Below are 72,089 nucleotides of genomic sequence, written 5' to 3' on the forward strand. Positions count from 1 at the left end.
CTGTCTTCATGGCTGTGACAGGTGGAAGGTATGGAGTAATTTTAAAGACAGGAATCAGGGGCTGTGTCATGAAGTCTCCTTCCTTCTCTTGCAGTGAATGTTGTAAGTGGGCATGAGGTTTATTCGTTGGTGTACTATAACCAGCCAGAGCAGGAATCAGCAGCAGGTGAGAAACGGGGGAGTAAATTTGTCTCTGACTTTTGTCTTTCCTAGAACCAAGAGAACAATCAGTGGCTATGCATGGCAGACAACAGCATTCTTCAGAGCAGAAGGCTATGAGCATCACTGTGTATACTTAATGGCTGTCCCTGGGTCTGGAGCTACCTTGAGTAGAGCCCAGAGCTAATGCTAAGGTTCTTTCTTTCCTCTGGGGCTGGGCTCTCAAACTTCTTAAATTACAGTCACTTAGAAAGAGCAAAAATCCCATTATAGCCTACCTCTTTCCAACCTCCCAACACAATGGAGGTAAAAACATGTAGTTAACAATAAGGTGTCATTGTAAGGCCTACATTTTATGCCTCACTCCCCAGTCATGTGGCAGCATCAGAGGTGATGGCTTCTGCCTGCCCTCTTTGAGTAGCCTGACACACTCCTCATAACCTCAGCACAGCTGCCTAGCTGGTGCTCTTGTCCCATTCTACACATGGTTGGCCCAGAATAGCTGAGACGTATAAAGGCCATTCCTGGCATAGGGGCTCTACTTACCTTCCCACCCCCAGGGTGCCAATTTTCCTCTGGCTACTAAGGGAATCATACTTGTGATAAACAGGAAAGCAAGACAGAAAATATTAATGGAAATCAATTAATGGGAAATAGATGGGAGAGGAAGAAGCTTTTCTTAACACAAGTTTAATGAAGGACTTTAAATATACGTGGAATGTCATAGCACTTGCCTTTTCTCCGCAGCAGAAACCCTGCGGACACATATGGAGGACCAGGTAAGAGTCTCTATTGTTCTCTTCTCCATGTTCTTTCTTTCTTCTGGGGACTGCTTCTCAAACTTCTTAAATTATAGCTACTTAGAGCAAAAATCCCATGGTCTACCTCTTCTCTATCTCCCAGCGAAATTGAGGTAAAAACATGTAGTTACAACAATAAGGGGTCATTGTACAAGGAAATTTTGGAGGCTTACAAATTCACTTACTTTAGCAATGCACACATGAATGACTTTTAGTTAAACTAGGGTGCATACCTAGTCTCAAAATTCTATTTATTGGAAAATCTTTATCCTAAAATATTATTGAGCCATACATCCATCGCTTTGTATTATAAGGTTAACCAAACAATCTACAGCAACTAAATTAATATTGAACAAACCTAAGTTAATAGTAATTTGTGTCACTAAAAATTAGCATTTGGTAAACTTTGAATAATTCAAGATATCGCTGATACAAAAATACTTTCTTAAAACTGCAGAAATTCCAACTCTGTGCATGTGTGCACAAACAGTAGGTGCTTTGCAGTTTTGTCTAGTGTAGTATGGCAGCCAAATATCTCAGGACAAAATTCAGATCCTTGGTAAACTCCAGTGACATGCTAAATTTAATTTATGAACATAAAATTCTGACAACCTTGTAAAAGATGACAGCCCATGGGGCTGCCTAACAGTGGCCCATAAGAATGAGGAAAGGCATTGTGTGTTTGCATCAGTTTGCAGCTTATCAGGATCATCTCTGTAGTCCACCAGTGGGATACAGGCACTCTAAAAATGCTGGCCTTGGACCACAGTTTTTCAAGAGGCCCTGATTTTTGCATTATGTGATGAGCCATGATAAGATGCATCCAAGCTGACTAGGGAAGAGGACCAGTGGAGGCATATTCTGCTTGTCTTCCCTGTTCTAGTCCTAACCTTTGCTTCCAGGTTTCCTTAGACATCTATTCCAGGCTGAGGAAAGCAAACATTACAGATGTGGACTATGAAGATGCTATGTAAGGTTATGGAGGATTCTGCCCTTTGAAAACCATCCGTGACCCCAGGCCTCAGACCTGATATGTTCTTCAGAGATCCTGGGGCATTAGCTTTCCAGTATACTTCTTCTGGATGCTATTCTCCATGGCACTATTCCTTCATCTACTGATCTACTGTGAAGTGAAGTTGGCGCAGCCCTGAGGAAACTACCTAGGAGAACCAATAGACACAGGAGTGACAGGAACTTTGTTATCAGAACCAGATTCCTGCTGGCTCCTTTGAGAAAGGTCAACTTGTGCTCTTCTATTTACAAGAGAAAACAGGATGGAATAAAATAAATTAGGATCTTGGGATGGAGGGACAGTGAAGCTTAGAGCACATGAACTCAAGGTTAGTGATTCTGCAGGACTTCACAGAGAAAACTGTGACCATCATCATTCAGTCCAAGTGCTTTCTCTGCCCAGACAGCACAGAACTCCAGCCCTGCCACTTACATGGGTCATCGAGTTTCCACCTAAAATATGATTCTATTTATTTTGAGTCACTGTTACCAAATTAGAATTAAAACAAATTTACATAAAAAGTTATTGTGATTACACTTAATTTTAGTCACATATTCTGTATATATAGGCCAACCTATACCACATCCAAAATTATGTATCTACTACAGCCCCTAGAAGCTTTATGAATACAGTGTGTCTTCTTTTATTCACAAAATTTTTGAAATCGTGGTAATATGGTTTGAAGTCTGTATCTTATTTTTTCTTTTTTAAATTTGAGACAGGATCTCACTCTGTCACCCAGTTTGGAATGCAGTGGCACAATCTCGCCTCACTGCAACCTCTGCCTCTCAGGCTCAAGCAAACCTCACACCTCAGCCTCCTAAGTGGCTGGGACTACAGGCACATGCCACCAAACCTGACTGATTTTCGTCTTATGTACAGACCAGATTTCACCATTTTGCCCAGACTGGTCTCAAACTCCTGGGCTCAAGCAATGTATCTTAATTTTAAAACAACCAGACACTCATTCTTATGAATGAATAAACATTTGGAGGTATATAAAGTAAAAAGTTAAAGTTTTTCCTGTAAGTTAACACAAATGTTTACTATTGCTAAAAACTTTACAGGTAGCTCTCTAGATAGTTTTCTATTTTTGTGTACATACTTATACATGCATGTAAGTATATAAACATTTAGAAGTATACCTATCTAACAAACCATCATGAAATATTTTCAAATAGATCTATTATACTATTTTAAAAGTCTCTATAGTAGTGTGTTATATAGAAAAATCATAACTTTTTTCTTTTTTTATTGTAGTAAAGATACATAACATAAAATTGATCATTTTAACCATGTTTAGGTGTACAGTTCAGTGGCATTAAGTACTATCATAATATATTTTAATCCTTCTCACCACTGGTGGACATTAAGGAGGTTCCAAAAAAATTCATATTATAAAAACAAAGTTCAAACAAATGTCTTTGTACAAGCATATTATGCACTCCTGGTAGACTATCTGAAGGATAAATTTGTAAATCTAGTATTGCTAGATTATGCATATTAAATATTCTTGTTAAATAATCTTCAATGTCTCTAAGGTAAGGCTGTATCAATTTATATCTCCACCCATAACATCTGGGAAATCAGTTTGTGGGGTGTGTTCGTTAGTTCTCACATTGCTAACAAAGACATACCCAAGACTGGGCAATTTATAAAGGAAAGAGGTTTAATTGACACACAGTTCCAAATGGCTAGAGAGGCTTCTGGACACTTACAATCACGGCAGAAGAGGAAGCAAACATGTCCTTCTTCACATGGCAGCAGGAGAGAGAAAGAGTCCTGTGTTCAGCCTTTGCCCATTTTCTATGTCATTTGTGTTTTTCTTACAGTTTTTATAGGAACTATTTATTAAGGTATAATTTATGACAGTGAAATACACAGATTTTATGTGCATAGTTCCATCAATTTGACAAATGCATGCATTCAAGTAATCCAAACCCTTATCATGATTTAAAGTATTTTCATCACTCTAGAAAGTTCCCTCATACTCATGTCCAGTCTATTTATGCCACTCTGAAAACAACTACTGAACATTTTGCTTTTGACCATTTCTCCATTGTATGTGATGCCAATGTTTTTGTGCAATCTTTCACTTCACTTTTTGTTTACAGTGAATTTTAAAATATGGAAGGTTAGTTTTTGCACAGCTAAACTCAATTTTTTAAAATCTTGGCTTCTAAGTTTCCTATATTTCTGTCATCTTCTATCAGACCATGTTGCCATGTTATAAAACATTCTAATATTTTCTTATAATGCCTCCATAGTTTTATTATATATTCACTCAATACATTATGTGTATATGTGGTATGAGGTAAGAATCTAACTTTTACTGTTTTTATCTTTATGTATTTTTTTAATTTAAAATGAGGGGTAGGGATTTAACTTTTTTTCAAACACATAAATTGTTCACTACTGTTTATTTAAATAGTCTGTTCTTTTCCCTTTTATTATTATTCTATCTTATCTCACTTAAATTCAACCTAAGCCTGTTTTGGACTCCAACTAATACTACAGATCTTCCTACCACTCTTCCCCTTGCATAATTCACTTCAAGCACATTAGCCTCAGGTTTCCTCAAGCACATCAAATTCAGTCCCAGCTCAGAACTCTGTACTTTCTATTTCCGTGCTTTCATGTTCTTTCTCTTGATATCCTTGCTTTCTTATTTTCTTCATTTACATTTTCTGTTTTGATTTTCTGTTTCTGGTCCATGGACATTTTTATTTTCTTTTTATAAAACTAACACAGCTTTTTTACATTTTATATTTTGCCTGCCAGTGCCATGTGCCTGGAGCTCATGGAGGGCCTCAAAGGATGAAATTGGAGTATCATGTGATCAGGAGTTTGAACTTGTTTGTATTGTATGATCATCCCTTCTTTACCTTAATACTCACATTAAACATTATCTATGGCTTCTTACATTCCACTTCTTCTTAATCAATTTCTTTCTTTAAGAACTTAAACTTTCCCATCATTTCTGATAGGGTCTGTGAGTTTGTCCAAAAAGTCCAAAAGCAGAATTTAAGGTTAATAGCATAGCTTTGTGCACAACAGTTGTAATATTTTATTCTATGGTCTTCTAGCTTCTACTGCTTTCTTTGAGAAATCTATTTAATAGTTGTTTCTTTATAATTAATCTATCTTTTCTCTCCAGTTGCCTTTAAAACTTTTATATTTGATATTATGCAATTCCACTATGATTTATCTAAATGTGGATTTATTTTGCTAGAGATTAATAACTCAAGTTGAAGGTATCATGCCTTTTTTCAAGTTTAGAAAATATTTGGTTATTATCTCTTTATTATTATGCTGCTGCTGCATTGTTTGAATTCTCAGAAATTTATGTTAGAAGTTTCCTAGACTTCATTCTGTTCTCATGACTCTTAATTAGTCTTGCCAAATTTTCATTTCATTATGACTCATTGCATTTTAGGTAATTTCTTAATCTCTATCTTCCAGTTTGCTAGTTCTTTCTTCAACTGTTTGTCTATTTTATTGTTTAACCTATTTATTTTCTATTTCAATGATTACATTTTTTGAGATTTTATTAGCAAAATGGTTAAAAGCATGGTTTCAGAAGATTGTCTGGATTTACATTTTGCCTCCATTATTTACTAGCTCTCCAGTTTTGGTTAAATTAATTAACCTTTTGTGCTTCTTGATGTGCAAAATTGAAATAACAATTGTATATAAATAAATACAGTGTTGTTTTGGTAATTCAGTAAAATTATTTGTGTAAAATGCTTAAGACAGTGCCTGAAATGACATTGAGTCCTCAAAAAATAAATTATTATCATTATTATTCCTTCACAGAGTTTTTTTGTTATTTGTTGTGTTTTACTATTATTGGCTTAACACTTGATTTTATGATTTTTAACAAGCTTCAAGTTTAAATACACTGTAATTCTCAGATAAATCTACTACTTGAAGTTTTAGACCTTTAATCCTGAGTTTATCACATATTTTGTTTAATTCATATTTATTTATTTAATATATTTATATTTATTATAATATTTTTAGAGACAGAATCTCACTCTATCACCCAGGCTGTAGCACAGTGGCGTGATCATAGTTTGCTGCAACCTCAAACTCCTGGACTCAAGCAATCCTCCCACCTCAACCCCCCAAGTAACTGGAACTAGTGGTGCACCGCCATGCCCAGCTAAGTTTTAATTTTCTTTTTCTAGACATGGGGTCTCACTATGTTGCCCAGACTGGTCTTGAACTCTAGCCTCTACTAATCTTTCTTCCTCTCACATATTTTAAACCTTGTTTATGGTGGTTGGATAGATTTTGTGATTTTACATTGAGAAGTGTCCTGTACAATGTGGGGATTCCATGTGGCCTGGGTTCTTTTTTTTTTTTTTTTTTTTTTGCATGTGTGTGAAGGCTGTTATGGTATTATTGGCAAATAAACATTGTATATATTTATGGTACACAATGTGATGTTTTGATGTATGTATACATTGTGAAATGATTAGATTTGGCTAATTAATATATACATCACCTTGCATACTTACCATTTTTTATAGTGAGAACATTTACAAGGCAATCTTTTAGCAGTCTTCAAATATAGAATACATTACTATTAACTATAACACCATGCTGTATAATAGATCTCCAAAACTTTCTAACTGAAATGTTACATCCTTTGTCCAATAACTCCCTATTGCCCCTCAATCCCTGGCAACCACCATTATACTCTTTGCTTCTATGAATTGGCTATTGTGGTCCTTCCAATCTCTTTTTGTTCCACTGGGGAAGTCATGGCTAAGAGGCTCTCTTTTTTGCCAGGTTCATCTTGAGGGCATGCTTGCAATGGTAGTGGCACCACTGTCTGATGTATAGTGTCCATGGAAAAAAGGCACAGATTTGGGATCTGAAGCATGGTCACATGTGGAGGAACCATGGCGTGAGTCTGGCGTAGTGGCTTAGGGCACAGGCATCCTCATTGCTGCACTGATAATGGTGTGCAAGGTAGCATGCAGCAGCATCTTCTCCTTGGGAGTCTGCAGCAGGGATGGCTGTTGGTTGCCTTAGTGGTGAAAGATGCCCATGTTTTCTGCAGAGCCGGCCACCTACTGCCTGGCTGATCTGAATAGCTCCCACCCGTCTTTGTTTCTAGCCATCTCCAGATGTCTCAGGTACACCATTCTCCCCAGAAATTATTTCTGTGTAATCATTCTTCTTTTTTTCTTTTTAAATCTAATGTGTTGCTGTAAATTCTTAAATGGACCCTAGAGCCCTCTTAAGGCTATTATCTTTCATAGATAACTATCTTTTTTTGTGTGAGAGGGAGGATGAAGCCTAATATCTTCTAGTTTGCCATCTTGCTGGTATCACTGTGGCCTGGGCTTCTGCTGTGTCCTTCAAAATCCATTTTGCATTTGTTTTGCCAAGCCGTGGAAATTTCACTGGCCTAGGAACAATTTTTATGGTAACTCCTTCTTTGGCCTTTCCCAGAGCACACACATTAATGTGGCATGGTCCTGGGCTTTAGTTATTTCAGGGGAAATTTTATGTTTTTCCCAGAACTCATACAAAGACAAACTTGCTAATCATCTCTCTGTGCTGATGGGTGGATTTTTCCCCCCGACCCACCATTCATTTATTAAAAGGTGGCCTTTTGAGGGTCTACACTTTATGCAGGTGTTTTAGTTTCAAGTTTCTTCCTCTTGAGGCCTTAAGATTTTGTTTCCTAGTTCCACATGGACTTTAAACACTAAGCCCATAAAAAGTATCTAGTGTTGGCTGGGCGTGGTGGCTCACACCTGTAATCCCACACTTTGGGAGGCCGAGGCTGGTGGATCACTTGAGATCAGGGGTTCTAGACAAGCCTGGCCAACATGATGCAACCCCATCTGTACTAAAACACAAAAATTAGCCGGGCGTAGTGGCGGGCGCCTGTAATCCCAGCTACGTGGGAGACTGAGGCAGGAGAATCGCTTGAACCTGGGAGGCAGAGATTGCAGTGGGCTGAGATTGCCTCCACTGCACTCCAGCCTGGGTGACAGAGCAAGAGTCCATCAAAAAGAAAAAATAAAAAAAAGTAGCTACTGTTTAATTTCCTCCCTTACTTCTTCCAGGGGAACAGTAATGCCAATTTACATGTTTAACACTCTGCTTTCACTTCCTCATTTATCTACAACGGGGGAATTTCTCTTCTTTCTTACATATATAGTTATGTATTTAAATAATGTGTAATATTTATTCATCACTTACAAGCATTTAAGTGGGAGAATTCAAAGTGGGAGAATTTTCAGTTGTTTTAGTCTACCCAAACCTGCCAGAACTAGTATTCTCCACTTCTTGTTTTCCCAGTGGTGGTGAATTTTATTTTGATTTTTAAATTTTTTCATCTAAGGGGATTTTGAAAGTAAGAAAATTTAAATACCAGTGCTTAGTTTGCCATTTTGGATCATATCTTCCATTATCAGTAACTGATGATCCAATTGGCTGGAGTCAGAGACTTTCTGAAAATACTGATGATCCTTAATTTTCTCTGTATTTGTGGAGAGCTATTATTCTATAATCATCTTTCCCTTGCAACAAAAGCCTTTTTCTTTCTCCCAATACTGTATCCACCAATACCACAATTACATCTTTAAACCATTTTTCTTTATAGTTTCCTATGTATCTGATGCCAGATAAAAGTGAAAAATTTAATTAATTGAGAAGCACTGGAAGAAAATCCTATTTTTAGTTATGCACAGACACTGAAATTGTTAGAAGTTAGCTCTAGAACTGATCCCACCCTTTGCCTTATCCTTGTCTCAGTTCTGGGTTCCTTCATCAGTGGGCCATTTATAGGTTTGCCGTATACCTTCTTATGACTAGTTTTCCTGGACAGATCAATAATGGTGGTTTCTTGCCACAAGGTGTGTAAGTTTCCTGTAAGACACAGACAAATCTGCCACTATGGCACTGAGGAAATGACAGTGCTAAATTTGGGTGAGATGGTTAAAGAGAGAAGAAAGAAGAAAGGAGACTAAAGCTGAGACAAAATATGAGGAAGCAGCTCATCTGGAAGATCCCTGCAAAATTTATATAATGAGATTGCAATGAGCTTGGTCACAGGAAGTGTGGGATAGCTTCTAAGAGGAATCTTGGGGATAAAGGATTATGAGGGAAAAAAATAAGACTTCAATCCAGAGAAGCAGAGCAGGCTGCCATAAATAAAATTGAAGCAGATTTGTAACTCAGTAAAAACAAAGTCCAGGAACCTAGATATCTTTCTGGATTCTGGTTCCTCTCTTACACCCCACAACTAATCAGTCACAAAGCTCTGCAGATTTTGAGTCTGGCAAAATTTATCTCCTCCTCTTCGTCAGAACCACCTTAGTTCAAACCTTCGTCTTTTCTATCCTGGACAGTATCAGTGGCCACACATCTCTTCTATTGATCTCTATCTTTATTCCCTCTAGTCCACATACACCCTGCTGTCCCAATTCAAAATGATAATGTTCTGATCATGGTTGAAATGCCACCATTAGTCTTGAAATATTTAGGAGTTTATGGGTGCTACTCACCTTATGTCTCTTCTCCAGGTTTGGAACTAAGTTGACAAATAAAGTCAGATTGGAGACAAAATATCAGCTTTAATAATGACCATACTAGACTAGATCATGTGACTTCTATTTGAGCCAAATGGAGATTTTCTCTACTTTTCTATCAATAGGCTTTGGGACTTACTGTTAGGAGAGTTGTGTTCAGACAGGAGAGGACCCTGGCTTCTGTGACAACTCATTGAGATAATTACACATAAGGAAATGAGCAGGAAGAGATTATTTTCTATTTGAGAACAAGTGAAGAGAGAGAACGAGGTCATGAGCTGACATCTTCAACCCAACTCACCAATCAGATGAGCCTCTTCTCCCATGCAGAGGAACAAATAGTAGGATAAAGGGACAATGGTAAAAGGACCAAAAGAGTTTTATCTAATGGTATTCTTTCCTGGGAATGGAGTTGGGTGTCTCTTCCACCCTATGAAAATATAAAGGTTTTCCCACCTTTCCACCTTTGGGCCTTACCTCTTGTGATGCTCCTCCTCATAGCTTTGGATCTGCCATTCTAAAGTGCTTGTGGATATCTGAGCAGCCTGAATGGGTCCCTGACCTCTTACGGTGCTCCTGATGCTTTCTAGGCCTGGAACTTCTACATCTTCCTAAGTCTTATTTGCTTGATTAAAATCTGCCTATCTCTCAATATTCATTTCTTCTGGAAGCCTTTACTCCTTAATCTCCACTGTGTCCATTCACATACTGTACAGAGCTCCACCACAGCAGTGGGGCACAAGTATGTTTACCCTTTTCTGTTAGTCTTCTGATGCTAGAATGCAATTTCCATAAGGGTAGGGACCATATCTTTTTATCTGGGTATGTCTAGTGCCAAGTATATTGCCCATCAAGTAGAGGACATTGAATAAAACTCAACTGAGTAACTGAATGCATGGCTTCATGCATGCATGAATGAATGACCGAATGAATAATGATTCTGCTTGGGAATCATATCTTTATGAACTGTGAAAAAGTTATTAGCAGAGTCTGTTAGAAGAGTGAGCAAAAAACAAAAAACAAAAACATGGTAAAACAAGACAGAAAGCCATCAGTGTAATCTGGATCTTGGTTCTTGCTTTCTTCTTCTACTACAACATAACTGATCCTCACCAGTCTGCCAGAAAGACACCCACAGGAAGCTGCTGTGGGTGATTCTACTAAGGGTTGGTGTAGTTGACGATCCATGGTTCACAGCTCCCCTTGGTCATTGGCCTTCTTGTCTGAAAAGTCATAACCCATCCACCTTCTGGAAAACCCACACATTTACAATTAAAACAGAAAGTAGAAAGCTGTGAACTGAATTTGACCTCTAGGCATCCTTCCCCACCTGCTGTTCTCAGAGACCCCAGGCCACTTGCTAGGAGGTATTTTCACACATGGAGAGAACGCTGCTCCCCACCACAGATATTGCTCTGATGTCTTCTATGAGCCTCCCTAAGTCTTCCTGTGTCTCTGCCTCCCTTCAGACACCAAGGCTGGGTTCCCCTCCACTTCCACTGTAGGAATAGTAATACCTTCTTTAGTAAGGATTTACCATAGCTTCTATTGCTACTAAAGGAACTGATAATCTTCATGAAGGAGAAAAAAATTGAACTTTGTTAAACTCCAGTCCCCTAGAGATACACTATCTAAAACTTCAACTTATTCTTGTCTTCTCTGTTTCTCTGGGATATCATTATCTTCATATCTTCCATGAAGGTAATGACTACTAGCTTCCAAGCATTTAAACAGTCTGAATTATCTTTCATGCTATTTGCTCTATGCAGAGCCCTCGTGGACTTCTAGAAATAATAAATTTCATTGTAAAAAATCTTCTGGGCAGAAGGGCCTGGCTCTGTCTAAATTACATTGGAGAGTGTCTGCGTGGACAATATTTGGTCTAGCCAGTTCTGTCGCAGAAGTTCTTCAACAATCAATATCACCTCCATAGAACTCAGAAAGTATCTAGTTACTATCTTGGACAGGAAATTATTAGGGAAAGCCCCACTCAGCAAAGATATATCATGCTGCTCAAGGTAATTATAGTAATTATTAAAACTGCTACTACCACTGCTGCCATAACAATGATGATGACCATGACTATGACTACTTCTACTGCCATTTATGGAGCAATTACTATGATAAGTAATTCACATATATTATGATATTTAATTCTCTCATAGTGATCTGGGAACCCCAAGCTCAAAAGATGTTATCTAGGGATCTTGGAAGTTAACCTGTTTCATTTTTTATTTTCCCACTCTAACTGTCCTAGTAATCAAATTCATCAAGTAAGAGGTGTGGTTTGTTTTATTCTGACATATTTTTTGAAGGCTCCGTTTGTCTCTGTCTCAGTTCTGGCATGCCCCAACTAGGCACTGTACTTTGTATTTCATTCAGGACGCTGAACATGGTTCACAGAGATGACTGTTGCTCTGCGTCTGGCAGAATAGGCTTCAATATGTTACCACCTGTGGAATCTCCATGTTAAGGGTTTACCTGGTTGATCAAGAGGCATTTATATGTATGTCTAATGCTGCTTCTTTCTGATACCCGTGACTCCCTCCTGTTGGTGGTAAAATATCTTTGCACAAAAAGTATTGTTATCTCTCACTTTGATCAAACCTCCAAACACATAATTTTATTTCTGCCACTATTGCCTTAATTTTTAAGTTACTTTCCCCTGCCCCCGCCTCCCCCGCCACCCAAATGTCTATTAAGCCTCTTAATCTCTGGTCACAGTGCCAACTATGCATTCAAGTTTAACTGTGCTTCTGGGATATGCCTATTCACATGTAAATTACTGCGATCTGTCAAATACAGAGTAGCACCCACATGAAACATGTTAACCATCTTAGAGGATATATTGCCACCTCTGTGGCCCACCCACCTCATTATTGCTGCTTTCCACCTGCAACTTTTATACCAACTGTGAGTTTTACCTCATACCATTTGGCAATACCTTAAGAAATATTGATTCTTAACTGAAGAGGCCACATTTCCATAGAGGTATATAGGAATCAGTGAAGGGATGTGGATATTTTGAAAAATCTCCTTGATGTCTATGAAAACTTGTACCTACCACCAATCCACCACCATCCTTTTCATGATCCTGTCTGTACTCCTTTCCTTAATTCCCTCCCAACCACAAAATTTCTATAGCTTCCAGATTGGTCAGAATGGGAAGGAATTATAGGCCACCTAGAAACCCATTCAGTAGGCAAGACCTGATGATAAGATCAGCGACTAGCTTTGGTCCTGGGAAAGAGCAACTTGCACTTTCAAACACATGCAAACCATTTGCCTATGCAGAAAGTTAAAGTAGTATTTTTTTCAACACTTTAAGAAGAGAGAGGCCATAAAACCTAGTTTTTTATGAATCTTTAAAAAGTACATAAATAGCATATGTTTATTGTAAGAATACTAGAACACACAGATAAGCAAAATGAGGAAAGTAAAAATCAGCTTTAATTAGATTTTTTAAATTTAATTACAGTAACTCTGTGGTGCTAATTGTCTCAGACACTTTTTATTGGAGAGCGGGGGATGATGTGCAGCAGATAAAGTGTACTCTGCAGTCACTTTTTCCTTTTTTCTTTTTCTTTTTCTTTCTTTCTTTTTTTTTTTTTTTTGAGACAGAGTCTTGCTCTGTTGCCCAGGCTGAAGTGTAGTGGTGCGATCCTCGCTCACTGCAAGCTCTGCCTCCCGGGTTCACGCCATTCTCCTACCTCAGCCTCCCGAGTAGCTGGGACGACAGGTGCCCGCCACCACGTCTGGCTAATTTTTTGTATTTTTAGTAGAGGCAGGATTTCACCGTGTTAGCCAGGATGATCTTGATCTCCTGACCTCGTGATCCACCCGCCTCAGCCTCTCAAAGTGCTGGGATTACAGGTGTGAGCCACCGCACCCGGCCCACTTTTTTTGGTAATCATATATCCTAGACATCTTGCTATTAAATATTATTCCACAGAATTATTTTAACAGCTGTTTGGTTCTCCACAGTATTTTGACATGTAACTTATTTTTAACATACATCTCTCCTTGTGAGATATTTTTAGTATTTTCTTTTAACATTATTATAAGCAAGGCTTTAATGACCATCATTACTTTGAGAAATGCTAATATAAATATTAGCATTTCTCAAATATTAGCATTTCTCAAAGTAAAACTATGATAATATAAAATGTTAAATATTCAATTGTTAACAATTCGATGTTAAGTATTCAGATAAATGTTAAGTACCTGAACAGGTAACACTGAGTCTATGAATATTTTCAGTCAGTCCCTTATTTATAAGCACCTGTGATTCTGTGGTTTAGAGTTTCATCCTGCATAAGGTTCATTTATGAGACAACATCCACTAGGACTACATCTGATCAAAGTGAGCGTGATAATAGGTGTTGACGTAACACATGCTTTGCTTTGTGTGAGATAACTATATTAGGATCAGCCTGGGGTACAAAAAGCAATGCAGTTTAGAAATAGGCAATATTTTGATTACAGATTAGAAAGATAGCAATGTTTTCAGCAATATAGTGCAAGTGTTTTGAAGTTTAGTAAAATCTCATTCTAGAAAGTCAGCGATTGACTAAGAAAAAGTTCACTTAAGAAATATGAGCTATTGAAACAATGGTCTTATTATTTTAAGAACATTGAGAAGCAATATACCAAGATAATAGAGTACAATGTTTAAGAGCCAGACTGTGGGACTGGGCTGCCTGGGTTTGAATCCCAGATCTGTTACTACTAGAAATTGACTATGCTGATCTCGGTCATTTCACTTGCTGCTGTGGTCTGAATGTTTGTGTCCTGGCAAAATTCTTATGTTGATACTTAATCCTCAATGCAATAGTAATAAAACGTATCCACCTTTTATTACATGACCCTTTAGGGGTCATGAGGGTGGAACTCTTACGAAAGGGATTAGTGTCCTTGTAAAAGAGACTTGAGGGAGCTTGTTCGCCCCTTCCATCATGTGAAGACACATAGAAGTCACCATCTATGAGAAACAGGCCCTCATCAGACACTGAATCTACTGGTGCCTTGATCTTAAACCTCCCAGCCTCTTGAACTATGAGTGATAAACTTATGTTGTTTATAAATTACTCAGTCTAAGGTATTCTTTAGAGCAGCCCCAATGGACTAAGACACTTACTTTTACTAATGCCTCAATTTCCTCAATCATGTGAAACGGGATAGTGCCAACTTCAGTAACTTGCTGAAGGTAATAAAAACTTTGTAAGCACGAGGCACTTAGAATTGTGTCTGACTCATTACAACCCATATGTAAATGCCAGGTATTATCATGAGTGTCAAGATACAAAATTTCTCTGGCATTGAGAGGATCAGCTACAATTGTTTTAGCCCTTCCAGGACAAAGAAAATGGTTAAACATTGTGGCACTATTCTACTTCCTTTTTTGCTAATTATACAAAACCTGTTCTGAAAAGCACATTTCATCGCCTGCTCAGAGGCTCCAGTTGGCGGCGAAGAGTACATCTCCTTTCAAATAGCTGGATTAGGTCCTCATGCTGCTGTGGTCATTGCTGGTCATCTTTGGTGAGTTCGATAATTTGACTGAGAAGTGAGGTGGCAACAGAATGAGGTCTACTGCTCCCGAAAGGTCGGAGGTTTTATCAGAGCCCAGGGACTGGTGGGGATGCTCAGGTTCTGCCTGCAGCTTGGGCTTCAGAGGCAGATGCAAAGAAGCAGGCTGAGGACAGTGAAATTGCAGTACATCCATTAAGCGTTAAGCACAATGCTTAATGTTCAAGGTGGACCACTTTACCATTTGCTGGTCATGAATGGCTATTTTGATATCTTAGATCTCATTGAGTAATATAATATTCTCATAGTAAAATGTTCATAATATTAGCATTTAGCACTGCCCTTCTCCTCCATAAACACCGATTATTCAATTGTTATATGTAAGATTTGGGTTCAGCAGATGCATTGAGACCCCTTGCTAATATTCCTCTGTTTAATCGTGGACGACGAGGGAGATGACAGCTGCTGCTAGAAAGTAAGATTCCTGGCTGGGTGCGGAGGCTCATACCTGTAATCCAAGCATTTTGGGAGGCCAAAGCAGGTGGATCACCTGAGATCAGGAGTTCGAGACCACCCTGGCCATCATGGTGAAACCTCATCTCTACTAGAAATACAAAAATTAGTTGGATGTGGTGGCAGGCACCAGTAATTCCAGCTACTTGGGAAGCTGAGGCAGGAGAATTGCTTGAACCTGGGAGGTGGAGGTTGTGGTGAGCCAAGATTGTGCCATTGTACTCCAGCCTGGGTGAGAAAGTAAATAAGATTCCTTTCTCTATGCTGTGTAAGCACTAAATAAATATTTGTTATTGGAATAAAAGGGCTCTAACATGAAATATGACCATAGGAAAGAGACTGATTTATTGATTTCTTTTTTTGTTTGTTTGTTTTTTGTTTTTTTTTTTTTTGAGACGGAGTCTTGCTCTGTCGCCCAGGCTGGAATGCAGAGTACAATGGCCGGATCTCAGCTCACTGCAAGCTCCGCCTCCCGGGTTCACGCCATTCTCCTGCCTCAGCCTCCCGGGTAGCTGGGACTACAGGCGCTCGCCACCTCGCCCGGCTAGTTTTTTGTATTTTTAGTAGAGACGGGGTTTCACCGTGTTAGCCAGGATGGTCTCGATCTCCTGACCTCGTGATCCACCCGTCTCGGCCTCCCAAAGTGCTGGGATTACAGGCTTGAGCCACAGCGCCCGGCCTGATTTATTGATTTCTTGGAACTCTCACAGTGTATGTTTCCTGATGAGCCCTTTGTGATCATGTTGTCATGTCTATCTACTACTTGAAAAGTCTGAATGTGAGACAGAGTGGTGGGGATGGTGGAAGGAAAATGAAATCAAGGAGAGTCACTAAATATCCAACGTGTGTATTCTCGACAATCCCTTTAGTCAAGCATTGGGTTTGCAACTTGCCTTGTGACTACAATTAATGAGTTAGATGTGTGCTCAAAGGAGATTGAATTATTAGTAATGAGAGATCAGGGAAATAGAAAAGAAAGGAAAAATGGAAAGAAGTTTTTGAGCAATTTACCACAGTAATGTAAGTTTATAAATTATGAGGGCAAGTGCTGTGTGCTAATCTCTGGCTTTTGATCTCCTCACAGCTGCAGTCACTGAACAGGCAGGTAAGTCCTCCTTGTCTTTGTTGTTCTTGGTCTCTGGCATATCAGTCACCCAGCTACCCCAGGATTCTATAGAGGTGGCTCTGGAAAGCCTGTGAAGATGTCCTAATATTACTGCCTTCTAGGCTGACATATTCTGAGGTCACGCAACCTGTTTCCAACACCATTTGCATGTCTAAGTGACCAGGTACCACCTAGCCTTCTCAAAACCCTGTATGCTTACCTCTTCTTTAAAAGCCTGGTTTTAAGAAGGCAGTAACATCTGAAAGAAAGCATGCAGATTGAAGAGAAGAACAATTTGGAGAGAACTGCTTTCCTGCCCATAGGACCATAATACCTCATTATTGTCTGGCTAAATGCTGAATGTTTTCACAGCTCTTAAAACAGTTATTTATAGAGGAATATGTCAGAACTACAAACTTCTGCAGGGTCAGAATAAACATGTGTCCTCATTGCTTCTCTAGCTCTAGCTCAGGAGTCAGCAAGCTTTTCCTGTAAAAGGCAAGAGAGTAAATAAGCTAAGCTTTTCAGGTGTGTGCCATAATTACTCAATGCCATTGCTGTGGTAGCAGGAAATCAACTATAGACCATATGTAAATGAATGAGGATGTCAGTGTTCCAATAACATTTTATTTACCAAAACAGTGTTGGCCAGCTCACAGGCCATAATTTGCCAACCCCTGCTCTAGAATTAGTATTTAGTTTTGATTTTTAAAAAATACATGTATTACTGTTCTAATCATAAAGAATGAAATAAAGATAATTTTATTTCACTCTTTCTGAGTTAAATCTGTGCTCAGTGAAGAAAGTCAATGGGAAAAATATTCTATTCTATATACAGAATCTTCACATGAGCCAAGACAAAATCTAAAGGAAGGGAGAATTGTTCCCTTGCTCATTGAATGCTGGCTACCAAGTGGAAGGGGCTTTTTTGGCTCTAAGGAACAGTGTGGGGAAAAGCAGATCCCAGTCTCACCTTGAATGGAACAAGAGTGTCCAGGGAGACATTCAAGGGTCCTACCTGGAGCTTGCTCAGGAGAAAGTTTGGTCTCTTGCATTCATTCAGTCCCACATACGGTCCCAGAGTCCCACCCTGTGATACCCATCCATCCACTATCTGTCTGGATGGAAATTAGAGGAAACCTTTATCAATACTCAGGAGGTTTCTGACCATTAGTGGAATCATGCCAAGGCAGCAGGCTCCCTGAAGTGAATCACCTACAACCGTTCAGAGAACAGGGCAACAGCCACTTCATTCTCTTTCCTTTCCTTTAGCAAGAGTTTTTCAGAAAACTGAGATGTTCTTCAGAAGTTTGAGATCTTTTCTTTTTAAAGAGAGTAAGAGAGAACTTAGTTCAGCATGATGTACTGGAAAGAGCAGGACTTACATAGCCAGAAAGACCAAACTGAAATCATGGCTTTGCTACGTACCTGCTATGCAGGCTGGGGCAGTCACTTGGCCTCTGAACCCCAGTCTTGTCTCTAGGGAAAAGTTGCTGGTCTGTTGAGAAATACACTCCCTTCCAAGGTTTGAAAATGCTATTCAGCAGAGCAGCTGAAAAGGTCTTTCTGTCCCCATCCATTGCCTCAACACAGTCTTCTATCCCATTTCCTCTTTTCAGCCCCACCTATACACTGCACTTACTACCTGCAACCTTGCCCTTGCATGCAAAGCTCTGAGAAATACCATTTGCTTTTTGTTTTTGCTGTTGCTCTGGTAAAGATATTTTTCACGAAATTCTTGTGAAAAAACTCTTCAATCCTGTACATCTTGCTCTGAGTTAAATCTTTGTGCTCCAATTTACTTGCTCTACAGAGAACTTCTCTGTTCTCCCAGCCCCCTACCATTGTCCCTACACTGCAGTTCTCCTCTGTACTCTCTGGGCGTCAGCATGATTCTATTGGGCACCTCTGTAGGTAGAGCCACTCTCAGCCAGTTGCTGGAGGATTTGGAACTCCCTGAGGATGAACAAGTCAGCTTTGAGACTTGTTGCCCTCCCCTTCTAGGGCCTCTGACTCCTTGCACTCTGCTAATGGTGCACACAGATTAGAACTCTTGAGGTTGCACCACAATGACAGCCAGTGTAGAGCCAGCACTCTTCTGCTGAGGCCTCCAAACTGCCAGGTGGTTGGCATCGGAGCAGTCACAGTCATGCTAGAAGCAAGTGGATACAAACTCTCACACAAACCCTATTCTGACTCTTTGGGGTTCCCTGATATGAAACTATGGACCAACTTATGTCTACCCCATAGGTAGGACATCACTGTCAGGGGGTTTGACTTCAAGTCACCTTCATTTATTCAGTATCCCCAAGTCCACCCCATCTCACAGACCTGAAACCCATTATTTTGGTTGCTCTTGAAGTGCAGTTATGATGTCCTCTTATTCCTCCTCAGCCATCATTAGCTTCTGCAACAAAGACATCCCCCCTACGGTTGTGAAGATTTGTGGCTCACTGAGTGGTCCATAAATGCCAGCACCATTATGTGCTTCTCTCACAGAATCCTTAAGGCAGCCCGATGAGAGGCAAATGCTCTTTGTTGTTCCATCTCTTAGATGAGAAACTGTAACTGAACACAGGTCCAGCTGCTCACTACTTGCAAAGTCCAATGAATAAGAGAGAGATCTGGTAGAAAGAAAGTGACTTTTTAATTCCAAAACTTAGCTGAGGGGAAGTAGTACAGGCTTCTGCCTTGAGGGTACCACTTCTACTTCTGGGGCAGAAGGCAAGGGCTTTTAAAGGGGGACTTGGTGTGAACAGCATGCAGGGGAGGGAGCGGGGTGGTGCCAGTCTATGTGACTTGCTTTGGATGTCATCTGTCAAGTGATTTGGCTGGCATCAGTGTGGGCAGAACTAGGTTGCAAATTGAGGCAAGCTTCTAGTGGGAGAGAGTTCTAGAGGCACCTGTTTCGAGTTTCTGTCTCTGGAACCTCTGAAGTAAACACATAGCTAGATACGCTTTCAGTGCAAGGAGTGGATGATGGAGAGAAGGTAAAAATTATAATTGCATGAAAAAGGTAAAAATACTTCTTTTTTTTTTCTTAGAAAAATAGGATACTTGGTTACAAAACCAAGGTCCAAAGAATAAAGTGCTTTGTCCAGTATCACACAGCCAATGATAGTAGACTTGGATTCAAAACAGTGTGATCTGGCTCTTCACCATTAGGTTAAACATGAGAACTGAAATCGATCAGTATCTCCTGGTGGTGATGTGACTCTTTTTGGCTGCATCTTCACTTCCAGGCCTCCGAGCTTTAGCTTCTCTCCCCAGCGGATTCCTCTCGGAGCTGCAAGTCGGCTCACCCTGCTGCTCCCACTTGCTGGTCTGCCATTATGGACTCAGGATCATCCGCTCCTCACTGCTCTCCATCCTCTGGCTTGCTCTTGGGGCAGTCTGCCTCTTACCAAGCAGTTTGAGGATATGAATAATTCCTGACGACCAACTCAAAGTCTCACTTTGTCAGTGGCAGCCAGAGCCAGTGAGGCTGCCTGTCATGCCCTTTTCAGCAGCGTCACTAATCATGACTCCTCTTCCTATCCCCAGAGGTGTTCTCTACAGGAATATTTCCTGTTTGTGGAGGAAGACTGTACCAGTGGTTTAAAAGTTGGCTTGACTCCAAGTCCCACGGTGGAGTTTCCATGAGATCTAGTTTCCATTTGCAAAGGAGGGCACAAGTCTTGAATTAAGTTAATTGTTTCTCCAACCCACCTTTTCTGCCGTTCTAATTATACACACACACACACACACACACACACACAAAATCAGATTGCTCCCCAACGTCCAACAGGTAATTCTGGTTCTGTTGAAATAGCCAGTAGCAAACCATACATTTTGCCAAAAATTACACTTCCAAATGCCACAGATTTCCTGTGGCTTTTTGGCTGTAGCTCTGCAGTAGTATTTTATGAATCATCACATCTCTTATGTTATTGACTTCTGCTTCCTTCTACTACACATCTGACAGTCATGATACAATTGAATAGTGATAAGGAAGATTTTTATTTGAGATATAACTTAATTCCTTACTTTGTGGCCAGAATCCTCTACTACAATCATAAAATATCACGAAGATGTCATAGACACAAAACATAGTCTGGTACCATAAATAAGTGAAGCGACAGGGTCAAAATTAGAGAACCTGTGATCAATCTAAGGAAAGCAACCTCTGGGGAGGACATTTGTCTTTGGCAATAGCTTTTTTCTTTATATGATCCTTCTCTAGGAACCGAGCCTTGGATCAAAAATAATCTCTAGTTCTCTGAATGGATGAGAAAAAATTTCTGAAGGCATTTGAGCAGAGAATTCGAGTAGATAATTAAAGATACTGGATCTTATTCCAGTAACTGGCTTATTCCCAATAATCCACACCACTTGATGGTTTTTGTCTGGTGAGGCAAGGAGAGGGCATGGGACCTGAATTTATAACACAGTGTAGAGTTCTGAGGGCTGGATGAAGGCATGGGGCATGAGAAAATGAAGTGCCCACTGAGGGCAATGGTTTCCCTGTGTGGTGTCACTGATGGAGAAGGCTGAAGATGAGGAGTTTGTCAGAACACCCCTTCATGAACATTTAAAAAACCATGTTTACCTTGACACCCCTGCAATAGACTGAATGTTTGTATCTCCCTCAAATTCATATGTTGAAAACCTAATCCCAATGTGATGGTAATTGTAGGTGGGGCCTTTGGGAGGTAATAAGATCATGAGGGTGGAACCCTCATGAATAGGACTAACACTTTTATGAGAAGAGGCCAGAGAGTTGGTCGATTCTTTTTCCACCATGTGAGTGTAGATCGAAAAGTTGGCAGTCTGCAGCCTAGAAGATGGCCATCACCACAACCTGACCATGCTGGCACCCTGATCTCAGACTTTTAACCTCCAGAACTGTGAGAAATAAATCTCTGTTATTGATAAGCCACTCAGTTTATGGAATTTTGTGATAGCAGTACAAGCTAAGATATCCCCTCAAGAAACATGGGATGAAACTCTCAGTTATTAAGGCATGGATTGGAACCTCCACCTTATCTAAAGAAGTAGAGGCTATGCCTGAGACCACCTCACTGCCAATGGAGTCTGTTTGGGTTCTCTGCAGAAATTGCAAATCCAGTTTCCCTCCTTCTCTTGCAGATTTGCTGACCCTTGTGGCGCCCTCTTCTGTCTTCGAAGGAGACAGCATAGTTCTGAAATGCCAGGGAGAACAGAACTGGAAAATTCAGAAGATGGCTTACCACAAGGATAACAAAGAGTTATCTGTTTTCAAAAAAGTCTCAGATTTCCTTATCCAAAGTGCAGTTTTAAGTGACAGTGGTAACTATTTCTGTAGTATCAAAGAAATCTTTTTCTGGAATAAACGCTCAAATATAGTAAAGATAAAAGTCCAAGGTAAAACCCTCACTTCTGTGGGATGGGCTGGGTAAGAGACCACGTCAGCAAGCAGGGTGGGTACTTGGTAGGGGAAAGTTGCTCATGGGCCAGATATAGACGGGAGTGCTTGTGGTTCGACCATCATGGGAGCCATGATGGGTGAGAGGTGTCTGGCTCTGAATGTCCAGTTTGCTGGGGTTGCTTCTTACCAGGGGCTTTTCAGCAGGAATCTTAGCTCTCACTGCTTTGGGGACTATTGTGATCCGTCTCTCTAGAGCTCTTTCAACATCCTGTGCTGACAGCCAGCTCCTTCCAGCCCATCGAAGGGGGTCCAGTGAGCCTGAAATGTGAGACCCAGCTCTCTCCACAGAGGTTGGATGTTCAACTCCAGTTCTGCTTCTTCAGAGAAAATCAGGTCCTGGGGTCAAGCTGGAGCAGCTCCCCGGAGCTCCAGATTCCTGCCATGTGGAGTGAAGACACGGGATCTTACTGGTGTGAGGCAGAAACGGTGACTCACAGGATCAGAAAACAGAGCCTCCAATTCCAGATTCACGTGCAAAGCAAGTATCAGTGAGACTGAGCCTGGAGAAAAAAGATAGGAGTGCTGTAGCTTCAGCTTGAACTACTAGTCTTTTTGTCTCTTTGTTCAACTCCTGTCCTTGAGGAAAGTGAAATTAAGCCAGAAAACCCCTCCAGATTGCTCCTGGCTTCCTACTGCATAAGAATCAGAAACGGACTAAGCCCTCTATAATCTTTCTTTTTTGTTGTTAGTTAAGTAATATGCATTGATCAAGCCTTCAATGATCATTGACTGTATGCCTTGGCATTTAGTAGTGGGTGGGGCACTTCAAAAGGCAAACTACCTGCTGTCTAATGGCTCTCCAAATGTCTCCACATGATGAGATTGCAACACAAATTGACTTAACTAGAAGACAATGTGGTGCTACATATATATGTATATATAAAGGGCGGTTTGCCTTTTGAAGTGCCCCACCCACTACTAAATGCCAAGGCATACAGTCAGTGGTCAATGAAGGCTTGATCAGTGAATATTACTTAACAACAAAAAAGAAAGGTTACATAAACATATATATGTTTGTTTATATATATGTTTATATATATATGTTTATATAAACATATATATGTTTATATATAAAAACATATAGTACTACCTGAAGCATCAGGAAAAGCAGATGTGAATGAGCAGAGTGGTCAGAGGAGAAGTTGTATTTGGTTGAACCTTGAAATTAAGAATGATAGAGGAATTATTATTGGGACTGTTGGTTAGGAATAATGACTTTTCCAAGGCAGGACTGAAGATATCAGTGCCCCTCTATATTCTGTGCAACAGGAGTCTGTGACTCATCCAAAAAATTGAACAGTTTCCTGTCCCATAGAGTGGCTGATCCATCACAAATTCTTTAAATATTACTACCCATGAAATTGGCCAGGGTTAGGACATACAAATATCTTTATCCACATTCCTCAAGGATAATTGTTATAGATTCCCTACCTCCATAGAAATGTTTATGATGGATTATCTATACAATCTCCACATTCCCACTCCTTGCATTAGAGAATGGAATCAGTCAAACTCTGTCTCCAGAGTTTCCCTTAGAGTTCTCATCTGTATCTTATATCCATCTAGGAATCCCCATCTCTAAAGTAAGCTTGGAGACCCGGGCCCCCGGGGGACAGGTGACTGAAGGACAAAAACTGATCTTGCTCTGCTCAGTGACTGCGGGTACAGGAAATGTCACATTCTCCTGGTACAGAGAGGCCACAGGAACCAGTCTGGGAATGAAAACCCAGCATTCCCTGTCAGCAGAGCTGGAGATCCCAGCTGTGAAGGAGAGTGATGCCGGCAAATATTACTGTAGAGCTGACAACGGCCATGAGTCTATCCAGAGCAAAGTGGTGAATATCCCTGTGAGAAGTGAGTGACACTCTCATTCATATTTTCCAGAAATTCCCAAACCAAGGTCATGGTACACAGGAGTTCTGAGGAAATTTCAGGAGGCCCCAGGGATTAGTGTTGTGGAGAACCAAAAGCAATTTGAAAATGGGTTACCCTTGCAGGTTAGACTGCTGACCTGTTTCTTTTTGTAGAAGGAAATATAAAGAGAGCTGTAATTGATTATGAAGCAAAGGCATTCTTGCAATCCTAAAATAGGATAATAAAACACCTATTACATGAAACCTTTGGGCTCTGGGCCAGGGAGTGCCATGGATCTAAAAGGTTCACAGTGGTAACAACCCACTTCATTTTATGTCATCTCCTTCAAAGGGATTAGAGTGTTTCTAGCTTGCCGAAATTGCACCCAAAGGGAGACATTTGGAGCCATGTTATTGGTGATTTACTGGTGTGGAAAATTACTTGGTGGTGTAACCATGTAGCTTTTTCCATTCTAACCCAGTCCTACAGTCCTGAACTGGGCTGAACAAACATACCTAAATATATGCTTAGAAATGCTCCTATGTATCAGTTTTCCTAGGAACAACTATAATATAGAAATCTCACAATTATTTCCTAATAAAAAATTATAGGATACAAAAAAAAAAAAAAAGAAATATGAAGGGAGCTGGATGGGCACAGGAAAACAATCAGATGAGAACAGCAGATGACCCTGTCTGTAGGCAGCACCCAGAACTGATATTCCCCTCAAACATCTAAATATATTGTTGAGAAAATTACCTCTAACTGTTTTAGTGGAAATGTGAGAACGGAAAGTATGCAACAGCCACAGGGCCGGGCCCTTTGCTGAGCCTACGGGATGGCAGTTTGTGAATCTATTGCAGCATCACAAATCTTTTCTGATAGTCCCTCTGTGTTTGTCAGTTCCAGTGTCTCGCCCCGTCCTCACCCTCAGGTCTCCTGGGGCCCAGACTGCAGTGGGGGACCTGCTGGAGCTTCACTGTGAGGCCCTGAGAGGCTCTCCCCCAATCCTGTACCGATTTTATCATGAGGATGTCACCCTGGGGAACAGCTCGGCCCCCTCTGGAGGAGGGGCCCCCTTCAACCTCTCTCTGACTGCAGAACATTCTGGAAACTACTCCTGTGAGGCTGACAATGGCCTGGGGGCCCAGCACAGTGAAGCAGTGCCAGTCTCCATCTCAGGTGGGTGGGTGTTACCTGGATACAGAGTTTGATGACAATGGCTGTGTCTCACCAGCCTGGAGATGTCTGCTGTGTGTGAAGAGGGGGAAGGTGATCTCAGCGTCCAGTTGCTTCTCTTCTCCCTACACCAACCTGAAGAGTACAGACTCCACTTCAATGATCTCTTGCAAGAATTTATATTTACCATCCCTACATAGCATTTATATGAAGGGCCCAAGTCTTTAACCTCTGGGGCTGAAGCACTGCTTTCTTTCCTTAGGACCTGATGGCCACAGAAGAGACCTCATGACAGCCAGAGTTCTCTGGGGACTGTTTGGTGTCCTTGTTTTCATTGGTGTTGCTTTGCTGTTGTATTCCTTGTTCCACAAGATATCAGGTTGTATCTACTATTTGGATTTTCCATATTTTGCTATGACCTTTCCACTACTGATATAGATTGAAATTACAAAAAAACAGAAAGAAAGAAAGAAAAGAAAATGCTCCAAAATCCAATAATTTCTTTTTATGCTTCACAATTCTGCAAGGCTCTGTGCAATGCTCAAAGTGGTCATACTGCTAATTATACAATATGTCATTGTTCCCCGTGCATAGTCACTTGAGATTAAATTATTTACACATTCCCTCCATGCTTGACTTTTAAATTAAAAAGTCTAATTCTTAATTGCCATTTAGTAATTTTCAACTGGTATAATTAGCTTATGTACAACAGAGCAAAATGGAGTAAGGAGCCAGATTTAAAGGAATGCAAACAATTTAACGTGCTCTTTTTTCTTTTTATTTATCCATTTCTTATTAGCCACCTTCTTTATGAAAAGAGCAATGACTCCTTGAATTCTTGGATCCATGATATAGACCATAAGAAGCCATCTTTACCCACATGTCTGGCCGTTGATGCTGGCTATAGTTTGCAGTTTCAGCTAAGAGTCAATTAGAGCACGTATATGCAGCCTCTCAACATGGCCTGGATTTCCTCACAGCATGATGACCTTAAAGTAGTCAAACTTTTAACATGTTGGTTCAGGCTCCAAAAAGCAAGTGTGATAAGAAAGTCGCAACACATTTAATCAATGAATTCCAAAAAGTATGATGTTGTGTCACTTCTACGGCAATTTTATTATGTCCTCGTGCTTCAAACTTGCCCAGGTATCAGTGGAGAGGGCACAGACTTCATCTCTAAATGGGAGAATGGTCAAAGAATTTTAAAACATATTTTTAAAATTTCCACATATAACACCATGAGTTCGAAACTGCTGTGTCTCCAAACCCCAAAACACTGTCAAAAGCACAAGACTCTTGGTGTTCTCTCTGCAATCAGTAAATGCTCCATGGAACAAATGATTTCAGAAGTTAGGTTTTTCTCCCTGCGCCCCTCTCCATCTTTTGTTGAAGATTTTTGTGGTTGGCCTGTAGTTTTCTTTTTTGATTGTATTCATGTCTGATTTTGGTATCAGGGTAATTCTATCCTTGTAGAATGGGTTAGAGAGAATTCCCCTGTCTTCAATTTTTTTGGAATGATTTGAGGAGGATTTGTATTAATTCTTTATACATTTGGTAGAATTTGGCAGTAAATCCATCCAGTCCTCGACTTTTCTTTGTTAGAAAGCTGATTATTAATGGTTCAATCTTGCCACTCATTATTGGTTTACTCAGGTTTTCTATTTCTGTCTGATTCAATCTTGGTAAATTGTCTGTTTCCAGGAATTTATCCATCTCCTGTAGATTTTCTTGTTTATTTGCAATAATCTCTGATGATCTTTTTTATTTGGTGTCAGTTGTAATGTCTGCTTTTTCATTTCTGATTATGTTTATTGGGGTCTTCTTTTCTTGGTTAGTCTAGCTAGCAGTTTATCAATTTTGTTTATCTTTTCAAAGGACCAACTTTTGTTTTATTGATCCTTTGTATTTTTTTTTTTTTTTTTAGTTTCTATTTAATTTAGTTCTGCTCTGTTATCGTTTCTTTCCTTTTGCTAATTTTTAATTTAGTTTGTTCTTGGTTTTCTAGTTCCTTGAGGTGCTTCATTAGATTGCTAATTTGAATTTCTACTTTTTTGATGTAGTTGTTTATTGCTATAAACTTTCCTCTTAGCACTACTTTTGCTGTATCCCACAGGTGTTAGTATGCTACATTTCCATTTTAATTTGTTTCAGATATTTTTGATTTCTATCTTAACGTCTTCATTGACCCAATTGTTGCTTAGGAGCATGTTGTTTAATTTCCACTTATTTATACAGTTTTCAAAATTTATCTTGGTATTGATTTCTAGTTTCATATCCTTGTGGTCTGAGAAGATACTTGATATGATTTTGATTTTAATAATTTGTTGAGACTTGTTTTGTGGCCTAAAATATGGTCTATTATGGAGACTGTTCCATGTACAAGCGAGAAAAATGTGTATTCTGTAAATGTAAACAAAATGTTCTATAAATGCCTGTTAAGGCTGTTTGGTCTAAAGTGCAGTTTAGTTTCAATGTTTCTTTGTTGATTTACTATTCGAATGATCTGTCTAATGCTAAGAGTGAAGTGTTGAATTACCCCACTATTATTGTATCAAAGTCTATCTCTCTTTTTTAAGTAATATTTACTTTATGAATCTGGATGCTCAGGTGTTAAGTACATGTATATCCTCTATCACCTCTTGCTGGATCGATCTCTTTATTTTTGTCTTTTTTTTTTTTAACTGTTATTTATTTATTTATTTATTTATTTATTTATTTATTTATTATTTTGAGGTGGAGTCTCGCTCTGTCACCAGGCTAGAGTGCAGAGTGTGGCGCAATCTTGGCTCACTGCAACCTCCACCTCTTGGGTTCAAGTGATTCTCCTGCCTCAGCCTCCCAAGTAGCTAGGATTACAGGCACCTGCCAGCACGCCTGGCTAATTTTTCTGTATTTTTAGTAAAGTCGTGGTTTCACCGTGTTGGCCAGGCTAGTCTGGAACTCCTGACCTCAAATGGTCCTCCCGCCCTGGCCTCCCAAAGTGCTGGGATTACAGGCGTGAGCCACTGCACCCAGCCTGTATATTTTAAGTAAAGAATTTAATCAATTTACATTCAAGATTATTATTGATATGTGAAGTTTTCTTCCTGTCATATTAATTGTTGTCTGGTTGTTTTGTGTATTCCTTGTTGTTTTTTCTCTTAGTGTGTATTTTCTACATCTAACAATCTTGGGGAATTTAAGTGGTTTGCAATGCTTATTCAGTCAGTACCTGACTACCAAGCCTCAAACCTAACTTTGTTGCACCTCCTGGCTATACCTATGCATTTTCATGATGGTAAGTATTGTCCTTTTGCTTTCAGGTTTAGGACTCCCTTAAGCGTTTCTTGCAGGGCTGGGCTAGTGGTGATGAGTTTCATCAACTTTTGCTTGTCTGGGAAAGGTTTTATTTCTCCTTATTTATGAAGGATATTTTGCTGGATTTGGTTCCCTTCACTGGCACTTTATTTATTTTAGCACTTTGAATATTTCATCTCATTCTCTCTTGGCCTGGAAGGTTGGAGTGTGTTTTTGTTTTGTTTTGTTTTGTTTTTCTTTATAGGTGACTAGAGGCTTTTCCCTTGCCATTTAAAAAATTCTGTCCTTGTATTTGACTTTAGACTGTTTCATTATAATGTGCCATGGAAAAGACCTTTTTGCATTGTATCTGCTTGGGGATCTAAGAGGTTTTGTATCTGGATATCTAAATCTCTTGCTAGACTTTGGAAGTTTTCATCTATTATTTTGTTAAATAGGTTTTCTAAACTTTTCATCCTGTCTTTGCCATCTGGTACCCCAATAATTTGAATAAAAGTGTTAAAAAAAGGTGCCGGCCGGGCGTGGTGGCTCAAGCCTGTAATCCCAGCACTTTGGGAGGCTGAGACGGGCGGATCACGAGGTCAGGAGATCGAGACCATCCTGGCTAACACGGTGAAACCCCGTCTCTACTAAAAAATACAAAAAAACTAGCCGGGCGAGGTGGCGGGCGCCTGTAGTCCCAGCTACTCGGGAGGCTGAGGCGGGAGAATGGCGTAAACCCGGGAGGCAGAGCTTGCAGTTAGCTGAGATCCGGCCACTGCATTCCAGTCTGGGCGACAGAGCGAGACTCCGTCAAAAAAAAAAAAAAGTGCCAATTCTTGGTCCTCCAAGTGACTTAGTCACATACCCAAAGTGGCAATGCTGGGCCAGGGAGGTGAAAGGATTCTCAGGCCCCTGGGCAGTCAGCATGGTTTGGGCAATGGCAGTGGCACTGGCAGTGGCACGTCCACCCTCTGAGTCCCAAACAGTGCATACTGGTGTTGGTAGTGGCTGTGATAGGCTGGGCAGGTCAGACTCCAGACCTGCAGATGGTGCATGTGGGTAGGTATCAGTTGTGGTAATAGTGGCAGAATTGGTAAGCCCAACCTCAGGTCCCCTGGAAGAGTGTTAGGCGCCATCGTGGTGCACTGGGCTGGGCAATTCCCTGGCCCCCATTCTGTGTGCTCTGGCATGGTTAGAGGAAGGGCAAAATCATGCTGGATGGGCTTGTCCTCATGCTCCCTGATCCTCTCTGCTCTCTTGTCTCTGCAAGTCTTCACTATCTTATTACCACTTCAATGTTTATAAACAGACTTTAAAACTCTTTTGCCCAGTTTTTCTAGTTGTCCTTAGTAGAAGATTTGGTTCAAATGCATTCAGTAACCACTACGGGAAGTTTGAAGGCATCTACCTTTTACAACTAACATATTCCTTAAGCTGCCATGTTTTTCACATTTCCAGCATGACTATTTGTTTTTGTAACATATTATTTTTAATATCAAGAATTTAGACAAATCAGAGTGATTTGTCATACTGAGCCCTATTAACATTTTGCAAGTCAAAAAAAATTACCAATGACCCAATTATTGTGTCAACCACATATGGCAGATTTACATATATTATCTGTAATTATCAAAAGTTATTTTTAAGTGTATCCTTTTAAGGAGACAAGGTCTTGCTCTGTTGCTGAGGCTGGAGTGCAGTGGCACGATCTTGGCTCACGCAGTCTCAATCTCCCAGGCTCAAACCATCCTCCCACATCAGTCTCCTGAGTAGCTGAAACTACAGGCCCATGTCACCATGCCCACCTAATTTTTTTGTGAAGATGAGGATTTACCATGTTGCCCAGGCTGGTCTCGAATTCCTGAGCTCACGCTACCTGCCTGGCTCAGCCTCCCAAAGTGATGGGATTATAGGTGTGAGCCACCACTCCCAGCCTAAGTAACTTATTTTCTATGTCTAACCATCTTGGGGAATTTAAGTGAGTTTATTTTTGTGGTCACTCAGCCAGTAGAGGGCAGACCAGAACCTATATCTACTAAGCCTCAAACCTAACTTTGTTGCACCTCTTGGCTTTACCTATTCTCTTCGCGTAAGTTTCACCTATGTCAGTAAGGTGTTATTTATTTTAACCTATCGGATACAGGACAAACATGGGGCACATCAGAATCTCAATGATAGCTTTGAAGCTCTTGTAAAATGCTTTCTTATGCTTATCTATTACAACAGGTGAAATAAATTTTGGAAACTCATTAATTTTCTTCCACATAGTAAACATTTAAGCCAGTATTTTATTTTATTTTTACTTCCAACATTTATTTTAGGTTCAAGAGGTACATGTGCAGGTTTGTTACATGGGTAAATTAGTTGTCTTGCAGGTTTGGTGTACAGATGATTTTGTCACCCAGGTAATCAGCATGATACCAAATAGGCAGCCCTTCCTTCCCTCCCTCCCTCCCTCCCTCCCTCCCTCCCTTCCTTCCTTCCCTCCCTTCCTCCCTCCCTCTCTCTCTCTCTGTTTCTTTCTTTCTTTTATTGTTTTATTGGCGAAGTCTCACTCTGTCTCCCAGGTTGGAGTGCAGTGAACAATCTTGGCTCACTGCCATCTTCACCTCCCGGGTTCAAGCGATTTTCCTGCCTCAGCTTCCTGGGTAGCTGAGATTACAGGCACCTGCCATGATGCCCAGCTAATTTTTGTATTTTTTTTCTTTAGAAGAGATGGCATTTCACCATGTTGACCAGGCTAGTCTTGAACTCCTGGTCTCAAGTAATCCACCCACCTCAGCCTCACAAAGTGCTGGCATTACAGGAGTGAGTGAGCCATCATACCTGGCCCCAATAGGTGGCTTTTCAATTCTCACTCTCTTCCCTCCCTCCACCCTCAAATAGGTCCCAGTGTCTGTTGTACTCTTCTTTGTGTTCATATTTACTCAATGTTTAGCTCTCACGTATCAGTGAGAACATGTGATATTTGGTTTTCTGTTCCTGTGTTAATTCACTTAGGATAATGGTCTCCAGTTCCACCTATGTTGCTGCAAAGGACATAATCTCATTTTTTATAGCTGCATAGTATTCCATAGTGTATATGTAACACATTTTCTTTATCTGGTATACTACTGATGGGCATCTAGGTTGATTCCACGTCTTTACTATTGTGAATATTGCTACAATGGACATATGCATGCATGTGTCTTTACAGTGGAATGATTTATATTCCTTTGGGAATATACCCAGTAATGAAATTGCTTGGCCAAATGGTAGTTCTATTTTAAGTTCTTTGAGAAATATCCAGACTGTTTTCCACAGTGGCTGAACTAATTTACATTGCCGTCAACAATGTGTTAAGTGTTCCCTTTTCTCTGCAACCTCATCAGCATCTCATTTTTTGACTTTTTAATAGCCATTCGGACTGGTGTGAGATGGTATCTCATTGGGGTTTTGATTTACATTTCCCTAATGATTAGTGATATTGAACATGTTTTCATATGATTTTTGGCTGCATATATGTCTTTTTTGGAGAAGTGTCTGTTCATGTCCTTTGCCCATTTTTAAACAGGGTTGTTTGGTTTTCGCTTATTGATTTGTTTGAGTTCCTAGTAGATTCTAGATATTAAACCTTTGTTGGATGCACAGTTTGCAAATATTTTCTTCCATTCTACAGATTGTTTATTTACTCTGTTAGCTTCTTTTGTTGTGAAGAAGCTCTTTAGTTTAATTAGGTCCTATTTGTCAATTTTTTGTTTTTATTGCAATTGTTTTTGGAGTCTTCATCATGAAGTCTTATCTTTGGCCAATGTCCAGAATGGTATTTCCTAGGTTTTCTTCTAGAGTTTTGTATTAGTCTGTTCTCACAATGCTATAAAGAAATGCCCAAGACTAGGTAATTTACAAAGGAAAGAGGTCTAATTGACTCACAGTTCCGCATGACTGGGAAGGCCTCAGGAAACTTACAATCATGACAGAAGGGGAAGCAAACGTGTCCTTCTTCACAGGGTGGCAGGAGAGAGAAGTGACAAGCAAAGGGGGAAAAGCCCTTTTTAAAACCATCAGATCTTATGAGAACTAACTCACTATCACGAGAACAGCATGAGGGTAACCAGCTCCATGATTCAATTACCTCCCACTGGGTCCCTCCCACAACACGTTGGGATTGTGGGAACTACAATTCAAGATGAGATTTGGTTGGGGACACAGCCAAACCATATCAAATCTTTATAGTTTTAGGTTTTACATTTAAGAATTTGATCCATCTTGAGTTGATTTTTGTATACAGTGAAAGGTGGTGGTCCAGTTTCAATATTCTTCATATGGTTAACCAGTTATCCCATCAGCATTTATTAAATAGAGAGTCGTTTCCCCTTTGCTTGTGTTTATCAGCTTTGTAGAAGATCAGATGGTTGTAGTTGTATGGCTTTATTTCTGTGTTCTCTAACATGTTCCATTGATCTGTGTATCTGTTTTTGTAGCAGTACCATGCTGTTTTGGTTACTGTAGGTTTGTGACATAGTTTGAAGTTGTATAGTGTTATCCCTCTAGCTTTTTTCTTTTTTTTTTTTTTTTTTTTTTTTTTTTTTTTTTTTTTTTTTTTTTTTTTTGCTTGGGACTGCTTTGGCTATTGGGGCTCTTTTTTGGTTCCAAATGAATTTTAGAATTTTTTTTTTCTAAGTTTATAAACAATATCACTGGTAGTTTGCTAGGAATAGCCTTGAATCTGTAAATGGCTTTGGAGAGTGTGGCCATCTTAACAACACTGATTCTTCCTATCCATGAGCATGGAATGTTTTTTCATTTGTTTGTGTCATCTCTGATTTCTTTCAGCAGTGTTTTGTAATTCTTGCTGTGGAGTTCTTTCACCTTGTTGGTTAGTTGTATTCCTAGGTATTTTTTTCCCTTTTGTGCAAGCCACTATTCTCAAGTTCAATGGAAGTTTTATTTTTTAAACAGATGATCTAAGTAAGTGTGAAATTACACTTCTGCACCCCTCTCTGCTACTTTATTCCCAAAATATCTTTCCCAGTTCCTTACTATTTTATAGAGCTTCCTGCCTCATCACCGCTCTTTCAGGGGTGATATAGCAACCCTCTATGTGAGTAACCAACTCTGCTCTGTTTCCTCGCCCACAAAATGAGAAAGTTACCTCAGATCTACGCCATGATACACCAAGACCATCTTCAACTGTTTTATACTTACAAAAGAGAATAGTTCTTCTTTCCTGTGAAGACAGTGTAGGGTGTCTGTTTTGGTCTTCTTGGGATAGCACAACAAAATACCACAGATTGGGTGGCTTAAAGAACAAAAATTAATTTTCTTACAATTCTAAAGGCTGGGAAGTTTAAGATTAAGATGCCAGCAAGATAAGTTTCATTCTGAAGCCTCTTCTCTTAGCTGTGGGCAGCTACCATCTTGCTATGTGCTCACATGAATTCTTTTTGCGTACATGCAGAGAGAAAGAGCGAATTCTCTGTTGTCCCTTCTTTTTTTAAACTTATACTTTAAGTTCTGGGGTACATGTGCAGAACGTGCAGGTTTGTTACATAGGTATACATGTGCCATGGTGGTTTGCTGTACCCATCAACCCATCCCTTCTTATAAGAATACTAATCCTGTTGTATCAGGACTCCACCCTTATGACCTCACTTAAAATTAATTACTTCTATAAAGGTTCTATTTCCAACTGTAATCACATTTGGCATTAGTATTTCAATATATGGAATTTGGGCAGGACACATTTAGTCTATAAATGTGCCCAAGCAAGGACAAGTACTAATATAAGCCTCCTAATTTGTCACTTTTGTTACTGTCTTATTGATCAAAAAGTAAGTCGTATGGTCATAACCAAATGCAAGTGGTAAAGAAATAGTGTCTACCTCTTTGCTGACAAATGACAGAGTCACATTGCAAAACAATGCGTACAAGAAGATAGGAACAAATTGAGAGCCTTTACTGTGTGGATCTACCACATGGTTTTTGACCTGCACTCCCACTCTTGTAACTTTAAAAAAAATTTAATTAATTTTTAATTGACAGATAAAAATTGTATGTATTTATGTACAGCATATTTTCAAATAAGTATACATTGTGGAATTGCTAGATTGAACTAATTAACTTATATGTTACCTCACATACTATCTTCCTATTACTTTTTAGTTTACAAGCACATAACCACACAAAATTATTGTTTACTAAATTTGCTTCCAAAATTAGGCTGCTTCAGAAGTTTTCAATCTCAGTTCATGGCTTTGACCTTCAGATATCCAACCTTTTTTTTTTTTTCCAGACAAAGTGTCACTCTGCTACTCAGGCCAGAGTGCAGTGGTATGATCATGGCTCACTGTAGCCTTGATGTCCCAAGCTCAGGTGATCCTCTTGGCTCAATTTCCCAAGTAGATGGGACCACAGGAATGAACCACCATGCCTTGCCAATTTTTTAATTACTTCTGGAGATGACTTTATATATTGCTGAGGCTAGTCTTGAACTCCTGGGCTCAAGCGATCTTCTTGCCTTGGAGTCACCATGCTACACTCCATGCCTGGCCAGATATCCCAAACTGGCAATTTATTTCATGGTGAGTTTCACTTAAGACAATTTTTTCTTTCAAGTAGATGACTTAATTGGGACCACCTCAATTTATCAAAAGATGATTTAATAACTAAAGAAAGTCAGAGTATCCCTTTCCTTCCATGAAGGTCCTCGGACTCCTATATAAATTAGCCATACCCTAAGTCATTAACTTTTGAGCCTTGCACAGCATAGAAATATAAGGACAAGTGGCCGGGCGCGGTGGCTTAAGCCTGTAATCCCAGCACTTTGGGAGGCCGAGACGGGCGGATCACGAGGTCAGGAGATCGAGACCATCCTGGCTAACACGGTGAAACCCCATCTCAACTAAAAACTACAAAAAACTGGCCGGGCGAGGTGGCGGCGTCTGTAGTCCCAGCTACTCGGGAGGCTGAGGCAGGAGAATGGCGTGAACCCGGGAGGCGGAGCTCGCAGTGAGCTGAGATCTGGCCACTGCACTCCAGCCTGGGTGACAGAGCGAGACTCCGTCTCAAAAAAAAAAAAGAAAAAAGAAAAAGAAATATAAGGACAAGGCAGTGGCTCTTGCCTAATGAAAGTAATGCTTTCTTTCATTGGCTAATCTCTTATCATGAGGACCATGATACCTCTATGTCAACCTAAAATAAACTAAAATAAACTATCAATATAGTCCCTCTCAGAGTGGCCCAATATATTTTATTTCTTCTTTAAAATAAATAACTGAATAAATATGTTACAAATACATCTGGTAAAACATTCAAACAATATCAAAGAATATGACAGTAAAAAGTAATCCTTTCTCTTACACCTATTCCTGGACCTCTTGGTTCCCTTCCTCAGAGGCTCCCACTATTAGCAATATCTCATTTATTTTTCCAGAGATATTTTAGACTTACATGATGTCTTTGTATACATACATATTCTTTATTTTCACACAAATAATAACATACTATATGCTACACTTCACTTTTCTATGAATATTATTTGAGAATTGTTTGATATAAATATATATAGAAATGTAATATCTTTTTAATGGCTGCAAAGCATTCTATTCATGGATTTGCAATAGTTATCTTAATGTTAATGATTCATTATTGACGGAGATTTAGATGATCTCAAGTTGTTTTCCATGACACACAATGCTACAATAATTATTTTAGATGTCATTTCTTGCATGTACAGTATGCTTGTAGAATTGATTCCTATAAATAAAATTTCTAGATTCAAATTAGATACCTTTCTAATTTGATAGATATTGTCAAGGGTTACTCATAGTTGTACTAAATTATACTCTCATAAGGACATGTCATAAACAAGTTTATGACACACTAGCCACACAGTGTTGTAAGTTTTGACTTTTTGCTTGTTTCTCAATTGACAAACATTAATGCCCTGTAGTTTTTATTTATGTTTCTGTTTGTGGTGAGCTCTTTGTTCACATAGTTTAATCATTTTACGTTGGGTTTTTAATCTCATTCTTAGGGATTTGTAGATTATATTTTTATACTAAATGTATTAGCTCTTTGTCTGAGGTATGAATAGTGAAAAGGGTCTGCAGTCTGCACTTTGCATTGTCTTTCATATTGAAATTCTTACTATAAAAATAATTATTTTTATGTGGTCTAATTCATCAATATCTTCTTTTATAGGTTCTGGGTTTGGTAACCTATTTTGGAAGGTCTTCCCCATTCTTAGATGATAAAAATGTTCTCTGTTTTTTTTCTTTTCTTTTCTTTTCTTTTTTCTTTTTTTTTTTTTTTTTTTTTTTTTGAGACAGGGTCTTGCTTTGTCACGCAGGCTAGAGTGCAATGGTGCAATCTCGGATCACGGAAACCTCAACCTGCTGGACTCAAGTGATACTCCCACTTCAGCCTCCTGAGTAGCTAGGGCCACAGGCATGCACCACCGTGACTGGCTAATTTTTGTATTTTTTGTAGAGATGGGATTTCTCCATGTTGCCCAGGCTGGTCTTGAACTCTTGAGCTCAAGTGATCTACCAGTCTTGGTCTCTCTAAGTACTGGGATTACAGGTGTGAGCTACTGTGCCAGACCCATATTTTCTTCTAGTATTATGTCATTTTATATTTATGCTTAAATTTTTGATCCGTCTGTTACTGGAAAGGGGTCTGGATCCAGACCCCAAGAGAGGGTTCTTGAATCTCAAGTAAGAAAGAATTCAGGGTGAGTCCATACAGTACAGTGAAAGCAAGTTTATTAAGAAAGTAAAAGAATAAAAGAATGACTATTCTATAGGCAGAATAGCCCCAAGGGTTGCTGATTGCCCATTTTTATGGTTATTTCTTGATGATATGCTAAACAAGGGGTGGATTATTTATGCCTCCCCTTTTTAGACCATATTGGATAACTTCCTGATATTGCCATGGCATTTGTAAACCATCATGCCACTGGTGGGAGTGTAGCAGTGAGGGCAACTAGAGGTCACTCTTATTTCTATCTTGGTTTTGGTGGGCTTCTGCTGGCTTCTTTACTGCAACCAGTTTGATCAGCAAGGTCTTTATGACCCGTATCTTGTGCCAACCTACTATTTCATCCTGTGACTTAGAATGCCTAACTGTCTGGGAACGGGGCCCAGTAGGTTTCAGCCTCATTTTACCCAACTCCTATTCAAGATGGAGTTGCTCTGGTTCAAATATCTGTGACACATCCAGAAAACTTTTTGAATAAGTACTGAACTAGAATCTAATCTTTTTTTTCAAATAGCGATTTCGTTATTTCTGTGCAATTTATTTATCTTTTTTAAGTAAAGTGATGCCTTTATAATATCCTATGGTATTGTGATATAAGAAGAAATTATTTAATATATTTGGTCTTTGTCCCTAGTTCCTGACTGCTGAGCTCCTAAAGCTCTAAGAATTCCTTGAGTGTTCAGTGTCTTTGGTATGCTAATGAGATGACCCTCAACAGAGGGGCTCCTGGATAGCTTCAATATGAGAGCTGGTTTTCAGAAACACCAACCTTCTGATTAGAGGGTTGGAACTCCGAGCCCCACCCCTGGACCTCTGAGGACAGGAGAGGGACTGAAGATTCATCTAACCACCAATTGCCAATGATTTAATCAATCATACCTGTGTAATTGGACAACTATAAAAATCCTAAACAATGGGATTTGGGGAACTTGCCAGTTGGTGAATACATCAGTGTACTGGGAGGGTAGAGCACCCCATTCCCTTGGGAACAGAAACTCCAGTACACTTCCAGACATTGTCTTACCTAATGTTTTTCATTTGGTTGTATATTTGTATCTTGTATAATATCCTTTGTAATAAACAAGTAAGAGTAACTGAAGTGTTTCTTCGAGTTCTATATAGCAAATTATTGAAACTGAGGAAGGAGTCCTGGGAATCCCCAATTTATAGCCATTTGGTCAGAAGGATATGAGGCCCATGACATATTATTGGCATCTGGAGCGGGGGGCAGTTTTGTGGGACACGCCCCTTTACCTGTGGGGTCTGCACTAACTCTGAGTAGTGTCAGAACTGAGTTTAATTGTGATTAGTGTCCTAAGAGTTGGAAAATTGGCTGATATGGGGAAGAAAAACCCCACACACACAGCAACACAGAAGTGTTATGGATAAAAGCAGTTCAGCTATACTAAGTATCTGATAGTATTCAGATCTAACTTTGAAGCCCTATTCTGTTTGTGTGTATATCAGTATGTGCATACGTGTGTTTGTGTATGTGACTTGTATGCCTTTGCTTTATAACATTACATTTTTTTCTTCCATCAAAGTTGTTCCCATCACGACTGTGTTATTCTTACAGAACTTTTCTGGATATTATTGCTTATTTATTTTTCCCCACAAACAATATAATCAGTGTCTCTCAATAAAGTATTTTTGTTAGGATTCTTTTAAATTTTGAGATTAATTAAGGAAGAATTGACAGCTTTGTAATGAGAAATTTTTCTATCCAAGGGTGTGTCTACTTTTGGTAAATTTTGAGTCATAGTATTTTAGAGTTTTACTTATGTAGGCTTTCATCATTTCTTGCTAAGTTTACTCCTGAGATATTGATTAATTTTTGGTATGACAATTGATTCATCAAACAAGGGTGCTCTTAGAGTGCAACCATAAAACTTAGTTTTTTATCTTCCTTTTTTACCGCCCATTCATACTCACTCTTGGAGGATTATATTTTCCCTGACTCTGGTTGAAATCACAGGCAGGCCCATACTCTGTCCACTTACTCCTTGTATTAGTCGGTTTTCATGCTGCTAATAAAGACATACCTGAGACTGGGCAATTTACAAAAGAAAGAGGTTTAATTGGACTTATAGTTCCACGTGACTGTGGAAAGCTCACAGTCATGGCGGAAAACCAGGAGGAGCAAGTCACATCTTATGTGGATGGCGGCAGGCAAAGAGATAAGCTTGTGCAGGGAAACTCCTCTCTTTAAAACCATCAGATCTTGTGAGTCTTACTGAGTATCACGAGAACAGCACGGGAAAGACTTGCTCCCATGATTCAATTACCTCCCACTGGGTCCCTCCCACAACATGTGGGAATTCCAAATGAGATTTGGGTGGGGACACAGCTACACCATATCACTCCTATATAATTGTAGGCAAACAACAACAAAAACATAGTTTCTCCATAGAGTGCTTGTTCATTAATCAGCTTTCTGAATCTCAAAGTTAAAGCACCCACCTCCCACCACTCAGCTCAGACCCTCTTCAGGCCAGCCTTCTGCAATACAGAAAGGGTTCTGGCCAGATGTTTCTCTCTTTCCTTGAGTTGCTTCTGTTTTTGAAGCCCCCATGGTTGGCATTGATTTCCTGGCTCCAAAAAAGCTGACTTTCCAGGTTTGCTGGGTTGAGAAAATCAGCTCCTACTTTGGGGGTGTGTCTCTGAATTCTCCAGAGCCCCCCAACTATTAACATTACCTGCCTGCATCTTGTGATGCAGGTGATTCATTTTTCTCCAGCTGAGCACTTAACATCTCTCTTCAGTTTTTAAGAATCTGAAGGCTTCTTCCCCTTCCCCTCCACCCTTATTTCGGAACCCCATACCTCTTCAGGAAGTCCTCTTGGCCAGATTTTGAAATGGCTTCAAGCTATGCCTCTCTTCCACAGGGCTCAGATCCATCCACAAGAAACACTCGCACACCGTTGCACCCACCTGTAAATATGCAGCTCCTGCCTCCAGCAGATGACCATATCTCCCCTGAAATAAATGTTCCTTTATCTGCTCTTCAAGAGAAGGTTTACTCCTTAAGATTCCTCAGGCATGTGTCTACACAGGGCTCTCCTCCCCACACCAAGCTGGCCTTATTATTGTCCTCAAATTGACTATAGGCTCCTCATCTCCCTTTTCTTAGAGCATTTGCTTTAGAGAACTTGCAATTGTAAATTCTTTCTCTGCCTCACTGAGATATAAATCTTCTCTTAGACTCTTGCCAGTTTCACAACCCAGAAATGTCTATCTCTAAGACTTGGGAGCCATCCCTTTGAAATGTAATCATCTAGAAAGATAGTGCCTCTATCTCCTGTATGGTAAAACTCTTAGAATTTATTATTTTATCTACCAATATTTCTTTCTAATTCTAAAATTCTGCTTTTATCTTTGTTAGTTATTACCTTCTAGTTTTGTTAGTTTTATTCTTTTGAACAAATTGGATAGTCTTCTTTTTTTCTTATGTATTTGTATATGTATTCAGTTGCTTAAGACTTGCTTCCTTTAAATTGATAAATTATAGACATATGTCAAATTTTTTCAAGTTTTGTTATGAATTACCAGTTCCATTATGATCAAGGAATATTATGTGTACCATGTCGATTTTTGGAATATTTTGGAGGTTTTCTTTGTGAACCAATGTATCACCAGATTTTGTTATTATTCGAAAGTGCTTAGATAGTAGAACTATTTTTGAAGTCCATTTTAAAATAATTTCTTCAAGAAGGAATTGTTGGAAACATATACATTTATTTAATACATGTTTGAATATGACCGACTCCCCCGACTTATGCTTTAATGACGGTTTGGCTTGGTAGACAATTCTGAGGTCATGCCTTTCCTTGAAGACTAAACAAGCTAATTATAAAGAAGTTTTACCTTCTCCTTGGCAAACTAAATCAAAGTTAATTTTCTAGCACTATTTTCTGTAAAGCCTAACAAAGCTGAAATATTGACTGAGCTACTAGCAGTATTTTCCATGATTGGCAAACTGCATCTAAACTGGGAGGACTTTGACTAGGATTATATAAGCCTGATGGGAAGCACAGCTGGGGTATCCCCAAGTGCAATGTAACTCTTGAAATTTAGCATGTCTCTTGTAGTGGTGACCTCTGGAAGCTACACACATACACTCATGGGTGTTACAAGTGATACTGATTTCTACCAAGCATAAAGCTTTTGAGCCAGGGTGGCCCCTATACACATCTATGTGGCATTGTTTCTGAGGTATTAACTGGAGGACTAGAAAATATCTCCTGGATCACTAAGAGGATTCTCTCTAAAGACACAACTGATACATCTATGCTAATATGCTGTGTTTCTTGTTTTACATCTCTCCACAAAGCAAAAGGTACAAGAGATGGCCTAGTTTGCCTTACAAATGTCAATATCCAGCCTAGCCCCAAGGTCACTCCTACAGACAAGGTGTTGCAAATATCAAATGTTTAAATATTAAGAATGGCTGCATAAAATCTAATACAGAAGAGCAATAAAATAAAATCAGTCATCAACGGTTAAAATATGTTATACATTATGATAGTTAAAACAACATTGTACTGGTACATGAATAGCCAAAGAGACAATAGAACAGAATATAAAATCAAGAAACAGTTACCAGTGCATACAGGGTTTGCCATTTTAAGTGGCATTTTAAATCAGTGGGAAAAAAAGAATGAATTATTTTACTGACAACTAGTTGTGTTGGAATATATAAGCAGCCATTTAGATGAAATACAGTTGGATTACTCTTCTATATCCTATGTCTTACCAGCTGATTATACGTAGTTAAATCATGTCAAAATTTTAAGAGATAAAGCTTCCTTCTCTGAAATGAATTTTGTTTTATTTGCATTTCAGGAGAAAGTTCTGCCACTAATGAACCTAGGTGAGAACTCTTCCTAGTAAAAATTTTAATTCTAGAGGTCTCCTTCATTCAGTTTTAAATACCTACTGTACTCTGCTTGTATGTTGAGACTGAGGCTATGTAATTAACATGATATCTTTCTATAATACTTACTCTTGTCTCTACTGCATTACATTTATGCCACCAAGGCACTGTCTTAAGGTGGTCCACATGATCCTAGGTGTTATCTTGTATAGGATTACATACATTTAAATTAATACATAAATTCATATATTCAAGATTATTGAATATCTTTAATGTATAAGTAAGTTTTTGTTAGATATTTAGAGGAATGAACATACCCACAAAATGTGTATTTCCCCAAGGGACATACTGTGCTATAGGTATGTAGTATATGTCCAGAGTACAAGAACGAGTGAGAGAGATAAAGTAATGAGAAAAAGGCAGGCAAAGTTTTACGAGAGTTTATAAGAAAAAAATAGATTCTGGAGCAATATCATTGTCTTATTTTTAACTTTTGAAAAAGCCAAAGATAAGGAACAGAACATTTTGGCCATATCCAAGTAGACACTCTATATAAAGGGCCATAAAATCACCCAAGCAGAGAGCCATGACTGCAGGGCTTTTACCTGCTCTCTCCTCAGCCAGTCTCCCTTCTGTTCTCACTCACTGCCCTGGGGACTATCATGCAGTTCATTCACTTTCTCACAGAGCTGATTGTACGCTGAATCCTCAAGAGTTCACCTATTCAATCCCAATCCCAAAAACGGAGGAGCTGCAGCCAGTGTATGTCAATGGTGAGTGTCTCCACTGGGAGGGGCTCTGAGACTGAGGCAGAAAAGAAAGAGGAGACAGGAGTAGAGACCATTAGGTGGTCTAGGCACCTCAACCCCTGAGGCCCAGCCATTCCCAATAAATGAATGACTCTCTCAGAATCATGTTGGGGTTGGGAGGAAGGATATAATCATTAAGCCAGGGACGGGGAAGATGTGTGTGAAGTGAACCCTTGGCCACCAACATCCGTGAACTCTTGTCTTCTCCCTGCAGTGGGCTCTGTAGATGTGGATGTGGTTTATTCTCAGGTCTGGAGCATCCAGCAGCCAGAAAGCTCAGGTGAGAAACTGCAAAGTGGTTCTTGTCAGATGCATATTCACAGGAAAGTGATGCATTGTATGGAATAGAGGCTGTATTTATTTATTTATTTGTCTATCTATCTATTTTTTAGAAGGAGTCTTGCTCTGTTGCCCAGGCTGGAGAGCAGTGGTGCAATGTCAGCTCACTGCAATCTCTTCCTGTGAGCTGAGACAGGAAAATCACTTGATTTTCCTGTCTCAGACTCTTGAGTAACTGAGATGACAGGCATGTGCCACCATGCCCAGCTAATTTTTGTATTTTTTAGTAGAGACGGGGTTTTACCATGTTGGCCAGGCTGGACTCAAACTCTTGACCTCAAGTGATCCACCTGCCTCAGCCTCCCAAAATGCTGGGATTACAGGTGTGAGCCACTGCACCCGGCCAGCAATAGAGGCTTTAATACATCGCTTGCCCTTGATAGGAAATCTGTTGATCCAGGAGGGAGCAAGAGACACCTGGAGGTAGGCTCTTGTGAAGAAACCAAACTTAAAAAAAAATAGGGAGATGGTCTAATAAGTCTTCATTTGAATGGGGTTAGATAGTCAGGGAGAATCTAAGATTCAAGGCAAAAGAAGGAAATCAGGCAAGAGTGAGCATGTCTAAAGTCCAAGAGGAATTCTCTCAGGTGAACGGGGTCATTAAAGTGTCTCCTTTGAAGGATCTGCAGTCTTCATATGGGATGGGAGGAATAACTGAATAAATCAACATGACCTAGAGAATTTTCACTTCGACATGTAGTTTTGCAGGAACTGCTGAGTTCTGCAGCAGTGCAGAGGAGTGTCCTTTAAGCTTCTGCTCCAGTGCCCTTAAAACTATAACCCTTATACCAACAACCCTAAAAGCTATCCTTTGTTCTGTGCTCCTGGTTGCCTTGGATGGAGCCAGTGGCTCTTGACAACTTGGCTGATTTCCTGGTCAGTAGTCATCTAGCTACTCTCCTCTGAGCCTCTGAAGCTGGGTCCTCTGCCTGCCTTGCTTAGATTTGTGCCACTTCAACTTCCTATAGGGAATTGATTACTCTATCATTCTTTTTCTCTGTCTGACCAGCTTAGCAGAATCAAAAAGTGCAGTCATTTTCCAAGCTTCTGGCTGTAAATCTTCAGGGGAAGGAAGGGGATGTCATCCCACTGTGCATACCTGGAAAAAGGGGAAAAGAAGCAGACATCACTAAGCAGCTCCTGCAACCAGACTCAAAATACTGTATGATTCAGAGTCTGTCTTCTGTTAACTATGATTCTACTCCAATTTCCTTCTATCTACTGAGGTGAACCACACATGGTTGGTTATCTCAGGAACATAAAGAAACAACAGGAAAGAGCCCTGACAGAGTGCTGTAATAGAGAAGTCAAGAGGAAAAATGTATAAAGACAATGACCTATGGGAAGTTGCATTAGAGAAGAGAAGCACTTCGTTAGTAAGTGCTGGTGGAGGGCTTGGAAGATGGATAGAGTCTTAGAAGGACTTCAGCATTAACAACTTTAAGAAAGGATTTTACAGAACAGGAGAAAATGGAATTCCACACACGAAGCATAGTAGTTATATGCCCTGGGGCATAAAGTCTGGGAGTGAGGCCTAAGTAAGAATGCAAGAGCTCAGAACTATTACTTTTTTCTTAACAGCAAACATCGGGACACTTCTGGAGGACAAGGTGAGCTAGACTCCTTGGAAGTTCTTCATCTTTCCGTCCTCCACCCTATTTATTTTCTTGATCACTTCTTTCCTTATTCCTGTGTGTCTCTCCCAGGACTCCCAAGTCATCTACTCTTCTGTGAAGAAATCATAACACTTGGAGGAATCAGAAGGGAAGATCAACAACAAGGATGGGGCATCATTAAGACTTGCCATAAAACCTTATGTAAATGCTTGAGGCTTATCACCTGCCACAGCCACAACATACTTCAGGAGCCACCTCCTGTCATCATTTTTGTTCTGATCATGTTCCTTCTCCAATATCTTCTTTTACTCATTAATATTCATTGAACTGTTACTACATTCAGACATTGTGCAAATAAATGATTTCTGCTACCTTCTCTTAAGCAATCAGTGTGTAAAGGGTTGAGGGAAGAATAAGCAAGAGATACAAGGTCTCACCTTCATCTACTGTGAGGTGATGAGAACAGGACTTGATAGTAGTGTATTAACTTACTTATGTGCTGCTGGATACAGTTTGCTAATATTTTGTTGAGAATTTTTGCAAATATGTTCATAGGGAATATTGGCCTGAAATTATCTTTTCCATTGTGTCTCTGCCAGAATATTTGTATCAGGCTGATGCTGGCTTCATAGAATGAGTTAGGAAGGAGCCCTTCCTCCTTGATTTTTTGGCATAGTTTCAGCAGGATTGGTACCAGTTATTCTTTGTACATCTGGTAGAATTCAGCCGTGAATCCATCTGGTCTAGGGCTTTTATGTTGGTTGGTTTTTTAATACTAATTCAACTTCAGAGCTTGATATTGGTCTAGGAAGGGTTTCTGCCCCTTCCTGGTTCAATCCTGGGAGATTGTATGTTTCCAGGAATTTAGCCATTTCCTCCAGATTTTCTTCTTTATGTGCATAGAGTTGAGTGTAAACATAACTTATATGCACTGGGAAACCAAAAACTCTGTGTGACTTGCCTTATTGCAATATTTGCTTTATTTTGGTGGTCTGGAACTAAACCTGCAATATCACCAAGGTATGCCTACAGTTGCAAAAATGTGATTTTTCACATAGTAAATATGAGTATTTGCAATAAACTATGATATTACTTTTATAAGTATATAGAATAAAATATAAATACTCCATGGATTTGATACTGTCATATTTTTTTTTCTCTGTGAATGCACATTTTCCTTTTTTTTCCTTCCAGCTTATATTTTAGGTTCAGGGGGTACATGTGTGAGTGTGTTATATGGGTAAATTGCATGTCACAGGTGTTCGGTGTACAGATTATTTTGTTACCAAGGTAATTAGCATAGTACTCAATAGGTAATTTCTCTTTCTCTTTCTTTCTTTTTTTTTTTTTTTTGACGGAGTCTCGCTCTGGTGAGTGCAGTGGCGTGATCTCGGCCTCACTGCAAGCTCACCTCCCTGGTTCACGCCATTCTCCTGCCTCAGCCTCCCGAGTAGCTGGGACTACAGGCACCAACCACCATGCCCGGCTAATTTTTTGTATCTTCAGTAGATATGGGTTTTCACTGTGTTAGCCAGGATGGTCTTGATCTTCTCACCTCATGATCCACACGCCTCAGCCTCCCAAAGTGCTGGGATTACAGCCAGGAGCCACCGTGGCCAGCCCTCAATAGGTAATTTTTCAATCCTTACTTTCTCCTCACCCTCCACCCTCCAGGAGGCCCCAGCTTCTATTGTTCTCTTCTTTTTCAAAGAAAAATTTTAAATTTTTGTGGGTATGTAGTAAGTGTATATATTTATGGGGTACATGAGATAAATAGTAAGTGTATACATTTATGGGGTACATGAAATGTTCTGATGCAAGCATGCAATGTGTAATAATCACGCCATGAAGAATGGGGTGTCCATCCTCCCAGGCATTTATCCTTTGCATTTAAAACAATCCAGTTACATTATTTAAGTTACTATAAAATATAAAATTAAGTTACTACTGATTATAATTGTGCTATTAATAAGTAGGTCTTATTCATTCTTTTTATTTTTTTGTACCCATTAACCATCCCCACCTTGCCCCCTATTGTTCCCTTCACAGTGTGCAAGTTATTTTTTTTTTTTTTTAATTTTATGGCTGTGAATGCACATTTTCACTGGTATTTTTTCATTCAAAATTTTAGGTGCAATGTAATTCATCTTTATTTCTGAAAATACTTTACTGATCACTTTCATTTTAAAAAATTTCTGTGATCATAAGCCTCTGTGTTAAAACATTTATTCCACATTGAATTATCTTTAGAATTATTATAGGTACAAAACTGACCAAAACCATGGAAATAAATTACAGATTTTTTCAAAAATTATTAAACATAAAAAGGTAAATTGTATTAAAATCCACCTCTTAATGACTCAGTGGAGTACTTTTTAACATTTTAGAATTGAAACGTGTATCCTTGAATAAATTTAGTCAACTGATTCACTAGACATTTATTGAAAATCTACAAGAACCAAGTGTAAGGCATATAGAATGTAAGTTTGCAAAAATCTCAACCCTCGATTCTATTTTAATTTTCTTAAAATAGACACATGTCAGCACTGAGAAATCTTCACATGAATAGACTGGAATAAAAGGACTTTTTATTTTTTAAAAATAGAAGTTTTACACAATTTTTTGTAAGACTTGTCTAAAGATCATTAATGTGTCTTTATCACTTAAAGACACTTTGTTTAACCCAAATGTACAGGAAACATTGAGAAAAATAAGAATACCCCAACCTGCTTGACTGTCTTCCTTAGAAGCTCACTTAAACAGTGATCTCCTTTAACTGCCCATTGGTCCTGTCCAGTGATGGCGGTAGGTAGTCACCATGCCCATGCCTTCAGTATACTGATAGCTGCTGGCTCCTGGGTTAATTGTAGGGATGAGGTTGTCCCATTTTGTGATAACCCCACGGGACATCCCAACTTTCAGTCCTGGATGCTCAGAGATCAGAAATTAGGTGGTGGATGTTTAGGATGCTTAATTCCTATGAAGGTCTTTCCTAGGGACACTCAAAGGTATTTCCATTTATTTGGTTCCATCTACATGAAATCTCTCAAAATTTCTGTTTTATATATGTCATTGTGCTTATGTACATTTCTCCTAATTTTTGTTTCTTCGGTCATTTTAATGGTAATATGTAAAGAAAAGAAATTCAGCATGAAAATAAAAATAATCACGAGGATGATAATAATCTTGAAATAAATATCTCTCTTCTTTATGATACTGTCTTTACTGTTTTTCTTTTTTCTTTTTTTTTTTTTCTTTTTTGAGACAGGGTTTTGCTCTGTCACCCACACTGGGGTACAGTGGCATGATCATAGCTTACTGCCTTGAACTACAGGCACATGCCACGATGCTCAGATAATTTTTAAAATATTTTTGTAGAGATGAGGGTCTCACAATGTTGCCCAGTCCAGTCTTGAACTCCTGGCCTCAAGTGATCCTCCAGCCTTGGCCTCCCAAAGTGCTGCGATTATAGACATGAGCCAGTGTGCCTGGCCATAATTTGTTAAATTTATATACATATCACTTTTTCTCATCTTCACTGTCTATTCTGAACTGTAATTCTGTTCCATTATTTTGGTCTATCCATTCTTGGCAGCTATCATGCTAATTTTATTTTCAGAGTTTAAGATGTATTATTATACTATAGCTGATATTTCCTTGTTAGCCATTGTTAAAAATAATAGATAGCAAAATGAGTTTTGAGAGAAATTACTAAAGTGGAAGAAATTATTCTTCCTGATGTTAAGGATTATTATATAGCTACAGTAATAATGACAGGATGTTACTGGTGGAAGGATAGACCCATAGGTCAGTGGAACAGAACAGAGGACTCCAAAACATACCTACACAAATATGCTCAAATGATTTTGACAGTCTATGAAGCAATTGAAAGGAGGAAGTGTAGCCTTTTCAATAAATAGTATTCAAGAAATTGGACATCCGTAAGCAAAGGAAATGAACCTTAATCTAAATCTCACATCTTACATAAAAATTAATTCAAAATGGATCACATACTCAAGTGTAACATGTAAAAATTTAGTAAATTTAGAAAAAAGCACATGAAAAAAATCTTTGGGATGAACTAAGAATAGGTAAAGTGGTCTTAGAGTTGACACTAAAACAAATAATAGAAAAGATTTATAAAAGAAAAAGTCACTGAATTAGATCTCTTCAAAATTAAAAATCTTACTCTGTAAGAGATCCTGTTAATAGAATGAAAAAGCGATTTAAAGGTTTAGATAAAATATTAGTATCCAATATCCAACAAATGGCTTGTATCTAGACATTATCAAGAGCTATCAAATGCAACAGTAAAAATAAACAATCCAAGTTAAAAATGGGCAAAACGTGAACATTCTCCAAAGAGGATTTACATACAGAAAACAGGTAATAATCACATGACAAGTTATTCAACATTAGCCATTAGAGAAATATAAATTAAACTAACAATGAGACATCAGTACACATCTATCAGAATGGCTAAAATGAAAAATGGTAATCGTATCGTTTTACAAGGAGATATGACATTCTCTGAGCATCCAGGACTGAGAGTTGGGATGTCCCATGGGGTTATCAAAAAATGGCGTAACCTCATCCCTACAATTAACCCTAGAGCCAGCAGCTATCAGAATACTGAAGGCATGGGCATGGTGCTTACCTACCGCCATCACTGGACAGGACCAATGCCCAGTTAAAGGAGATCACCGTTTAAGTGAGCTTCTAAGGAAGACAGTCAAGCAGGTTGGTGTATTCTTATTTTTCTCAATGTTTCCTGTATATTTGGGTTAAACAAAGTGTCTTTAAATGATAAAGACACATTAATGATCCTCAGACAAGTCTTAGAAAAATCGTGTAAAACTTTTATTTATTTATTTTTTAAAAGTCCTTTTATTCCATTCTATCTATTCACGCGAATAAGGTTTCTCAGTGCTGGCATACAAGGGATACTGGCAAGGAGACAAAGAACCTGGATCAGTCATTCATTGCTGGTGAGAATGTAAAATGGTAACCGCTCTGGAAAACAATTGGCATTTCCTTTTTAAACACGTATATACCATAAGAACTAGCAATCACACTAGCGATCATTTATCCCACAGAAAATGAAAACCTGTGTTCATGAAAAATCTTTATATGTGTGTTTATAGAAGCTTTATTCATAATAACTAAAACCTAGAAACAACCCCAAAGTCCTTCACTGAATGAATAAACAAGTTTTGGCACATTCATACCATGGAATGTTAGTGATAGAAAAGAAGAAATTATTGATATATACAAAGATGGTTCTCCAGGAATGTACTGAGTGAAAAAAATCTATCTAAAAAGATTGATTTCCATTTATTTCCACACTTCCATTAATATAGCATTTTTAAATAACACAGTTATATGGATAGAGAAGAGATTAGTGATTGAAACTAGAGATTAAGAGTGCAGGAAGACCAGAGATTAAGAGTGGAGGAAGGCCAGTGTGACTGTGAATATGTAGCAAAAGAGAGTCCTCTGGTGATGACAGTTATTTCTCCAGATCATTATGGTGGTCATTACATAAAGCTACATATGGGATAAAATTGCATAAAACTACACACACACACACACACGACTTTTAAAAATGAGTAAAATTTGAAGAAAATTTGTGGATGGTAACAATACTAATTTTTTGGTTTTGATAGAGCTGTACTGTTACTCAAGCTGTTCTCATAGAAAGATGTTGAGTTATGCTTACACAGGGCTTCTCTGTACGTTATTTTGTAATTTCCTATGTATGTAGAATCATTTCAATATAAAAATTTGAATAGTTACAATAAGTATAACCATTCTAGATTATTAATTTTTTTCTAATGAACTTTAAAATTATTCTATGTAGTTTGTACAGCATACTAAATTATTTCTGGGCAAATTAAATATCAAACCCAAGCCCATAGTCACCTATGTTATTACCATTGGTGAACTCTCTTTGTCAGGGGAGAGAATTATATGATGGTTAAGCAAAGAGGCATTGTGGTTAAAATTCTGATTGCTGTCTCTGAAAGTTATTTGATTAGAGATCCTCATTTCTCAGCTTTTTGAAACTTTTTATACTGAATTTGAAGTATGAGTAATAATTGTGCATATTTTATGTAATAACCACTTATAATGTGCTACTTATATGCCAGAGGCTAGGCAATTTATGAATATTTATTAAATCTTCATAATTACTTTATAGGTTATTCCCCCATTTAAAGGTGAGGAAACCGAAGGATAGGGAGATTGAGTAGTCTGCTCAAGAATATGCAATTGAGTTTTTGGAGAAGATTCTCTAATAGACTCAGCCAAGAAGCACCACCCCCACTTAAAGAGGACAAAGCATTGAGTAAATCAGCATAGTTTGGTCAGATCTATGGAGAGAAAATGTCAAGAGTATATAAAGAGGTGACACTGAAGCAGATGCTGAAGGAGGAAGCTGGGAACCCTGTGTGAGGTATCTGAACACCAGGGCTAGCTCCCAGCCCCAGTGGCTCCTGGGAAATAGATGAGCAGGGGAACTGAGAGACAGCTCACTCTCACCATGGACCTCTGTGACCCTAGTTACAGGGGCCCTTGTGTCCCCCATTTACATGTGAACCGGCAGGGGGATCTCCCCAAGGAGCAGAGACAGACTTCAGATGATACAAAGCCTGGGAGCAGCTTTTGTGCACTGGGCAGCTCCAGCAAAGCATAGCCATAGGCTCCAATCCCTCTGGACTCCCCATCACCCTCCAGCAGGCACTGGCCTCAGCTGATGGCCGAGCCAGGGAGAGAGTAAGACCAGTGACCCTGTGGGACCAGGGTGTATTTGTTCTGCAAGCCCTTCTGCCCAGTGGCTCCTTCCAGGAGCCATGCCCCACTAGCCACCTCACAGTGGTGAGTGTATGCTGCAGCCTCTATAGCCCAACCTGAGTGTGCTGCTCCACCTGAGTAATTTTCCAGTGACCTGGGAGCACATTGCATTCTCCAGTGCAGCTGAAGCCTGATCCTGAGCTGCAGGATGTCCTGGCGTCCCCAGGGCTGGGGCGCACAGCCTAGGAGTACCAAGTCAAGATTTTTGGCTGGAACTGAAGTAGGGGAGGAGTCTCCACTCTCAGAGCACTGAGAGGGGCAAGATGCATGAGTCCCTGGGCTGAGTCAAGAATGAGGCATGCTTCGCTTTACAGGGCTGGTTCAGAAAATGTATATCCTATCTTCGTGCCAGGGCCTCTGCCCAGGAGAACACACACAGCCTGGAACACCTAACAAAAGAAATGCCACATGGTGCCAGTGACCAGAGAGGGCTCTCCCAAAGCCCAGGAATGTACTTAGTGAGCGAGCAATCTTTCCCCACCTCCCATTGCAGAGCATGTCTGGAATATGAGAGAGTACCAAAGAGCCCTGTAGCTGGGTATTATCCTAGCTACCAGCCGTTACTCTCTGTGCCATCTACTGAACTGCAGTGCAAATGACAAGACCAAAAATTACCCTGCTTATATATACACTTGTGAAACCAAGTGCAAGACTTCACCACACATAAAGATCCTATACAGAGCCCTGCCCCCATGAAAGCATCCAGAAATGAAGCCAACTGACTATATCCAACTTACACCACAGTTAAAGGAACACCAACCCTCCCAGATTAGAAAGAATTAGCACAAGAACTCTGTCAATTCTAAAAGCCAGAATGTCCCCTGATATGGTTTGGCTGTGTCCCCACCCAAGTTTCATCTTGAGTTGTAGCTCCCATAATTCCCACGTGTCATGGGAGGGAGCTGATGGTAAGTAATTGAATCATGGGGGCAGGTGTTTCTTGTGCTGTTCTTGTCATAATGAATAAGTCTCAGGAGACCTGATGGTTTTATAAAAGGGAGTTCTCTGCATATGTTCTCTTTGCTTCCTGCCATGTAAGACATGACTTTGCTCCTCATTCATATTCTGCCATGATAGTGGGGGCCTCTCCAGCCATAAGGACCTGTGAGTTAATTAAACCTCTTTCCTTTATAAATTGCCTAGTCTCAGGTATGTCTTTATTAGCCATGTGAGAACAGACTAATATATCTCTTTACCTTCAAATGAGTCGATTCATTTGAAGCCTCCCAACAATGGTTCTTAACCATTCTGAAATAACTGAAATGACACACATAGAACTCAGAATCTGAATGGAAAAAAGCTCATCAAGATTCAGGAGAGAGTTGAAATCCAATCCAAGAAATCCAAGGAATCCAGTAAAATGATCCAAGGGCTGAAAGAAGAAATAGTCATTTTAAGAAAGAGCCAAACTGAACTTCTAGAACTGAAAATTCACTACTAGAATTTCATAATACAATTGGAAGTATTTACAGCAGAATAGAACATGCTAAGGAAAGAATCTCAGAGCTCAAAGACCAGTTCATTGAACCAACTTGGTCAGACAAAAATAAAGAAAAAAGAATTTATAAAAATGAACAAAACCGGCCGGGCGCGGTGGCTCAAGCCTGTAATCCCAGCACTTTGGGAGGCCGAGACGGGCGGATCACGAGGTCAGGAGATCGAGACCATCCTGGCTAACACAGTGAAACCCCGTCTCTACTAAAAATACAAAAACTAGCCAGGCGAGGTGGCGGGCGCCTGTAGTCCCAGCTACTCGGGAGGCTGAGGCGGGAGAATGGCGGGAACCCGGGAGGCGGAGCTTGCAGTGAGCTGAGATCCGGCCACTGCACTCCAGTCCGGGCGACAGAGCGAGACTCCGCCTAAAAAAAAAAAAAAAAAAAAAAAAAAAAAAAAAAAAAAAAAAAATGAACAAAACCTCTGAGAAATATGGGATTATGTAAAAAGACTAAAATCTATAACTCATTGGCATACCTGATAGAGAAGGAGAGAGAATAAGCAACTTGAAAAACATATTTGAGGATATAGTTCATGAAAATTTCGCTAATCTTGCTAAAGAGATTGATGTACAAATCCAATAAATACAGAGAACCTTGACTAGACACTATACAAGATGACCATCCCCAAGGCACATAGTCATCAGATTCACTGAGGTCAATGCAAAAGAAAAAAAAAATTTTTTTTTATTCTACTTTAAGTTCTGGGGTACATGTGCAGAACGTGCAGGTTTGTTACATAGGTATACATGTGCCATAGTGGTTTGCTGCACCCACTAACCTGTCATCTACATTAGGGATTTTTCCTAATGCTATCCCTCCCCTAGCCCCCCACTTCCTGACAGGCCCCGGTGTGTGATGTTCCCCTCCCTGTGCCCGTGTGCTCTCATTGTTCAGCTCCCACTTATGAGTGAGAACATGTGGTATTTGGTTTTCTGTTCTTGTGTTAGTTTGCTGAGAATGATGGCTTCTAGCTTCATCCATGTCCCTGCCAAGCACATGAACTCATCCTTTTTTATGACTGCATAGTGTTCCATGGTGTACATGTGCCACGTTTTCTTTGTCCAGTCTATCACTGATGGGCATTTGGGTTGGTTCCAAGTCTTTGCTATTGTGAACAGTGCTGCAATAAACATACACGTGCATGTGTCTTTATAGTAGAAAGATTTATAATCCTTTGGGTATATACCCAGTAATGGGATTTCTGGGTCAAATGGTATTTCTGGTTCTAGATCCTTGAGGAATCACCACACTGTCTTCCACAATGGTTGAACTAATTTGCACTCCCACCAACAGTGTAAAAGCATTCCTATTTCTCCACATCCTCTCCAGCATCTGTTGTTTCCTGACTTCTTAATGATTGTCATTCTAACTGGCATGAGATGGTATCTCATTGTGGCTTTGATTTGCATTGCTCTAATGAGCATCTAATAATGATGATGAGCTTTTTTTCATATGTTTGTGGGCTGCACAAATGTCTTCTTTTGAGAAGTGTCTGTTTATATCCTTTGCCCACTTTTTGATGGGCTTGTTCTTTTCTTGTAAATTTCTTTAAATTCTTAATAGATTCTGGATATTAGCCTTTGTGCAGAAGAAAAAATCTTAAAGGCAGCTAGAAAGAAGGGTAAAGTCATACATAGAGGGAAGCTCATCAGGCTAGTAGCAGACATGTCAGCAGAAACCTTACAAGTGAGAAAAGATTGGGGTCTCTTTTCAATGTCAATGAAGAAAAGAAATTCCAATTAGGAATTTCATATCCTGCCAAATTAAGCTTCATAAGTGAAGGAGAAATAAAATCATTCTCAGACAAGCAAATGTTGAGAAAATTTGTTTCAACCGGACCAGCTATATAAGAGGTCTCTAAGGGAGTGCTAAACATGGAACCAAAAGAATAACACCTACAACTAAAAAAACACTCTTAAGCACATAGTCCATGGACACTATAAAGCAACTACCCAATCAAGTCTATATAACAACCAGCTAACTTGATGACAGAATCAAAATATCAATACTAACTCTGAATGTAAATGGGCTAACTGTCCCCACTTAAAAGACAGAGTGGCAAGACAGATAAAAAGACAAGACCCAACCATCTGCTGTTTTCAAGAGACCTGCCTCATATGTAATGACACTCATAGGCTCAAAGCAAAGGGATGAAGAAAGATCTACCATGCAAATGGAAAACAAAAAAAGAGAAGTAGTAGTTATTCTTCTATCAAACAAAGTTTAAATCAATAAAAATTAAGAAGGACAAAGAAGGCCATTACAGAATGATAAAGGGTAAAATCCAATGAGAAGACACCTATCATAAATATACACACACCCAACGTTGGAGCACTCCGGTTCATGAAACAAGTTCTTCTTGTCCTATGTAAATACTTAGACAGCTGCCCATAATAGTGGGAGACTTCAACACCCCACTGGCAGCATTAAACAGATCACTGAGGCAGGAAACTAACAAATTCTGGACTTAAACTTGACACTTGACTAATTAGACACTTGACTAATGTAGACATCTACAGAACACTCTACCCAACAATCACAGAATATACATTCTTCTCATCTGTACATGGAACATATTCCAATATCAGCTACATGATTGAATGTAAAGCAAGTCTCAACAATGTTTTTAAATTGGAAAGATGCCAAGCAAACTCTCAGACTACAGTACAATACAAATAGAAATACATATCAAGAAGATCACTCAGAAAAACCAAACACATGGAAATTAAACAACTTGCTCCAGAATAACTCCTGTGTGAATATAAAAATTAAGTCAGAAGTCAAAATATTCTTTAATCACTTGAACCCAAGAGGCAGAAGTTGCAGTGAGCCGAGATCACACCACTGCACTCCAGCCTGGATGGTAGAGGAACTCCTTCTCAAAAAAAAAAAAAAAAAAAAAAAAAAAAAAAAAAAAAAAAAAAAAAAAAAAAAAAAAAAAAAAAAGAAAAGAAAAGAAAAAGAAAGAAAAAAGAAAAAGAAAGAGAGAGAAAAGCAAACAAACAAACAAAAAACTAGAGACACAATTTACCAAAACTCTAGGAAGCAGTTAAAGGAGTGTTAAAAGGAAAGTTTATAGCACTAAATGCCTTCATCAAAAAGTTAGAGAGGTCTCAAATTAACAATCTAAGTTTGTACCAAAAGGAACTGGAGAAAAGAACAAACCAACTCCACAGCTAGCAGAAGAAAATAAATAATTAAAATTGGAAAAAACTGAATGAAACTGAAATGCAAAATTTCATACAAAAGATTAGTGAAACCAAGAGTTAGATATTCGAAAAAACAAAAACAAAAACAAACAAACAAACAAAAAACAAGGTTTATAGACTGCTGGCTAGGTTAACAGAGGAAAAATGAAGAGAAGATACCAATAGTATACTCAGAAATGACAAAGATGAAATTATAACTGATCCCATAGAAATACAAAAGATACTCAGAGAACACTATGAACAACTCACTGCACACAAATTAGAAAACCTAAAGGAAATTGACAAATTCCTTGAAACATACACTCTTCCAAGATTGAGTCAGGAAAAAATGGAAACCCTGAAATAGACAAATTAAAGCTCTGAAATTGAATTAGTAATATAACACCTATCAATAAAAAAGTCCTGGACCAGAGGCATTCATGGCTGAATTCTACCAGACATATGAACAATAACTGGTACCAATCCTCCTGAAACTATGCCAAAAAATTAAGGAGGAGGGGCTTCTCCCTAACTCATCCTATGAAGCCAGTATCACCCTTATACCAAAATCTGGGAGAGATATAACCAAAAGAGAAAACTTCAGGCTAATATTCCTGATGAACATAGAAGCAAACATCCTCAACAAAATACTAGCAAATTGAATCTAGCAGCACATCAAAAAGTTAATACACCACCATCAAGTAGGCTTTATTCCTGGGTCACAAGGCTGGTTCAATATATGCAAATCAATACATGTGATTCACCCTATAAATAGAATTAAAAGCAAAACCATGTAATCATTTCAATAGATGCAGAAAAAACTTTTGATAAAATCCAACACCCCTTCATAATTGAAAGAAAACTGTCAATAGACTAGGCATCAAAGAAACATATCTCAAAATAATAAGAGCTATGACAAACCCACAGCCAAAATCATGCTGAATAGGCAAAAGCTAGAACCATTCCTCTTGAGAACTGGAATGAAGTAGTGATGCCTATTCTCACCACTCCAAGTTCAGTTCTAACCAGAGAAATCAAGCAAGAGAAATAAATAAAGGGTATTCAAACAGGAAAAGAGGAAGTCAAACTATTTCTCTCAGTTGATGATATGATCCTCTACCTAGAAAACCTCGACTCTGCCAAAAGGCTCCTGGAACTGATAAATGATTTCTAGATATGAAATCAGCATCCAAAAAGCAGTAGGATTCCTATACACCAATGATGGCTAGGCTGAGAGTAAAATCAAGAACACAATCTCCGTTTACAACAGCCACAAAGGAAAAGAAATATCTAGCAATACAGCTAACCAAGGAGGCAAACAATCTCCACAAGGAGAGCTACAAAACGCTGCTGAAAAAAATCAAAGATGATACAAATAAATGGAAAAACATTCCATGTTTATGGATTGGAAGAATCAATATCATTAAAATGGCTATACTGCCCAAAGTAATGTGTAGATTCAACACTATTCATATCAAACTACCAATGTCATTCTTCATAGAATTAGAAAAATCTATTCTATAATTCATACGGAACCAAAAAAGAGCCCAAATAGCCAAAGCAATCCTAAGCAAAAAGGACAAAACTGGAAGCTTCATATTCCCCAACTTCAAACTATACAATAAGGCTACAGTAACCAAAAAACCATGGTACTTGTAAAAAAACAGACACATAGACCAATGGAACAGAATAGAAAACTCAAAAATATAGTCATACACCCACAACTACCTGGTCTTTGACAAGGCTAACAAAAACAAGCAATGGGGAAGGTAGTCCCTGTTCAATAAATGGTGCTGGGATAACTGACTAGCCACATGCAGAAGAATAAGATTGAACTGTTTTCTTTCATCATATACAAAAATCTATTCAACATAGATTAAAACCTTATGTGTAAGACCCAAAACTATGAAAATTCTAGAAGAAAACCTAGGAAATACCCTTCTCAACATCAGCCTTGGCAAATAATTTTTAGCTAAGCCCCCAAAAGCAATTGCATCAAAAGTGGAATTTGACAAGTGGAACTTAATTAAACTAAAGAGATTCTCCACTGCAAAAGAGACTATCAACAGAGTAAACAGACAACCTATGTAGTAGGAGAAAATATTCACAAACTATGTATCCAACAAAGTCTAATATTCAGGAACTTAAACAAATCAATAAGCAAAAAACCAAATAACCCCATTAAAAACTGAATAGAGGACATGACACACACTTCTCAAAAAAGACATACAAGTGGTCAAAAAAATATGAAAAAATACTCACCATCACTAATCACCAGAGAAATGCAAATCAAAACCACAATGAAATACCATCTCACATTAGTCAAAATGGCTATTATTAAAAAGTCAAAAAACAATATATGCTGGTAAGGCTGTGGAGAAAAGGGAACTCTTATACACTGCAGCTTGGAAACTAAACTAGTTTAGCCAATGTGGAAAGCAGTTTGAAGACTTCTCAAAGAACTTAAAATAAAGCTACCATTCCACCTAGCCATCCTGTTACTGGGTATGTACCCAAAGGAAAACAGATCATTACACCAGAAAGACACATGCACTAGTATGTTCATCACCAGTCTATTTATAAAAGTAAAGAAATGGAATTAACCTGAGTGCTCATCAATGGTAGATTGGATAAAGAAAATGTGGTACATCACATGCTAGAAAATCTAGAAGAAATGGATAAATTCCTGGATGTATATATCCTCCCAAGATTGAACCAGGAAGAAATTGAATCCCAGGACAGACTAATAACAAAATCTGAAATTGAGTCAGTGATAAATAGCTTGCCAACCAAAAAATAAATAAATACATAAAATCCCAAGACCAGACGGATTCACAGCTGAATTCTACCAGATGTATGAAAAAGAGCCAGCATCATTCCTGCTGAAACTATTCCAAAAAATTGAGGAGGATGGATTCCTCCCTAACTCATTCTATAAGGCCAGCATCATATGGATGCCAAAAGCTGGCAGAGACACAAGAAAATACAGAAACTTCCAATATCCTTGATGAGCACTGATTCGAAAATTCTCAACAAAACACTGGCAAACCGAATCCAGCAGCACATCAAAAAGCTTATCCACCACAATCAAGTAGAATTTATCACTAGGTTGCAGGATTTGTTCAACATATGCCAATCAATAAGTGTCATTCATTATACAAACAGAACTAAAGACAAAAACCACGTGATTATCTCAAAAGATGTAGAAAAGGCTTTCAATAAAATTCAACGCTGCTTTATGTTAAAAAAAAAAAATCTCAATAAACTAGGTATTGAAGGAACATACCTCAAAATAATAACAATCATCTATGACAAACCCACAGCCAACACCACATTGAGTGGGCAAAAGCTGGAAGCATTCCCCTTGAAAACCAGCACAAGACAAGGATGCCCTCTCTCACCACTCCTATTCAACATAGTATTGGAATTCTTGGGCAAGGCATTCAGGCAAGAGAGAAAAATAAAGGGCATCCAAATAGGAAGAGAGGAAGTCAAACTATCCCTATTTCCAGATGACATGATTCCTATCATGCACGTCTGTGTGAAGAGACCACCAAACAGACTTTGTGTGAGCAATAAACCTTTTTAATCACCTTGGTGCAGGTGGGCTGAGTCCGAAAAGAGAGTCAGCGAAGGGAGATAAGGGTGGGGCCGTTTTATAGGATTTGGGTAGATAAAGGAAAATTACAGTCAAAGGAGGGTTGTTCTCTGGCAGGCAGGAGTAGAAGTTACAAGGTGCTGGGTAGGGGAGCTTTTTGAGCCAGGATGAGCCAAGAAAAGGAATTTCACAAGGTAATGTCATCGCTTAAGGCAAGGTCTGGCCATTTTCACTTCTTTTGTGAAAGTTAAGGTGGGGCAGGGCCTTTTCGCTTCTTTTGTGATTCTTCAGTTACTTCAGGCCATCTGGGCATATATGTGCAAGTCACAGGGGATGTGATGGCTTGGCTTGGGCTCAGAGGCCTGACAATTCCATACTAGAAAATCCCATAGTCTCAGCCCAAAAGCTCCTTAAGCTAATAAACAAGTTTAGCAATGTCTCAGGATACAAAATAATGTGCAAAAATTGCCAATATCACTAAACACCAATAACAATCAAGCTGAGAGCCAAACAAGGAACACAATCCCGTTTACAATAGCCACAAAAAGAATAAAATACCTAAGAATAGAGCTAACCAGAGAGATGAAAGGTCTCTACAAGGACAACTACAAAACACTGCTCAAAGAAATTGGAGATGACACAAACAAATGGAAAAGCATTCAATGTTCATAGATAGGAAGGATCAATATCATTAAAGTGACCATACTGCCCAAAGCAATCTATAGACTCAATGCTATTCCTATTAAACTACCATGGACATTCTTCACAGAACTTGAAAATTCACATGGAACCAAAAAAAAAGGAGCCCAACAGCATGGTACTGGTACAGACACATGGAACAATGGAACAGAATAGAGAACCCAGAAATAAGATTACACACCTACAACTCTCTGATATTCAACAAAATTGACAAAAACAAGCGGTAAGCATTCTCTATTTAATAAACGGTGCTGGGATAACTGGCTAGCCATATGCAGAAAATTAAAACTTCTTCCTTACACCATATACGAAAATTAACTCAAGATGGATTAAAGACTTAAACGTAAAACCCAAAACTATAGAAACCCCGGAAGACAACCAAGGCAATACCATTCTGGACAGAGGAATGAAGAAAGATTTCATGACAAAGACACCAAAAGCAATTGCAACAAAAGCAAAAATTGATGAATGGGATGTGATTAAACTAAAAAGCTTCTGCACAGCAAAATAAACTATCAATAGAATAAAGAGACAACATACATAATGGGAGAAAATTTTTGCAAACTGAATATGACAAAGATCTAACATCCAGCATCTATAAGGAACTTAAACAAATTTACAAGAAAAAAAACAAACAACCCCATTAAAAAGTGGGCAAAGGACGTGAACAGACAGTTCTCAAAAGAAGACATACATGCAGCCAACAATCATATGATAAAAAGCTCAACATCACTGATCGTTAGAGAAATGCAAAACAAAACCACAGTGAGATACCATCTCATTACAGTTAGAATGGCTACTATTAGAAAGTTAAAAAATAACAGACGTGGCCAGGCGCAGGGACTCACGCCTGTGATCTTAGCACTTTGGGAGGCTGAGGTGAGCAGATCATGAGGTCAGGAGTTCGAGATCAGCCTGGCCAACATGGTGAAACCCAGTCTCTACTAAAGATACAAAAAATTAGCCAGGCAGGAATGGCGGCGCACCTGTAATCCCAGCTACTCAGGAGTCAGAGGCAGGAGAATCACTTGAACCCAGGAGGTGGAGGTTGGGGTGAGCTGAGGTCAAGCCATTGCACTCCAGACTGGGCAACATTGCAAGACTCCGTCTCAAAAAAGAAAGAAAGAAAGAAAAATAAATAAATAAATAACAGATGCTGGTAAGTTATGAAGGAAAAGGAATGCTTACACACTGTTGGTGGAAGTGTAAATTGGTTCAACCATTGTAGAAGATGTTGTGGCAATTCCTCAAAGACCTAAAAACAGAAATACCACTATCTACCCAAGCGAATATAAATTGTTCTATTATAAAGACACATACATGCATACGTTCACTGCAGCACTATTCACAGTAGTAAAGACATGGAACCTGTGGGGAAAAGAGAGGTTGGCTTGTTAGTGTGTTTATATAGAAAGAAGTAAATTTAAGAGACTCCATTTGGCTCTGTATTTGAGATGCTGTTAATCTGTGACTCTACCCCCGATCCTGTCCTTGCTAGAGACATCGCTGTGGTAATTAAGGTTGAAAAGATTTTGGGCTGTAAGGAATGTGCTTTGTTAGGCAAATGCTTAAAGCCTGCTTGTGGTTGAAGGTCAGTACCATTCTCTTAAATCTCAGTAAAAGAAAAACATCTGTCTCCTGCCCGTCCCTGGGCAAATGGAACATCTCCGTGTATCTGTATGTCTTACTGCTGATTTACTCCCTTATCTTTTGAGCAATAAATACTGAGGGAACTCAGGGGCTGGTGCCGGTGTGGGTCCTCTGTAAGCACAGCACCGGTCCCCTAGGCCCCGCTTTTCTTTCTCTATACTTTGTCTCTGTGTATTATTCTTTTTCTCAAGTCTCTCGTTCCACCTAACGAGAAGCACCCACAGGTGTGGAGGGGCAGGCCACCCCTTCATCTGGTGCCCAACGTGGAGGCTTTTCTCTAAGGTGAAGGTACGCTGGAGCGTGGTCATTGAGGACAAGTCGACGAGAGACTCCCGAGTACGTCTACAGTCAGCCTTGCGGTAAGCTTGTGCGCTCGGAAGAACCTAGGGTAACAATGGGGCAAACTAAAAGTAAATATGCCTCTTATCACAGCTTTATAAAAATTCTCTTAAAAAGAGGGGGAGTTAAAGTGTCTACCAAAAATCTAATTACGCTCTTTCAAACAATAGAACAGTTTTGTCCATGGTTTCCAGAACAGGGAACTTTAGATCTAAAAGATTGGGAAAAAATTGGCAAAGAATTAAAACAAGCAAGTAGGGAAGGTAAAATCATCCCACTTACAGTATGGAATGATTGGGTCATTGTTAAAGTAGCTTTAGAACCGTTGCAAACAGAAGAAGATAACATTTCAATTTCTGATGTCCCTAAAAGCTGTGCAGTAGATTGTGAAAAAGAGGCAGGGATAGAATCCCGGAAAGGAAAAGAAAGTTCACACTGTAAATGTGTAGCAGAGCCGGTAATGGCTCGGTCAACGCAAAATGTTGACAATAATCAATTACAGGAGGTAATATATCCTGAAACGTCAAAATTAGGGGAAAAAGATCCAGAATTAGTAGAGCCATCAGAGTCTAAACCACGATGGCCAACTCTTACAACAGCTCAGATGCCTGCAACGTTAGAACCTCAAATGCAGGTTAAACAAGTACAAACTCCAAAAGAAGATCAAATAGAAAAAGATAGAGTCTCTGTCATGGCAATGCCAATCCAAATACAGTGTCCACAATATCAACAGGTAGAAAGTAAGATTCAGCCGCCAGTAGCCTATCAATACTGGCCGCCAGCTGAACTGCAGTATCTGCAGCCTCCAGAAAATCTGTATGGACAGCCAGGAGCATTGCCAGTGCCACAGGGCAGGGCGCCATATCCTCAGCTGCCCACCATGAGACTTAATCCTACAGCACCGCGTAGTACACAAGGTAGTGCAATACATAAAATTATTGATGAGGCAAGAAAACAGGGAGATATTGAGGCATGGCAATTCCCAGTAATATTAGAAGCAAGACCACCTGGAGAAGGGGCCCAAGAGGGAGAACCTCCCGTAGCTGAAGCCAGATATCAGTCCTTTTCTATAAAAGTGCTAAAAGAAATGAAAGAAGGAGTAAAACAGTATGGACCCAACTCTCCTTACATGAGAACATTATTAGATTCCATTGCTCATGGACATAGACTCATTCCTTATGATTGGGAGATTCTGGCAAAATCATCACTCTCACCCTCTCAATTTTTACAGTTTAAGACTTGGTGGATTGATGGGGCACAAGTGCAGGTCCGAAGAAATAGGACTGCCAATCCTCCAATTAACATAGATGCAGATCAACTATTAGGAATAGGTCAAAATTGGAGCACTGTTGACCAACAAGCAATAATGCCAAATGAGGCCATTGAGCAAATCAGGGCTATCTGCCTTAGGGCCTGGGAAAAAATCCAAGACCCAGGAACTGCCTGCCCTTCCTTTAATACAGTAAGACAAGGCTCAAAAGAGCCCTACCCTGACTTTGTAGCAAGACTTCAAGATGCTGCTCAAAAGTCAATTACTGATGACAATGCCCGTAAAGTCATAGTGGAGTTGATGGCATATGAAAACGCCAATCCAGATTGTCAATCAGCCATTAAGCCATTAAAAGGAAGGGTTCCCGCAGGATCAGATGTAATCTCAGAGTATGTTAAAGCCTGCGATGGAGTTGGAGGAGCTATGCATAAAGCTATGCTTATGGCTCAAGCAATCACAGGAGTTGCTTTAGGAGGACAAGTGAAAACATTTGGGGGAAAATGCTATAATTGTGGTCAAATTGGTCATCTAAAAAAGAATTGCCTAGTCACAAATAAACAAAATGTAACTACTCGAGTTACTACAACAACAGATAAAGGGCCACCTGGCCTATGTCCCAGATGTAAAAGGGGAAAACATTGGGGTAATCAATGTCATTCTAAATTTGATAAAAATGGGCAACCACTGCTGGGAAACGAGAGGAGGGGCCAGCCTCAGGCCCCGCAACAAACTGGGGCATTCAAAATTCAACCCTTTGTTCCCCAGGGTTTTCAGGAACAACAACCCCCACTGTCGCAAGTGTCTCAGGGAATAAGCCATTTATCACAATACAGCAATTATCCCCCGTCACAAGTGGCAGTGCAGCAGTAGATCTATGTACTTTACAAGCAGTCTCTCTGCTTCCAGGGGAGCCTCCAAAAAAAATCCCCACAGGGGTATACGGCCCATTGCCTGAGGGGACTGTAGGACTAATCATAGGAAGATCAAGTTTAAATTGAAAAGGAGTTCAAATTCATACTGGTGTGGTTGATTCAGACTATAAAGGAGAAATTCAATTGGTTATTAGTTCCTCAATTCCTTGGAGTGCCAGTCCAGGAGACAGGATCTCTCAATTATTACTCCTACCTTATATTAAAGTTAAAAACAATAAAATAAAAAGAACAGGAGGGTTCGGAAGCACTGATCTGGCAGGAAAGGCTGCCTATTGGGCAAGTCTGGTCTCTGAGAGCAGACCTGTGTGTAAGGCCATTATTCAAGGAAAACAGTTTGAAGGGTTGGTAGACACAGGAACAGATATCTCTGTCATTGCTTTAAATCAGTGGCCAAAAAATTGGCCTAAACAAAAGGCTGTTACAAGACTTGTCGGCGTAGGCACAGCTTCAGAAGTGTATGAAAGTACAATGATTTTACATTGTTTAGGGCCAGATAATCAAGAAAGTACTGTTCAGCCAATGATTACTTCAATTCCTGTTAATCTATGGGGTCGAGATTTGTTACAACAATGGGGTGCAGAAATCATTATGCCTGCTCCATTATACAGCCCCATGAGTCAAAAAATCATGACTAAAATGGGATATATACCAGGAAAGGGATTAGGAAAAAATGAAAATGGCATTAAAGTCCCAATTGAGACTAAAAAAAAAAAAAAAAAAAAAACTGAAAAAAGAAAAGGAATAGGGTATCCTTTTTAGGGGCGGCCACTGTAGAGCCTCCTAAACCCATTCCATTAACTTGGAAAACAAAAAAACCGGTATGGGTAAATCAGTGGCCGCTACCAAAGCAAAAACTGGAGGCTTTACACTTATTAGCAAAGGAACAATTAGAAAAGGGACACATTGAGCCTTCATTCTCACCCTGGAATTCTCCTGTATTTGTAATTCAGAAAAAGTCAGGCAAATGGCGTATGTTAATGGACTTAAGAGCCATAAACGCTGTAATTCAACCCATGGGGCCTCTCCAACCTGGATTGCCCTCTCCGGCCATGATCCCAAAAGACTGGCCTTTAATTATAATTGATCTTAAGGATTGCTTTTTTACCATTCCTCTGACAGAGCAAGATTGTGAAAAATTTGCCTTTACTATACCAGCCATAAATAATAAAGGACCAGCCACCAGGTTTCAGTGGAAAGTATTGCCTCAGGGAATGCTTAATAGTCCAACTATTTGTCAAACTTTCGTAGGTCAAGTCCTTCAACCAGTTAGAGACAAATTTTCAGATTGTTATATCATTCACTATATTGATGATATTTTATGTGCTACAGAAACAAGAGACAAATTAATTGACTGTTACACATTTCTGCAAGCAGAGGTGGCCAGCGCAGGACTAACAATAGCATCTGATAAGATCCAAACCTCTGCTCCTTTTCATTATTTAGGGATGCAAATAGAAAATAGAAAAATTAAGCCACAAAAAATAGAAATAAGAAAAGACACATTAAAAACATTAAATGACTTTCAAAAATTGTTAGGCGATATTAATTGGATTCGGCCAACTCTAGGCATTCCTACTTATGCCATGTCAAATTTGTTCTCTATCCTAAGAGGAGATCCAGACTTAAACAGTAAAAGAATATTAACCCCAGAGGCAACAAAAGAAATTAAATTAGTGGAAGAAAAAATTCAGTCAGCACAAATAAGTAGAATAGATTCTTTAGCCCCACTCCAACTTTTGATTTTTGCTACTGCACATTCTCCAACAGGCATCATTGTTCAAAATACTGATCTTGTGGAGTGGTCATTCCTTCCCCACAGTACAATTAAAACTTTTGCATTGTACTTGGATCAAATAGCTACATTAATTGGTCAGACAAGATTACGAATAATAAAATTGTGTGGTAATGACCCAGACAAAATAGTTGTTCCTTTAACCAAGGAACAAGTTAAACAAGCCTTTATCAATTCTGGTGCATGGCAAATTGGCCTTGCTGATTTTGTGGGAATTATTGATAATCATTACCCCAAAACAAAAATCTTCCAATTTTTAAAATTGACTACTTGGATTTTACCTAAAATTACCAGACATAAACCTTTAGAAAATGCTCTGACAGTATTTACTGATGGTTCCAGCAATGGAAAAGCGGCTTACACAGGGCCAAAGGAGCGAGTAGTCAAAACTCAATATCAATCAGCTCAAAGGGCAGAGTTGGTTGCAGTCATTACAGTGTTAGAAGATTTTAATCAACCTGTTAATATTATATCAGATTCTGCATATGTAGTACAGGCTACAAGGGATGTTGAGACAGCTCTAATTAAATATAGCATGGATGATCAGTTAAACCAACTGTTCAATTTGTTACAACAAACTGTAAGAAAAAGGAATTTCCCATTTTATATTACTCATATTCGAGCACATACTAAGTTACCAGGACCTTTAACTAAAGCAAATGAACAAGCTGACTTATTGGTATCCTCTGCATTCGTAAAAGCACAAGAACTTCATGCTTTGACTCATGTAAATGCAGCAGGGTTAAAAAACAAATTTGATGTTACATGGAAACAGGCAAAAAATATTGTACAACATTGTACCCAGTGTCAAGTACTACACCTGCCCACTCAAGAGGCAGGAGTTAATCCCAGAGGTCTGTGTCCTAATGCATTATGGCAAATGGATGTTACTCATGTACCTTCATTTGGAAAATTATCATATGTTCATGTAACAGTTGATACTTATTCACATTTCATATGGGCAACATGCCAGACAGGAGAAAGTACTTCCCATGTTAAAAAACATTTATTATCTTGTTTTGCTGTAATGGGAGTTCCAGAAAAAATTAAAACTGACAATGGACCAGGGTATTGTAGTAAAGCTTTCCAAAAATTCTTAAATCAGTGGAATATTACACATACAACAGGAATTCCTTATAATTCCCAAGGACAGGCCATAGTTGAAAGAACTAATAGAACACTCAAAACTCAGTTAGTTAAACAAAAAGAAGGGGGAGACAGTAAGGAGTGTACCTCTCCTCAGATGCAGCTTAATCTAGCACTCTATACTTTAAATTTTTTAAACATTTATAGAAATCAGACTACTACTTCTGCAGAACAACATCTTACTGGTAAAAAGAACAGTCCACATGAAGGAAAACTGATTTGGTGGAAAGACAACAAAAGTAGGACATGGGAAATAGGGAAGGTGATAACCTGGGGAAGAGGTTTTGCTTGTGTTTCACCAGGAGAAAATCAGCTTCCTATTTGGATACCCACTAGACATTTGAAGTTCTACAATGAACCCATCGGAGATGCAAAGAAAAGCGCCTCCACGGAGACGGAAACACCGCAATCGAGCACCATTGACTCGCATGATGAGTCAAGTGGTGATATCAGAAGAACAGATGAAGTCACCACGCACCAAGAAGGTGGAGCTGCTGACCTGGGCACAGTTAAAGAAGCTGACACTGTTAGCTAGAAAAAGCCTAGCCAGCACAAAGGTGACACACACCTCAGAAAAAATGCTGCTTACAGCTTTAATGGTTGTATCAACGGTGGTAAGTCTCCCCATGCCTGCAGGAACAGCTGCAGCTAATTATACCTACTGGGCCTATGTGCCTTTCCCGCCCTTAATTCGGGCAGTCACATGGATGGATAATCCTATTGAAGTATATGTTAATAATAGTGTGTGGGTACCTGGTCCCACAGATGATCGTTGCCCTGCCAAACCGGAGGAAGAAGGAATGATGATAAATATTTCCATTGGGTATCGTTATCCTCCTATATGTCTAGGGAAAGCACCAGGATGTTTAATGCCTGATATCCAAAATTGGTTGGTAGAAGTACCTACTCTCAATCCCACCTGTAAATTTACTTATCACATGGTAAGCGGAATGTCACTCAAACCACAGATGAACTATTTACAAGACTTCTCTTATCAAAGATCATTGAAATTTAGGCCAAAAGGAAAACCTTGCCCCAAGGAGATTTCCATAGAAACAAGAGATTTAGTTTGGGAAGAATGTGTGGCCAATAGTGCCGTAATTTTACAAAATAATACATTTGGAACTGTTATAGATTGGGCACCTCGAGGTCAATTCTACCACGATTGCACAGGACAAACTCAATTCTGTCCCAGTGCACTAGTGAGTCCAACTGTTGGTAGTGACTTAACAGAAAATGTAGACAAACATAAGCACAAAAAATTACAGTCTTTCTACCCTTGGAAATGGGGAGAAAAGGGAATCTCTACTCCAAGACCAAAAATAATAAGCCCTGTTTTTGGTCCTGAACATCCAGAATTATGGAGGCTTACTGTGGCTTCATACCACCTTAGAATTTGGTCTGGAAACCAAACTATAGAAACAAAAGATTATAAGACATTTTACTCCATCAACCTAAATTCCAGTCTAACAGTTCCTTTACAAAGTTGTGTAAAACCCCCTTATATGTTAGTCATAGGAAATATAGTTATTAAACCAGACTCCCAAACTATAACGTGTGAGAATTGCAGATTGTTTACTTGCATTGATTCGACTTTTGATTGGCAGCACCGTATTCTGCTAGTGAGAGCAAGAGAAGGCGTGTGGATCCCTGTGTCCATGGATCGACCATGGGAGGCCTCGCCATCCATCCATATTTTAACTGAAGTATTAAAAGGCATTTTAAATAGATCCAAAAGATTCATTTTTACTTTAATTGCAGTGGTTATGGGATTAATTGCAGTCACATCTACAGCCGCTGTGGCAGGAGTCGCATTGCACTCTTCTGTTCAGACAGTAAGCTTTGTTAACAATTGGCAAAAGAATTCCACAAGGTTGTGGAATTCACAATCTAGTATCGATCAAAAATTGGCAAATCAAATTAATGATCTTAGACAAACTGTCATTTGGATGGGAGATAGACTCATGAGCTTGGAACATCGTTTCCAGTTACAGTGTGACTGGAATACTTCAGATTTTTGTATTACACCCCAAATTTATAATGAGTCTAAACATCACTGGGACATGGTTAGACGCCATTTACAGGGGAGAGAAGATAATCTCACTTTAGACATTTCTAAATTAAAACAACAAATTTTTGAAGCCTCTCAGAGTCACTTAAATATTGTGCCTGGAGCTGAGGCGTTAGATCAAGTGGCAAAAAATCTTTATGGATTAAACCCCACGACTTGGATTGAGTCTATTGGAAACTCTACTGCAATAAATCTTGGAATTATGTGTTTCTGCTTAATCGGTTTGTTTTTAGTGTGCTGGACCAGTCGAAGAATCCTGCGTCAAAATCGAGAAAACGAACAAGCCTTCATCGCCATGGCACATTTATATAGAGGAAAAGGGAGAGAAAACGTTGCGGGAAGTCAGGGACCTTGAACGGAGGGACTGGCTGAAGCCACAGCAGAAAAACATAAAATATAAAGATTTCATGGACATTTTATTAGTTCTCCAAAATTTATACTTTTGTAATTTCTTATGTCTGTCTTTAATTTCTTAATCCCACCATTTTCTTTGTAAAATGAGGAGGATATATGTTACCTCAGGACCGTGTGATGATTGTCTTAACTACACAAATTGTTTGTAAAACATGTGTGTTTGATCAATATGAAATCTGGGCATCTTGAAAAAAGAACAGGATAACAGCGGTGTTCAGGAAACAAGGGAGGTAACCTTGAACTGGCCGCCGGTGAGCCGGACGGAACAGAGCCATATCTTTTCTCCTTTTGCACACAAATAGGAGAGATATCGCTGAATTCTTTTTCTCAGCAAGGAATATCCCTGAGAAAGAGAATGCGCTCTAAGGGTAGGCCTATAAACGACCCCCTTGGAGGCGTGCCGCCTTTTACAGCTGAAGCCGAAGGGATGAAATAAGCCCCGGCCTCCTGTAGTGCTCTCAGGCTTATTAGGAAGAGGAAATTCCCACCTAATAAATTTTGGTCAGTCAGGTTGTCTGCTCTCAAACCCTATTTCCTGATAAAATGTTATCAATGACTATGCGTGCCCAAAATTTCATTAGCAATTTTAATTTTAACACCATCCTGTGATCTCATCCTGCCCCCATTTACTTTGTAATATTCTATTACTTTGTGAAATATATAATGTCAGTGTCATGATGACACTGGTAGTTTTGTTGAAAAGAAAAGGGGGAAATGTGGGGAAAAGAGAGGTTGGCTTGTTAGTGTGTTTATATAGAAAGAAGTAAATTTAAGAGACTCCATTTGGCTCTGTATTTGAGATGCTGTTAATCTGTGACTCTACCCCCGATCCTGTCCTTGCTAGAGACATCGCTGTGGTAATTAAGGTTGAAAAGATTTTGGGCTGTAAGGAATGTGCTTTGTTAGGCAAATGCTTAAAGCCTGCTTGTGGTTGAAGGTCAGTACCATTCTCTTAAATCTCAGTAAAAGAAAAACATCTGTCTCCTGCCCGTCCCTGGGCAAATGGAACATCTCCGTGTATCTGTATGTCTTACTGCTGATTTACTCCCTTATCTTTTGAGCAATAAATACTGAGGGAACTCAGGGGCTGGTGCCGGTGTGGGTCCTCTGTAAGCACAGCACCGGTCCCCTAGGCCCCGCTTTTCTTTCTCTATACTTTGTCTCTGTGTATTATTCTTTTTCTCAAGTCTCTCGTTCCACCTAACGAGAAGCACCCACAGGTGTGGAGGGGCAGGCCACCCCTTCAGGAACCAACCTAAATGCCCATCAATAGTAGACTGGATAAAGAAAGTAGGGTGCGTATGTACCATGGAATACTATGTGGCCATAAAAAAGGAGATCATGTCCTTTGCAGGAACACGAATGGAGCTGGAGGCCATTATTCTTCACAAACTAACACAGGAACAGAAAACCAAAAACTGCACGTTCTCACTTATAAGTGGGAGCTAAATGATGAGAACACATGGGCACACAGAGAGGAACAACACACATTGGGGCCTATCAGAGGGTAGAGGGTGAGAGAGAGGATCAGAAAAAATTAAACAATGGGTACTAGGCTTAATGCCTGAGTGATGAAATAATCTATACAACAAACCCCCATAATACAAGTTTACCTACATAACAAACCTATACAGTTACCCCTGAACTTAAAAGTCAAATAACAAAAAAGAAAATGTGGTACATATAACCATAGAATTCTACACGGCCATAAGAGAGAATGAAATCATGTCCTCTATAGCAACATGAATGGAGCTGGAGGTCATAACCTTAAACAAATTAGTGCAGGAATAGAAAACCAAATATCACATGTTCTTAGATATAAGTGGGAGCT

General features: G+C 39.3%; 2 protein-coding genes across 8 annotated transcripts in view; both read left to right on the forward strand.

Moving 5' to 3' along the window:
- FCRL1 (Fc receptor like 1) overlaps positions 1-3,173 on the forward strand; it is a 25,107-nt gene extending 21,934 nt beyond the window's left edge. Inside the window, exons 9-11 of one of the 5 annotated variants that reach the window (XR_004058968.1) lie at positions 214-353; positions 910-938; positions 1,862-2,626. Coding sequence is in view for 4 of the 5 variants with exons in the window: in XM_010381256.2 (XP_010379558.1) it covers positions 95-166; positions 907-938; positions 1,862-1,933 (176 nt within the window). In the remaining variant the exon portion in view is untranslated. The other 4 variants (XM_010381257.2, XM_010381256.2, XM_030936924.1 and 1 more) reach the window with 4 other exon arrangements.
- Positions 3,174-13,664: 10,491 nt separating this feature from the next.
- On the forward strand, positions 13,665-45,197 carry LOC104676429 (Fc receptor-like protein 2). 3 transcript variants are annotated; one of them, XM_010381260.2, is made up of 12 exons: positions 13,670-15,068; positions 16,654-16,674; positions 21,802-22,056; positions 22,314-22,598; positions 23,687-23,974; positions 24,878-25,156; positions 25,416-25,532; positions 42,017-42,044; positions 42,735-42,820; positions 43,071-43,136; positions 44,777-44,805; positions 44,902-45,197. In XM_010381260.2, exons 1-12 carry the CDS (start codon positions 15,038-15,040, stop codon positions 44,938-44,940), a joined length of 1,524 nt encoding a protein of 507 aa, XP_010379562.1. In that variant the 5' UTR covers positions 13,670-15,037; the 3' UTR covers positions 44,941-45,197. The 3 variants fall into 3 exon arrangements, with proteins under 3 accessions (XP_030792781.1, XP_010379562.1, XP_030792780.1); XM_030936920.1 differs by having other exon boundaries at positions 13,671-15,068; positions 21,802-21,981; XM_030936921.1 differs by lacking the exons at positions 42,017-42,044; positions 42,735-42,820; positions 43,071-43,136; positions 44,777-44,805; positions 44,902-45,197 and adding an exon at positions 25,953-26,807 and having other exon boundaries at positions 13,665-15,068.
- The last annotated feature ends 26,892 nt before the right edge of the window (positions 45,198-72,089 follow it).

The sequence above is a fragment of the Rhinopithecus roxellana genome, chromosome 8, assembly GCF_007565055.1.
Source record: "Rhinopithecus roxellana isolate Shanxi Qingling chromosome 8, ASM756505v1, whole genome shotgun sequence".
Classification (NCBI taxonomy): Eukaryota; Metazoa; Chordata; class Mammalia; order Primates; family Cercopithecidae; genus Rhinopithecus; species Rhinopithecus roxellana.

Coding starts and splice junctions, on each gene's coding strand:
- LOC104676429 (XM_010381260.2), top strand. CDS start 15,038: ATGCTGCTGTGGTCATTGCTGGTCATCTTTG. Junction 25,533..42,016: donor CTTGTTCCACAAGATATCAG/GTTGTATCTACT, acceptor TTTGCATTTCAG/GAGAAAGTTCTGCCACTAAT. Junction 44,806..44,901: donor GGACACTTCTGGAGGACAAG/GTGAGCTAGACT, acceptor TGTCTCTCCCAG/GACTCCCAAGTCATCTACTC.